We start from the raw sequence: 72,089 nt of genomic DNA, 5'->3' as shown, positions 1-72,089 counted from the left end.
GCGACTCACACATGTGGTATCTTGATAGTGGGTGCTCTCGTCACATGTCAGGTGACAAATCCTACTTCACCTTCCTTGAAAAATTTGAAGATGGAATTGTTACCTTTGGAGATGGTGGCACTTCTAGAGTCATTGGTAAGGGCTCTATAAGTGTGGCTGGTCTTCCCAAACTTGAAAATGCATTACTTGTTGATGGCCTTAAAACAAATCTTTTGAGCATCAGTCAAATGTGTGATTCCCACCATGAAGTATTGTTTTCAAAAAATAAATGTGAAATTTTGGATAAAAAGGGAAATACTGTCATGCATGGGGTTCACACATCTGATAACTGCTACGGGATTGTTATTACTAATGATCTCACTTGCCATTTAGCCATCATAAGTAACATTGATCTGTGGCATCAAAGAGTGGGTCACATGAATTTCAAAGACCTAGCTAAGATAGCCAGCAAAGAGCTTGTGAGAGGCGTACCTAAGTTGGGTAAGTATCTGAACCATGTGTGTGGACCATGTCAACTTGGAAAACAAACCCGTGCCCCTCATAAAAAGGTGAACAGCTTTACAAGAAAACGTCCTCTTGAATTGGTTCACATAGATTTAATGGGACCTACTCGCACTGAAAGCATTGGAGGTAAAATATATATTTTTTTAACTGTTGATGATTTTACTCGTTTTTCATGGGTAAATTTTTTAAGAGAAAAATCTGACACGTTTGATGCTTTCTAGGCTTTAGTCCTTAAAATCCAAAATGAACAAGGTGTTTCCATTGGGCGTATCATAAGAATCCGAACTGATCATGGTCGTGAGTTTGAAAATAGTTCGTTTCGGATTTTTGTGATATGCATGGAATTAAGCATGAATTTTCTGCACCTATTACTCCACAACAAAATAGAGTGGTTGAGAGGAAGAACAGGGTTGTTCAAGAGATGGCTAGGGTCATGCTCCTCAATAAGAAAGTTCCTCCAAAGTTTTGGGCTGAAGTCCTAAATACTGCGATTTATGTCATAAATCGCGTGTATTTAAGGCCCGGCACTTTACAAACTCCATATGAATTGTGGAAGGGTTTGAAACCTAATGTAAAATACTTCAAAACTTTTGGGAGTAAGTGTTACATTTTCAAAGATAGAGAGCTTTTGGGCAAATTTGACTCCCAAAGTGATGAATGTATTTTTCTAGGGTATTCAACCATTAGTAGGGCTTTTCGAGTCTATAACCTGCGAACTTCTTCTCTAATGGAATCGATCAATGTGGTTATAGATGACACAGGTTCTCCTACTCCAGTGACAAATAAGGAAGAAAATGGCGAGTCTCCAATCTTGGATACTGAACCACAAAGTCAAAGAGAAGCTGATGTCCAAGCACAAGAAGTTAAGACAACACCAACTTCTCAGGTAAGTCAGAGTCCAAAGAGTGCACAGAGAGACACCAATTCTGATGCTTCTGTCACCACAAGTCTTGAGTTCAAACCATCAGTGTCACGACCCGAACCCGCCCCCGTGGGTTAAGGACGTAACCGGCCAGTAATCATGAGATTACCTACGGCCTCAAACTGTTCTAAACGTATTTTAACAGAGTTAATGGGGGCCAAACGGAAGCAAAATTAAAAATTTTGTCCATAGAGCCGTGCTTATATGCACATCAAACAAACCATACTCAGATACGTTAATAACTCACATCAAAAGTACAGCTTCACAAAATTCATTACAGACAGGATCGTCCAAAACGAGTCAACCTATAACAGACTATGTACAGACATGCACTGGGTCCTTGCCAACAAGACAAAACATAGGTACATAGTAAAAGGGCAAGGATGGTCTCATGCGCGAGGCACAAGGCTGACTCTCCCAAAACTCCTGTTGTTCCTAGCAGACTTCACTGGGGCTGGGTTTGGACTTCCCTTGGCTCACCTACAAATACATGAATGAGCGTGAGCGATAGCCCAGTGAATAATATCAAATATAACAGTTACATAACAATATGTAGAACAACATGCTCCAAACGGCCTTGGGCCCAATTCATACTTCTGTTTAACAGCAAAATATATATAACTATACGAAATGCAAGTCAAGTAACTGTAGTTCCAAACATTCTGGCCTTTGGCCCATCCGGGTTTCCATTCATGGCAAAATGGCCTTCGGCCCATTCATTCATGTCAAACGGCCTTTGGCCCATTCATTCATGTCAAACGGCCTTTGGCCCATTCATTCATGTCAAACGGCCTTTGGCCCATTCATTCATGTCAAACGGCCTTTGGCCCATTCATTCGTGTCAAATGGCCTTTGGCCCATTCGTTCATGTCAAACGGCCTTTGGCCCATTCGTTCATGTCAAACGGCCTTTGGCCCATTCGTTCATGTCAAACGGCCTTTGGCCCATTCGTTCATGTCAAACGGCCTTTGGCCCATTCGTTCATGTCAAACGGCCTTTGGCCCATTCATTTATTTATTCTTGTCAGACTTTTGTCCACAATCCCAATTAACAACTCATAATATTTATAGGGGAATAACAATTGGACATTGACAAGTTTTCAAATATTGATATTACTCACAGTGATCGGCTTGTGGATGCGCCCTGGAGCTTGACCCTACACATTTCATGAATACAAAAGGGTCACTAACAGTTCAATCCGTTCTTTAATTCACATATTCCTCTTTAGGCTTTGTTCTTATCTCATTAACTCATTTACAATGCTTAACACATGCCTAGGAGTGCTTACGAGTGAAAGAGAACGGAAAACGAATCACAGAATGCATGAACAAAATTCCAGGAAACAGGGTCCCCGCTCGAGCGTAAGATTCTCCGCTCGAGCGGACCCTTAAGGCCTGCAAGGTACTGGTTGCACAAAAGATGCGCTCGAGCTGAAGGTCCGTCTACAAAAATCCACGCTCGAGCGTGAAATGTCCCGCTCGAGCGGGCATCCAACTCTGCAAAAATGCTGGGAGCACGATTTTCCCGCTCGAGCGGCCATTACCCCGCTCGAGCGGACCTCAAAAATCTGGGTTTCCCAGATCGTGTTCTTGAGCTCCAAATCAGTTTTCCATCTACATTTCTTGCATGCAATGGTTCAAATTACACATTTACACATGCTAACATGCTACTAATGCAGATTACAACATTAGGAAGCTCAATTACATGAATTATCTACATGCATGTCCCAAATTGTCTCAAACCCATCATCAACATGCTCAAATTCAACATTCAAGACTTATACTCCCATGATTTGTACATGCATGTGGGAGATGCTCATCATTCTCAACTTAGATGGTACAAATGGTGACTACAATATGAGCTTTACCCAAAACTCCACATGAATCATGTGTTTCAAGCTCAAACATGCAAATTCAAAGTAATTTCTTACATGCATGAGTTCTAAGACTTCAATCTCAACAAAAATCAACTCATTACATGTTCTTGATCACAAACAACCCTTGAACTTACAAATTACAAGTAAGAGTTCATGAAATCACTTACCTAAGAGCTTCAACACTCAAGCCCTAGCCAAATCTTGAGCTAGATCTTCAAATTCCCAAGTCTTGAGCCCAAATTACACAAATCTCTCCCTTTTTCTCTCCATGGCCGGCCTCTCTCTCACTTTCAATTGTCTAACTCAGATTTTGAGTTTTAAGAGAGCTAAAGGAGAGTGCAATACAAATATACAACAAGCCCCACTAACAAATATTTTAATATAAAATAATGGGGTACTTAATTTCTCAATTTAATCAGTTTAAATTGACCAGAATCAAATTTCAATTAAATTTCACCGTAGGCCCTAAAAATTATGCCAACCACAATGGCGTAATCAATTTCGGGTTCCGTGGCCGATAAGGCCCTCAATTAAATTTCCAAAACAGACTACTCAAACAGATATTCCTACGATGAACAGATAAAATTTCAAACCACATATTTTCACATAGTGGAACACAAAATCATATCAAAATACATAATCACATCATGTTAAGGACCAATTAACATACTACGGAACAGGGGTGTCACAATCAGCAAGGGTGAAACTGAATCATCCAGCTCAACAGGTGATTGGAAGTGTATTGGATCGAATGAAAACCCGAAGACAAATTCGGGAGGAGGTATCTCATATGTGTTATGTTTCATTAATTGAACCTAAGAATATAAAATAGGCCTAACTAGATGATAGTTGAGTCAATGCTATGCATGAAGAATTAGGTCAATTTGAACATAACAATGTTTGGACTCTAGTTCCCAGACCTAGAGACATGAATGTGATAGGTACTAACTAGATCTTTAAGAATAAATTTGATGAGAATGGTACTGTGGTTAGAAATAAAGCCAGGTCGGTTGCTCAAGGCTACACACAAGTAGAGGGTGTTGACTATGATGAGACATTTTCCCCAATTGCACGTCTCGAATCTATTCGTATTTTACTTGGTGTTGCATGCTTTCTTGGTTTCAAATTGTTTCAAATGGATGTGAAAAGTGCCTTTCTGAATGGGTACTTGAAAGAAGAGGTTTATGTTGAGCAACCAAAAGGGTTTGAGGACCCTAAATGTCCAAACCATGTCTACAAGTTAGACAAGGTTTTGTATGGGTTGAAACAAGCCCCTCGGGCTTGGTATGATAGACTTACTACATTTTTTCTTGATAATGACTTTCAAAGGGGTAGTGTGGATAAGACTTTATTTGTGAAACATATTAAGTCTCATATTCTTGTTGCTCAGATTTATGTTGATGATATTGTGTTTGGATCTACTGCTGATCATCTTGTAAAATATTTTTCAGATTGCATGACACATGAGTTTGAGATGAGTATGATAGGAGAGTTGTCTTATTTCTTGGGTCTTCAAATTAAACAGTCTCCTTCGGTATGTTTGTTTCTTAGACTAAGTATGCCAAAAATCTTGTGTCAAAGTTTGGTCTTGAGTTTGCCAAACATGCATGCACTCTCATGAGCACCAGTTTTCACCTTTTCAAAGATTCCTTTGGTACTGATGTTGATCCTACCCTTTATAGGAGTATGATAGGAAGTCTTCTTTATCTCATAGCCAGTCGTCCTGATATTGCTTTCAGTGTAGGTGTTTATGCCCGTTACCAAGCCAGTCCTAAAGAGTCTCATCTTCTTGCGGTCAAACGCATCATTAAATATGTGAATGGGACACTGGGGTATGGGGTTTGGTTTACTACCGATACTACAACTGAAATTACTGGTTTTTCTGATGCCGACTGGGTAGGGTGTGCTAATGATAGGAAGAGTACATCCGGGGGGTGTTTTTACCTTGGGAATGATTTGGTTTCCTGGCACAGCAAAAAGTAAAATGCCATCTCTCTTTCGACTGTTGAGGCTGAGTACATTGCTACTGGGAGTTGTTGTGCACAAATGCTGCGGATGAAGCAAATGCTTCATGATTATGGGATAGATCAGAACACTCTCACTCTTTTCTGTGATAACACAAGTGCCATAAACATTTCAAAAAATCCCGTCCAACACTCTCGCACCAAACACATTGACATTCGTCATCATTTTATTCGAAAGTTAGTGGAAGAGGGCCTTGTTGTTCTTGAACATGTACCCACTGAGCATCAAAAAGCAAATATTTTTACAAAACCCATTGATCTTCTTCGGTTTGAGTTCCTTAGAAAGACCTTGGGTGTAGTGCTCAGTCACTAGGGCGTTACTTGTTTCTTGAGTGGGTGTTAGTGTTTGCCTTCATGTGTACTTGTGTCACGACCCAAACCCGGCCCTATGGGTTTAGCACCGTAACCGGCCAGTAATCCAAGATTACCGAAGGCCTGTAGAACAGTAATACAGTAAAACAGAGTACAGGACCTGGCGGAAGCCAATACAGTAAATGAATAATGCCCAATGAGCTGTGACAGTCTGTATGCCAAAAAGACTTTTCATGCATTCACATATACAAACAGTACAGTCTATACAAAATTTACAGTCACACAGTACAGGGACCTAATCCCTTGATAACAGTACAGCAAACATTCAGTCTATACAGAACAGTAGACGGTACAGAAGGGGGAATTGTAAAACACCCCTAAGCCTTAACACGATAGGCTCGGAACCTCGCAGTGAGGCACATAGGCTGGCTTGACAAAACTGGAGTCTAACCCACGCTCCTAGCTCCGGTCTGGTGGCTGAGCACCTACATATATATATAAACAGTGAGCTAAAGCCCAGTGAATAACATAATGCGTAAAGAGGTTATGAATGAAATGTCCTTACAGTAATGAAATCAGTTCATTAAACAATACTTCAGTCTTTCAGTCAGAACAGTTATTCAGTCATATGTGGTACATCCATTAGCATAGCAGTAAACAGTAGGTCTTAAAGACCGAACAGTAATGATGGCCATCAGTCAGTAAACAGTAGTGGTTCCACGAGGGAACCGACAGAGATCTTTGTAACAGTAACAGTAACAGTAACAGTAGATGCCAAGGATGCCACAGTACAGTTTAGAATATAGGACATACATTCATTCAGTAAGCAATAGCAGTTCAGTAAACAGTTCAGTTCAGTATTCAGAAGATAATCATTTGAACATATCTTTACACAATTGTTACTCATAGAGTTCGGGCTACAGTAAGCTAGAGCGTGTCTCCCCAGTCGCCAACCCTACACAGTTAACAGATTGAACACACTAAGCTACGCAGTTGGAAAATATAACAACTTAATCCCTAATGCCTCGGTGTGTTCTACCTCTATATCCTCAATAAGATGTCTTAAACTAGGCCTAAGAATGCCTAGGATGGGATGAGGATGCAAGGAGGCACACTTAAAAGCATTTTCAGAAAAACAGAGTCCCGCTCGAGCGCAGGTTTCCCTGCTTGAGCGGTCATGCAATAAAGGTACACGCTCGAGCGTAAACTTTCCCGCTCGAGCGTACTGTAAAAGTACTGGATGGGTGAAATCTCCGCTCGACGCCCGCTTGAGCTTGAGACATGACTCCGCTCGAGCGCCCGATCCTCCGCTCGAGCGGACTGTAAAATAGTGCAGAGAGATGCTGGATGCTCGGATTCCACGCTCGAGCGGAACTTCCCCGCTCGAGCGGAAGTGCGAAATCTGGAAAACCCAGATTGCACCTCCAAGCTCAAACTCAAGTTTAAATGCATCAAAACCGATCCTCTTGGGCTGAATTTCCAGAAAACATTTATAAACACATAGAATAACATGGTTCAAAGCTCAATTTGAGAAATCAAAGCCCAAGGGTGTTTAATTCAAATCCAATTTCAAACCATTTTCCAAGAACATGGAGAACATGCAAACATGCATGATCTTAAATCATTTTCAAAGCTTTAATGCTGTTTCAAAAGAGCTCAAACCTTCAAAAACAAGATGAACTCATGGAGTATGACCAAAAGATGGACATGCATGTGAGGAAACATGGACTACAACCTCAAAACTTCAATATATGTACATGCATGCAACAATTAAGCCACAATTCAACATCTAAACCATGTTTTGGCTCTACACTCCATCAATATGACATGAACCATGCAAGAATCAACTTAAAACATGAACAAGAAGACAATGGAGCTACCTTTAGTCTTGTAGTTCAAGAAGGGAGCTCAAATATGCAATCTACCCTTCAACAATTCTTCAATTTCCAAGCAATTCACAAGGTAGAACTCAATTTCTCTCCCTCTCATTCTCTTGGTCGGTTAAGCACAAGAAATGAGCTGAAGCAATGTTTTGATTGAAGTGTATACAAGGCTCAACATGTGTGAAGTAGTGGCCACTAAGTGGTCTAATGGTAATTAAGTCCAACTCTTTAATTAGCTTAATTTAATCTAATTTAATCATACCTAATCAGTTTTCAGGTAAATACACCATAAAATCACATTAATCATGAGGATCATAAAACACTAACCCATTTCCGGTTCGGCCGCCGATAAGGCCTTCAATTAGCAGTTTAAACATAAAACACGAACAGATCAAACAAACAGTCAACAGATAAAATGCAATTCAAACAGATGTATTCACTCAATTTAGTTTCAATTTCGGTCAGTCAGTTCAGTACTTTTAATCAGTTCAATTCTCAGTCAGTTATCAGTCATTATCAGTTCCGTTTAATAGTAATCGGTGATTATCGGTAATCAATCAGTCATTAATCAGTAAACAGTATGAGGGTTGTTACAGTCTCCCCTCCTTATAGAGAGTTTAGTCCTCTAAACTCGAGTTACCTTCATTCTGGAAGAAAACAGGGTTCAGTGGGAACAGTTCAGGATATCGTTTAGCCATGTCATCTTCCCTTTCCCAAGTGGCATACACGCCACCATGGTTCTGCCAGTCGACTTTCACCAATGGGATCTCTTTGTTTCGCAGTTTCTTGATCCGTCGGTTTACAATCTGTATAGGTCGTTCCTCGTAAGTGTAGTCATCACTCAACACTATCCGAGTAGGCTCAATCACATGGAAGGGATCCCGGAGGTAGTCTCTCAACATGGAAATGTGGAAGACGTTATGCATATGCTCCATTTTAGGAGGGAGCGCAACTTGATACGCCACTGGATTAATTTTCTCAATAATCTCATACGGTCCAACGTATCTTGGTGCTAACTTGCCTTTGACTCCAAAACGAGTCTGGCCTTTCATTGGTGTCACTTTCACAAATACGTGATCACCCACTTCATATTCTCTGTCTCGTCTTCTGATATCAGCATAACTCTTCTGTCTGCTCTGTGCAGTTTTCAGTCTCTGTTGTATGAGTTTCACTTTCTCAGTGGTTTCATAAACAATCTCGGGCCCAAGCAAAGGCCCATCTCCAACTTCTGCCCAGCAAATCGGAGATCTACATTTTCTGCCATACAATGCCTCGAAAGGCGCCATACCAATACTCGAATGGTAGCTGTTGTTGTAAGCGAATTCAACTAATGGCATATGACTTTCCCAATCTCCCTGAAAATCAAGGACACACATTCTCAATAAATCCTCTAGAGTTTGGATGGTCCTTTCTGACTGTCCATCTGTCTGAGGATGATAGGCACTGCTCAGCCTCAATTCAGTACCCAATGCGGTCTGTAGACTTTGTCAAAACCTCGATGTAAACTTCGAATCCCTGTCAGAAACAATAGACATAGGCACTCCATGCAGTCTCACAATTTCATCAATATAGATAACAGCCAATTTGTCCGCATTATAGATTGTCTTGACAGGTAAGAAGTGAGCAGATTTGGTTAATCTATCAACAATAACCCAAATTGAATCCATACCTTTTCTGGAGCGAGGTAACCCGACGATAAAATCCATCGTGATATGCTCCCATTTCCACTCTGGTATGGGTAGGGGTTGCAATAATCCGGCAGGTCGTTGATGTTCAGCTTTGACCTGTTGGCAATGAAGACATTTGGACACAAAGTCAGCAATTTCTTTCTTCATTCCCGGCCACCAGAAATTCTGTTTCAAATCTTGGTACATTTTCGTATTCCCCGGGTGGATAGACAATTTTGAGTTGTGGCCCTCTTGCAGAACTCTTCTTTTCAGTTCAGTATCATTTGGTACACACAGTCTTTCATGAAATTTCAGTACATTGTTCTCAAATTTGAATCCCGATCTCGGTTTAGATTCTCTTCCTTCGATGATCTTCTTCAAGAATTCATCCAGTTGCTGTTTCTCTTTAATTTCTTCAATCAGTGCCGGTTGAGTAGAAATAGCAGCTAAGGTTCCACCTTGTTCTCGTAAAACAATTTCAATTTCAGATTTTTCAAGGTCACAAAGCAACTCTTTCTGTCCTGTGAGCAAACATGCTAAGTTTCCAATCGATTTCCGGCTCAATGCATCGGCAACGGTATTGGCTTTTCCCGGATGGTACAGTATCTGTAGGTCATAATCTTTAATCAGTTCTAGCCATCTCCGCTGTCTCATGTTCAGTTCTTTCTGTGTGAAGAAATGTTTTAAGCTCTTGTGGTCGGTGTATACTTCACATGTCACCCCGTACAGGTAGTGACGCCAGATTTTCAGTGCGAATACTACTGCAGCAAGTTCCAGATCATGGGTCGGGTAGTTCTTTTCATGTGGTTTCAACTGTCGGGAAGCATAAGCAATAACTCTCCCATTCTGCATTAAAACACATCCCAAACCCTTATGAGAAGCATCACTAAATACAGTATAACCATCAGTACCTGAAGGTAAAGTCAGAACAGGTGCAGTCACTAATCGAGTTTTTAACTCCTGAAAAGCAGATTCTCTTTGATCAGTCCAGTCAAATGATATCCCCTTCTGAGTTAACTGAGTCAATGGTAGGGCAATTTTGGAGAAATCTTTGACAAATCTTCTGTAATATCCAGCTAATCCCAAAAAGCTTCGGACTTCAGTCACATTTGTTGGTCTAGGCCAGTTCACTACGGCTTCAATTTTCTGCGGATCAATAGAAATTCTATTTTTGCTAACAACATGCCCCAAAAACATAACATGGTCAAGCCAAAATTCACATTTAGACAGTTTAGCATACAGTTTCTGTTCTCTTAAGGTTTGTAGGGCAAGTCTCAGATGATGTTCATGCTGTTCTATACTTTTGGAGTAAATCAATATGTCATCAATAAATACAACAATAAAATTGTCAAGGTATGGTTTAAAAATTCTATTCATAAGGTCCATAAATGCAGCAGGGGCATTCGTGACTCTGAATGGCATAACTAAAAATTCATAATGGCCATACCTTGTTCTAAAAGCAGTTTTATCAATGTCTTCCGGTTTAACCTTCAGTTGATGATACCATGATCTGAGATCAATCTTAGAAAACACTTTGGCACCCTGTAACTGATCAAACAGGTCATCAATACGCGGTAATGGGTATTTATTTTTCACAGTTACCTTATTCAGTTCACGGTAGTCTATACACAATCTCAACGAGCCATCTTTCTTCTTTACAAACAAAACCGGTGCACCCCATGGTGAAGTACTGGGCCTGATGAACTTCTTATCTAGCAGTTCCTGCAGTTGCACTTTCAGTTCTTTCAGTTCAGTTGGGGCCATTCTGTAAGGAGCTTTCGATATCGGCTGTGTACCCGGAATCACATCAACGGTAAATTCAATCTCCCTGTCAATTAAATCCCCTGGCAGATCATCTGGAAATATATCTGGGAATTCCCTGACTATAGGAATACAATTCACATCAGTTTTAACACTATCATCAGTAGCCACAGTCAGTACAGAACACAGATATCCTTTACACCCCTTTCTAATTAATTTAACAGCTTTCACTGACGAAATCATATACGGAGGAGGTACTACTCCACTCCCATTAAACACGAATTCAGGCAAACCAGGTGGACGAAAAACAACTTGCTTGGTCACACAATCAATAGTGGCATGATATTTTTGTAACCAATCCATCCCCAATATTACATCAAAATGATCAATGTTCAATGGCAGTAAATCAATAAACAGATGCATATCCCCAACAATAATTTCACATGCGGGGTACATATAAGCACATGTCATGGATCCTCCTACGGGTGATGATACGGCTAGCAGATAGTTCATGGGTTCTAAGGGTCTATTCGATTTCCGCGAAAAAGCATGCGATACATAAGAATGTGTAGACCCCGAATCAATTAATACATATGCATTTTGTGTACAAATAGAGAGGATACCTGACACGACGGTTTCAGTATTTTGCACGTCTCCCGGTACTAGGGCGAACACTCGGCCCTGCCTCATGGGCTCTTTCCTGGTAGCTTTAGGGTTAGGCTTTGGTGCTACAGTTGATGCTGCTGCGCTTGGCGTAGCCTTGCTATTAACTTGCGGAGCAGAGGGACAATCTTTAACCATGTGGCCCACCTTGCCACACCTGTAACAAGCTCCTGATAATTTGTGACAAACCCCCTTGTGTTTGTTGCCACATACAGAGCAGGGTGGAATGAACCCACTCCCTTGGCTGGGGCTAGTTGTCGACCCCGTATTCTGTTTCTTGTTGGCCGGGTTATGCTTGCCTTTCTTAAATTTGAAACCCTGCCTCTTACCACGCCATTCAGTTATTGGTGTTTCAGATTGTTTCACTGCTGCAATGTTCGACTCGGCCATCAATGCCCGGTCGAGAACACCCACAAAAGTCGGTAGTTTCAAAACATTTATTCGGTCAAGAATTGCAACATTAAGGCCGCCTTCAAATTTTCTGGCCTTCTTATATTCGGTATCCACCATGTGTGGTGTATATCTGGCAAGTTCAGTAAATTTTGTTTCATATTCCGCAACGGACATTGTGCCCTGCTTCAGCTGTTCAAATTCAGTCACTTTTCTATCCCTGACACACTGAGGGAAATACTTTTCAAAGAAGGACTCCTTGAACTGAGCCCAAGTCATAACAGTATGTGTATCACGGATCAACATCCACCACCTTCTAGCTTCTTCTTGTAGGGTGAAGGTAGCTAACAATACTTTATTCGCTTCTGAGCACGGAAACACTTCAAATAATTTCTCTGTTTCAAGCACCCAAGCTTCAGCCTTTAGTGGTTCCAGTCCTCCCTAAAAGGATGGCGGTTTCATCTTGCTGAATTTATGGATGAGAGCAATAATATCCCCATCATTCACATTCGCATTAGGTTCCGGCTGTACCGGAGGAGGAGGTGGGGGTTGTTGGTTCTGTTGTTGTTCCAGTCTAGCAGTTATCAGTTCCATCATTCTTTGCATTCTTTCCATTCTTGCCTCGGTAGACAAGGATTCAGGTTCATTTGCATTGTCCATTTCACAATAAGCAGTTATAACAGTTATAGCAGTTGTAACATATACAGTTGTATATTTAGACAGTTATCTCATCAACATGTATTCAGTCATAACATAGCCACACACTTTTCAAGTTCATGAAATGCCCTAATCACTTTCCTAGGACACCCTATAGCTCATTTGGACACGTGTGTGCGGTATAACTCGTGGTTAAGTATCGCTCTGATACCACTCTGTCACAGCCCAAACCCGGCCCTATGGGTTTAGCACCGTAACCGGCCAGTAATCCGAGATTACCGAAGGCCTGCAGAACTGTAATACAGTAAAATAGAGTACAGGGCCTGGCGGAAGCCAATACAGTAAATGAATAATGCCCAATGAGCTGTGACAGTCTGTATGCCAAAAAGACTTTTCATGCATTCACATATACAAACAGTACAGTCTATACAAAATTTACAGTCACACAGTACAGGGACCTAATCCCTTGATAACAGTACAGCAAACATTCAGTCTATACAGAACAGTAGACGGTACAGAAGGGGGAATTGTAAAACACCCCTAAGCCTTAACACGATAGGCTCGGAACCTCGCAGTGAGGCACATAGGCTGGCTTGACAAAACTGGAGTCTAACCCACGCTCCTAGCTCCGGTCTGGTGGCTGAGCACCTACATATATATATAAACAGTGAGCTAAAGCCCAGTGAATAACATAATGCGTAAAGAGGTTATGAATGAAATGTCCTTACAGTAATGAAATCAGTTCATTAAACAATACTTCAGTCTTTCAGTCAGAACAGTTATTCAGTCATATGTGGTACATCCATTAGCATAGCAGTAAACAGTAGGTCTTAAAGACCGAACAGTAATGATGGCCATCAGTCAGTAAACAGTAGTGGTTCCACGAGGGAACCGACAGAGATCTTTGTAACAGTAACAGTAACAGTAGATGCCAAGGATGCCACAGTACAGTTTAGAATATAGGACATACATTCATTCAGTAAGCAATAGCAGTTCAGTAAACAGTTCAGTTCAGTATTCAGAAGATAATCATTTGAACATATCTTTACACAATTGTTACTCACAGAGTTCGGGCTACAGTAAGCTAGAGCGTGTCTCCCCAGTCGCCAACCCTACACAGTTAACAGATTGAACACACTAAGCTACGCAGTTGGGAAATATAACAACTTAATCCCTAATGCCTCGGTGTGTTCTACCTCTATATCCTCAATAAGATGTCTTAAACTAGGCCTAAGAATGCCTAGGATGGGATGAGGATGCAAGAAGGCACACTTAAAAGCATTTTCAGAAAAACAGAGTCCCGCTCGAGCGCAGGTTTCCCTGCTCGAGCGGTCATGCAATAAAGGTACACGCTCGAGCGTAAACTTTCCCGCTCGAGCGTACTGTAAAAGTACTGGATGGGTGAAATCTCCGCTCGACGCCCGCTCAAGCTTGAGACATGACTCCGCTCAAGCGCCCGATCCTCCGCTCGAGCGGACTGTAAAATAGTGTAGAGAGATGCTGGATGCTCGGATTCCACGCTCGAGCGGAACTTCCCCGCTCGAGCGGAAGTGCGAAATCTGGAAAACCCAGATTGCACCTCCAAGCTCAAACTCAAGTTTAAATGCATCAAAACCGATCCTCTTGGGCTGAATTTCCAGAAAACATTTATAAACACATAGAATAACATGGTTCAAAGCTCAATTTGAGAAATCAAAGCCCAAGGGTGTTTAATTCAAATCCAATTTCAAACCATTTTCCAAGAACATGGAGAACATGCAAACATGCATGATCTTAAATCATTTTCAAAGCTTTAATGCTGTTTCAAAAGAGCTCAAACCTTCAAAAACAAGATGAACTCATGGAGTATGACCAAAAGATGGACATGCATGTGAGGAAACATGGACTACAACCTCAAAACTTCAATATATGTACATGCATGCAACAATTAAGCCACAATTCAACATCTAAACCATGTTTTGGCTCTACACTCCATCAATATGACATGAACCATGCAAGAATCAACTTAAAACATGAACAAGAAGACAATGGAGCTACCTTTAGTCTTGTAGTTCAAGAAGGGAGCTCAAATATGCAATCTACCCTTCAATAATTCTTCAATTTCCAAGCAATTCACAAGGTAGAACTCAATTTCTCTCCCTCTCACTCTCTTGGTCGGTTAAGCACAAGAAATGAGCTGAAGCAATGTTTTGATTGAAGTGTATACAAGGCTCAACATGTGTGAAGTAGTGGCCACTAAGTGGTCTAATGGTAATTAAGTCCAACTCTTTAATTAGCTTAATTTAATCTAATTTAATCATACCTAATCAGTTTTCAGGTAAATACACCATAAAATCACATTAATCATGAGGATCATAAAACACTAACCCATTTCCGGTTCGGCCGCCGATAAGGCCTTCAATTAGCAGTTTAAACATAAAACACGAACAGATCAAACAAACAGTCAACAGATAAAATGCAATTCAAACAGATGTATTCACTCAATTTAGTTTCAATTTCGGTCAGTCAGTTCAGTACTTTTAATCAGTTCAATTCTCAGTCAGTTATCAGTCATTATCAGTTCCGTTTAACAGTAATCGGTGATTATCGGTAATCAATCAGTCATTAATCAGTAAACAGTATGAGGGTTTTTACAACTTGGATGCTATAATCTCATTGTCATTGATTCTTGTCATCTTTGCATCTAAATTTATATGAATACTGCTCATGTTGCTTACAAGATCTCATTCTTCTTTGTTCGTAGCTCATTCTGAATGTCCAGTCTCATTGACTTCATGATCTCATTCTGTACATATTCTTGAGATAAACTGTTGCATGGGTTTCCGCACAAGTGATCAAAGTTCGCTATGGACCACTAACAGTGTTTCTTGTACTTTTGCAGAGGAATTGACCTATACTAGTATATCATGGGTGATATTGAGTCTCTTAACCATCTATCGTCATTTTTCACTTCCACGGTTTCTCCCCCAGTTCATTGAAGTCTGGGCATTAGGAAAAGGCTACCTCAGAGGCACCAACCAGGCCATCCTTTTTGATTTCATGCTTCTCTGGTTTGGTCTCCATACTCTTGAGCGTGCATGCCACCAGTGAGTGCCCACAAGAAAGAAAAGTTGAAAAAAAAATAATAATAAAAAAAAAGGACTCATTGATTGAGGGGGAGCCTCCGTGTTTACTTAACAAATAACCTGTGATTCCTAGTGGTTTGACTTTTCTCTGTGATGTTTAGTTGTTCTTGCCAGAGGTCCAACCATCTGATCACTACGAGAATTAACTTTAGCTTTGTGGCCTCTCAAGGATTGCACACATGCACATTTTTTTTGTGAGCTCTCATGTTGGTTTTTGAGTTGTGCATTCTCATGTAGCTTATGATCATTGATTAAATTTTATTTGATTTGCTCATGATTATATCCTTCATATTGTTATAATTGTAAGTTTGCAGGCTTCATGGTTTGTAGATTATTTCATCTTCGTATAATTTTTTGGCCATTGTGCTCACATACTTGTGTTTTAGGTCCCATTTCATGGTATAAGTATTGTGTTTTTTCTTAAAAAGTTTTTTTTGTTTTCTGTTTTTTTCTTCTTCGCTCGAGCGAGGGAGTGTTCGCTTGAGCGTTCGTCTAAAGATGGCTTTGATTTTGAGAGCATGCTTTCTAGGCTCGAGCGACCCCTTGCGCATAAGTGTCTTCGCTCGAGCGAGAGAGTCTTCGCTTGAGCGACCTGTCATGATTTAAATTCTATTGCTGCGTCTCTTCACTTCATTTTTTTCCCTCTTACTTCGAGTTCTCTCTCTCACCTAGGGTTTTTTTGCTGCCATTGCCTTTCATCCTTTGCTACTTCTCTCTATTTTTGGGGGCTTCACTCCTTCATCCATCTAGCATTGTCTTTGTCTGGTAAGTTTTTTCTTCATTTTTCTTCGTGTTTTTTTTTTCTTTTCTCATAGTCAGTTTGTCTGTGAGTCTATTATGTTTCACCTATGTTGTCTAGGGTTCTTCATGAAGGGTGTTGGTCTTTTCATTATGGTTTATTGTCTCTTACTTGCATCCTGGTTTGGAGATTTTGATACACAGCTAGCGTTTTTAGCCAAGGTTAACATTAGGGCTTTATTTTGTTTTTTGTCTATTTTCTTGTGCTTCATATGCTAATTTATGTGGTCTAAGTAATTGCACTGATGTTGTTTCCCTTCATCTTTTGTTCAATTCTTTCTCTTATTGCTACATGTGGGTTTGTTGAAACATAACCTAGCTCTGTTCTTCATGTTATTGAGATTATGCTATGTTTTTGTTTTTTTCCCTAACCCTGTTGGACTAATATTGTTTGTTGTGATCCTTTGTTTGATTTTGGGGGGTTCTAATTTGTTTTTGGGTTTCTAATGGGCCTTGGGTGTTTTTTTTCTGGTTATGCCTTGATGGGTTGTGGTCTTGTGGGTGTCTTCCCTTCTTTAGTGGTTAGTCATGGGTGAGCCTTCTAAACGTCGTAAAACCACTGTGTCCCGCCCAAATTATAACACTGAAAAATTTGAATCAAAGGAAAAATCAAAACTGTTTAGGGAGTTCTATGTCTCTAGAAAAGTTCACCTCGAACGGAATGTTCTTCCTAGTTCCTTTGAGTTGCTCCCCATCCGTTCATTGTTTGATTCTTTAGGGGGTGATCAAGTTCTGTTTTTTTTCGGACCTTAAAATCTCAGTTTGGTCCGTGAATTCTATTGTAATATGCATTCTATTCGCAAGGAACTTGCTCTCTCTTTTAACACTTGGGTTAGGAAGAAATCTTTGGTTATTACTGATGATGTGTTTCGATTGTTTCTTGGTCTTCCGGAAGTCCGGGATTTTCATTTTCCTTTCCTTACTCGGAGTGCTGTTGATTTTGATCGAGTTGCCACTGAACTTTGTGGTACTCTATGGACTTGGATTGCTAGAGCGCTCATCCAACAAAATGAGCTTCTTCCTCGGTTCCGCCTTCTTAACATCATTGTTTGTGCTAATATTCATGTGACCCCTCATTCCTCTCACATTACCCAAGATCAGGGGTATGTGTTATATTGCATTGATCATCGTCTTCCCATTGACCTGCCCGCGATGATTGTCACCAAAATGATCTCTGTTTTTGAGGAACGCAAGTCCTTAGGTTTTCCTTATGTTGTTTCCTCGCTAGATTTCTCACTTCTCTTGGTGTCCCCATCTTTGAGGATGACGAGTTTGCCTCTCATGTTAAACCCATTACCAAGTTGACCGTATCTCAAAGTCAAGCTCATATTCGGGGGGGTTCATCGGGGGTAGGGGTTACTGATATAGGTGATGATCCCTTAGCAGAGGAGGTCGAGTATGATGCAGCCACTGCTGGTGGACCAGAGATGCCTGAGATGCGTCTGCGTTCATTTTGTGGCCAGCTGCAGCAGTTCGAGCAGTCGGTCACGCATCGACTTGATCAATTGGATGCTCGCCTGGATACACTTGATGGTTGTCTTGATCAGCAGAGCACGATGCTAGCCCAGATCCTTTCTTTGCTCCAAATGCAGCACTCACCTCCACCAGACTCCTAGTTGTTGCTCGTATTTGGACAGTGTGTTTTTTTGGATAGTTTTTTATTTTCTTTTATTATGGTCTGTATATAACTGTTTCTTTTGTCTCTCCCAGACAAAAAGGAGTATTGGTTCAGTAATTTTTGGGGGGTATATATGGGATATATGGTATATATGTTTGCATACTCATTTTGGATTTTGCAAGCAGCACTGGACTAGTTTTTGCTTACATTATGACCAATGTGTTATGTCCTAATATGTTTTTTTTTTATTCTCTATATTTTCTTATTCTTTTTCTTGGTGATGATTTTCTATTTTTGCAGATATTTGGTTCAGGTTGTTTTGTTAAGCTAGGTTGGTTGTTTTCTTTAGATCTTGCGTTTGACTAGGAATTGTTAGAATGTTTTGTCCGGGAATTGACAAAGGGGGTGTGGACGCGCCCTTGGGCTTCATGCTACAGTTTGGACTCAAATGTCACGGTTCTTAATCTGATCTCACAATGTACGATGTGAGATTGATAAATCACCAAAGAGTCCAAATCCGACAAACGTTTTGGAAAATTGATTTTTAAGAAAGAAGTGCCAAACATGGACTGCTTTGCTAGATACAGAGTCACCACCTAAATATTTATTTTGGAAAAATTTAGGAAACCCTGACTCGTGCCTAAGGCCACGTGTTCGTCATCACCAAAGTTGCCTCGGTTCGGGAACTTGTGTACGAGAGGGGAAGGTCATGCAATGAGCACCCCTGCTCGCCCGATCAAAGAACGGCCTGTACTAAGCATGATATTTTGTTTTTGAAAACGCATGTGCTCTTATTCCAGTTAATTAGCTAGAATTACTTACGTGATGCGCACAACATACAAATATAGACTAGATCGCCTAATTTGGAACAAAACATTGCATGTTTGTTTATGAAAATGGTTTGAAGTTTGCTACTCGCGAGTAGGCTAAAATGCGGATTTTGATGAATTGTTCCAATTCAAGTAATCCAACCTTTACCCACAGGCATTTAGGCAGTTTATATCAACTAAGCAATTAGCCTCATGGCAAGCATGCCAACATGGCAACATTAACACACATGCAGTATGCTAAAGCATAAACACTCACAGTGTACTCCGAGCCAAAATAAAGAACTAGTTAGAAATCAATGCATGACCCTAGTTCATGTTAAGATGGCTAATGCAACACATGCAAAATGAAACTAGAAACAGGCTCAGCTATTCTAAGATGGCATATGAGATGCGACAACTCGATACATGTATTCAAGTAGGACTTGAAATACAATGCAGTTAGTATGATGCGCCGAGCCCGATGCATGCAATACAGATGAATGATGCCAACATGCATAGCATAAGGATGGTAAATGAAATACGCCATAAAACTAACCATCGTAAGCGGTTAAGTAAAAGGGAGAAAGACGTGGGGTTAGAAAACATGCATCACACACACGCACACTTATTACAATAATTGGCCCTCTCGACGGAGGGTCCAAAAGAATAATACAAATCAACTAACAAGCTAATTAATTATTACATAAATCTTAACTAATTAAACAAATTAATTAAGGCCCCGTTTGGGGCCTTACTTTTTTAGCCAAAAAGTCAAAAAGTTACCCTTTTAGCCAAAAAGCCAACAACTCATACCAAAAAGTCAAAGATTCTCTTTTCTCTCTACTTTTTGCACATCTTTTCGTAATTAGCCAAAAAGTCATCCCAAACATATACGTTTTTTTTACCTACTTTTTTAGCCAAATAGCCAAAAAGTTATTAAATTAACCTGTTCCCAAACGAGGCCTAAGCTACAAAAACAGTAAAGTGGTGTAGACACCCCATTTTTGACCGTCCTCAAGACTTGGACGTCACCGTTTGAACACTCGGTGATCATCCATGTTTGTGTTCGTTTGGAGTTCCCGGAGGTCTCGGCTACGCGCCCTGCCTCAGGACCTCCGAACTCGACTGTTTAGTGTCTGGTTTTGCACCAAACACTTGTGTTTTGCCTTGGAGGGGCAGGGAATTCCTTGTGAGGCATCCCCACACACCACCGGCAGTGGCTAGAGGCCATCGGCTGGTTTTTGCTGCCATCGGCACTTTTTGTTGCCGGTCGGCACTATTTGTTGCCGGTCGGCACTCTTTTTTGTCAAAATGACATTTTTGGCCGGCCGACTACTGTGCATCTGCTTTTGCAGATATTTTATCACAGCTGTCTTGCTTTTGGCTCCCCTCCATACACTATCTCCCTCTTTGGAAGCTTGTCTTGTAAGCGTTACAAGACAAAAGGCTCTATAAGAGAGAGCCTTGTCTCTTGGCTTTAGGGTTAGACACTTTAGAGACTTTAGACATTTTAGAGATAAAAAAACACAGAGAGAAGCTCTGGTTTTAGGGTTAGGGTTAGATACACATTCTATCTCTCTTTTACTCTTTTTGTGTTCTAGGTGTTTTAGTCCATACTATTGCACACAAACACATAGTGTTTCACCTTCCCTTAGTTTCTGAGGTTCCAAGAGGTTGTTCTTGAGGTTCTTGAGTGGTTTCAAGCTTGGAGGAGCTGTTGGAGCTTCATCTTTGAAGAAAGTCAACAAGGGTAACAATCTTACCTTTATATTCTCTATTTTTGCATTGTATTTTTACCTGTCTTAAAATCATTTTTGAGCTTGGTGTATAATACAAAAAAGTTCTGTTTTTTAACCCTCTTGATTGTTTATTAAGAGTGTTTTGTGGTTTGGAGGTGTTTGACCCCTCTTAGGCCTTGAAAGGCCCCATTTTGAGCCATTTTGAGTGAGTTTCGAGACTTTGGTGTTTGGGCCTCTTCACCACTGAAATCTTAAGGGATTTCAGTGGTGGAGATGGTGCCTTGAAGTCTCCAAAAGGGGAGGGCCACCCTCTCTCCTTGTTGTCCTTGAAAGGGACCCTTTTTGGCCTCTTGAGAGAGCATCATGTTAGAGTGTGTATTGGTCATGTCTTGGTTGTTTTCCATGCTTATTATGCCATGATATAACCTTGTTGTATGTTGGTTTTGGTACACCATGCATGCTTAGCATACCTACCATGTAATGCCTTGTTATTGCCTTAATATGCCTTAGGTTGTTAGCCTTTGCTCGAGCATGTTTTAGGTCTCGTTTTGTGAAGCTTGTGTGCTTATTTTGCCATGCTAGAGGTCTGTCCATAGGTGTTTGGGTCGGCCATGGCACGCATTATATGCCCCCTTTGCATTTTGGCTTATTGGCCTCAAGTGTGTGAGTTTGTAGCATGCACTATTTGCTTTATTCTAATGATTTGGCATCATTTTTAGCATAATTTCAGACCTTATAGCATGCTTGTATGTTTGCTTTGGACACCTCTTTGAAGCTTTGGAAGCTTGGCTTGCATGCCCCATGCTTTGGCCTTTGTGTATACTTTTGATTTTGAGCCACTTAGATGCCATCTAGGGGGTCCCCTTTGCATGGTCTAGGTTTGCCTTGAACCTATTTTAAGTCCCCTTAGCCTTGTGAGGCTTGGTTGACTTGGTCATGGTTCAAGCCCCTTTGACTTCCTTCAAGTACTTGGGCCATTTGCATGCTAATGTTTAGCCTATCTTGTTTGCTTGGTTTGGCACCATGTTCTAGCATGATTTTCAGGGTTTAATGCATGTTATTGGTCCATGTTTGTATCCTCTTAAGTGTGCTTGAGAATTGCTCTTTAATGCTTAAGCGTTGGTCCTTGTGTGCATGCATGTTTGCATGTCATTTAGCTCTCATTTCCTAGCACTTTGGCCACTGTTTTTTTTTTTTGGGCCTAATTAGAGCTGCCCAAATCATGTTTAAGCCCATCATTTGCTTGTTTGCATGTTTACCTTGCATGTTTGTTTGCATGCTTGCATGTACATTTTGCATTCCCATGTTGCATGCCTAGCCAACATGCTTAGGTCACATTGCATGCATGCTGGGCCTCTTGATTATCCATGATTGAGGTTGAGTCCCTCATTTGTTTGTTGGTTTGCATTGCATCTTGAAATCAATATGCATAAATTGATCCCTTGGGCCATCACGCATGGAAATGCGCGATTGGTGTTCCGAGAACCAAGAAGCATGTCCCTTTGACTCACTCATATGATAAGGGACATGATTGGTGCATACATGCCTTGAATTGTCTTGCCATGCTCTGCCTTGCCCTCTGTTGCTGTCAATTGCAGATTCTGCAGGAGTTTTCTGCCGACCGGCAGTGCTAAATGCCGACCGGCAATCATCCTTCTGCCGACAGCTTCACCAATGGCCGGTGATTACATGTCACTGCCGGTGGTCATTCTATCCAGCCGATGGCATTCCCCAGTATCCAGGAAAGCAATCCTGAGGTTTTGGCAACCTCCAGAGGAGTAAAGAAAGGAAAACAGAGGCAGACTATGCATGGCCGTGCACTTCCGAGCAGGACCCGAGCATGCGCTGCATTTGGCTCTCCTCCCGAGGCGGTTTACTGTTTTTCCTAGCTTAGTTAATTTATTAATTAATTAGGCAATTTGTAATATTTAATTAGCTTGTGTAGTTAATTAATTTGTATTATTTATTCGGTCCCTCCGAGCGAGGGCAAATCTGTAATAAGTGTGGGTGAGTGTGTGTATATCTTCCAATCCCCACTTCTTTCTTCCCTTTTATTTACTTGCTTTGATGGTTAGTATTAGAGCACGTTTAATTTAGCATACCTTATGCTATGCATGCGTGCATTCATGCATTTGTATTGCATGCATTAGGCTCGGTACATCATGCTAACTGCACTTGTATTCCAATCCCAAATTGAATACGTGCATCAATTAATCGCATTTCACATGCCATGTGTAGGTTAGCCGAGCCTATTCTAGTAACATGTTGTATGCGATGCATTAGGCACTTAACATGGACTTGGATCATGCATGTCTGCTAACAAGTTCTTTGTTTTGGCGTGGAGTACTATGTAAGTATTTTAAAATGTTTTAGCATATCGCATGCGTGTGAATGCTACCATGACGGCATGCTTATCATGTGGCTAAGTGCTTATATGAGATAAACTGTTTGAATGCCCGTAGGTGAAGGTTGGATTGTTTGAGTTGGAAACACTCGTTGAAATCCGTGTTTTAGCCTACTTGCGAGTAGCAAATTCCAAAATACACTTTTCAAAACAAACGGATATGCAATGCTTGTTTCCAAATTAGGCAATCTAGTCTATACTTGTTTGCTGTGCGCATAACATAGTAATTCTAGGCTAATAAACGGAACAAGAACACACAACGTTTTCAAAATCGGATATCATGGTTAGTAGAGGCCGGTCTTCGGACCGGGCGAAAGAGGGTGCTCATAGCTGACCTTCCCCGATCGTACCCTAGCTCCCGAGCCGAGACAACTCTGGTAATGACGGACATGCGGCCTTCGGCACCGAGTCAGGGTTTCCTAAATTTCCCCATTTTAAAATATTTAGGTGGCGACTCTGTATCTGACAAAGCAGTCAATGTTTGGCACTTCTTTTCAAAAATCTGTTTCTCAAAACGATTTGCCGGATTTGGACTTTTTGGTTCAAGATTAAGAACCGTGACAATTCGAGAGTCCGAGCTGTAGTGACCCTATAAATGAACAGAACAGGACTCACCCTCCCGGGGCGTTCGGGGGACGTCTACAAGTGGCCTCGACAAGAGGGACAAATGCATGCTCGATCGGCTTCGCTCGGAAATCCGTTGCCATGCCTCATGTTGCCTCTGTTTGCATTGTTTTGCACCTCTGAAAACTGTGAAAAGTCCTGTGATGCTCCAGAACCACTTCATGGTAATGTTGAGAAGCCATCGGCCAAAATATAGAGCCATCGGCCAAGGGAAACTAGTCATCGACCAAAACTAAGGCTCTCGGCCAAATGTTTGTAGCCGACCGGCACTGAAGATAGCTGATCGACCATCTTTTCCTGTAAAATGCTCCTTTTGCTGCAACAGAGGACAGACAGAGCATGGCAATACATTTGCAAGACAATGTTTGCAACTACACCCCTTATCATGTTTGAGACTCAAAGGAGTGTATTTCTCGACCCTCGGACCACCAATCACGCATTTCAATGCATAATGGCCAAATGAGCCAAGTGTGCAATTCAATATCAAATGAAATACACAAAAACACATAGGGGACCTCAACCTCTATCATGCTTGATCAAGAGGCAAGGCAATGCACACATAATGCAATACAACCTAAGCATGCAAGCAAGCTAATGCAACATGAGCATGCAAGCAAGCGATATGCAATCTAAGCATGCAAACATGCATGCATACAATGTAATAGGCATGCAACAACAATACCAATAACAAACATGCAACAACATGTAATCTAACAAGTATGCAGGATAGATGAGCTTGCAACAACATGTCAATTAGCAAGCATGCAACAAGCATGTAAGCATGATGTAAAGTAACAACTTTGAACAATATGGTAAGGTGCAACATAAACATGCAAGTATGCAATGCATATAAAGGTGGACAAGTATGCAACAACATACAAAATGGACTTAAACTAAAGATGGATAGATCTCAATCATGCCCAAAATCAGTGGCCAAAAATGCTATGGAAATGAAGACAAAGGTACATACAAACATGCATGCCAATTGGCCTATCACCTAGGCATAAGAGGGAAACTTTCAAGAGCACTTAAAAGTGGACAAATATGGACATGTGACATATATTGTAAGCTCTGAAATCATGCATGGAGAGGTGCTAAACCACACAAACAAGCCAAGCAAGGTATACAAGAAAGCCTAAAACTTAAGGCTAGCCAAGGAGCTCAAACCATGGCTATGCAAAACATGAAGCAAATGGCAAGTATAATCCAAAACAGCCCTAGATCATGCCAAAATAAGCCTAAAACATGCAAGAACCAAAGCCAAAATAAGTTAGAACAAAGGGCCGAAAGCATGAGGCATGGAAGGCTACAAAAGAGGTGTTACACTACACCTATCAAAACCAAACAAGGCATGACTTAAGCAATGAAAAACAGAGTTATGGCATGGTAAAACAAGACCAAAAACTCACTTAGATGGCATCCCAAAGACCTAAACATGATGGCACACACAATGACCCATCCATGAGGCATAAAACATCAACTCTTTAAAGCATTAAAGGAGTGACAAGTACAAGTGTTTGAGCATAAAACATGGACTGAAATAGTATAACAAATGATGCCAAATCATTGAAATGGTCCAAGTAAAGCATGCTAGTGACTTGGACACTTAGGCCTCGTTTGTTTTGGGAGATAGAATGGAGGGAATTGATAGTGAGGGGATTAATAGTGAGGGGATTGTTAGTGAGGGGATTGATAGTGAGAGGATTAATAGTGAGGGGATTGATAGTGAGGGGATTAATAATGAGGAATTGTTAAATTATTTTTATATAAAATAATAAAAAAATATAAAATTATAAAAAATTAAACATTATATTTAAAAAAAAATTCCCAATATATAAAAAATAAAAAAATTTCTAATCCCCTCACTATTTTCTAATACCATCTCTACCTCCTCCTTACCAATCACCCTTCTAAGGGTATTAGTAATACCAAGGGACTAATAGTCCCAAGGCTATCTCTGCAAACAAACAAGGGCATTAGTAATACCTTGGTATTACTAGTCCCAATACCCTCCCTATAGCCTAAAACAAACGGGGCCTTAAGGCTAATAAGCTAGAATGCCTTATGGCTATACAAAGCATGGCGTATATGGTCAAAACAACTCAAATAAGAGCTTAAGCATGTTATAACAAGGCTAAAAGTTTCATGGAGTCGAGCCAAAATCATGCTAGAACGACATGTTACAACATGATGCATATTAAGGCAAATGAGGGGATTGCAAGACAAGTACATGGAGCATGTAAGAGGCCATTAAACCAACTTGAAACAGAGGTATATCATAGCAAAATAACACCAAATACATGTTGAAATGGAGCTAAAACAAGCTAAGCAAACATGCTACCACTATAAGCCATTTATACTAGCATACAAGACAACAAGGAGAGGGGATGGCCATCTCCTATTTAGGACTCCAAAACCACATTCCCACCACTGAAAATCCTCTGGATTTCAGTGGTAGGAAGGTCATGCAAAGCCAAGAACAAGGGCCAAAAGGGATGTTCTAAAACAAGGCCTAACAGGGCCTAAGAGAGGGGAAACAATCCCAAACCAAAAAGTGATCTTAAACAAAGATCTAAAGCATCAAAAATCAGAACTTATTGTATTTTAGAGTTAAGCTTAAAACAATAAGCAAGAAGGTCTAAAAGCTTAAGCAAGAAAGGGGTATTAAAAACAAGAATGCTTACCCTTGAAGAACACTTTCAAGAACAAGGCTCCAGTAGATTTTTCAAGCTCAAACCACTCCAAGAACTCTGAAATCAACCTCAAGGGACCTCAGCTCCAAGAGGATGGTGTTCTAGTGTGTGTTTATGTACAATAATAAGACAATACTACACTTTAGAGTACAAAACAAGATCAAACAAAGGAATATAGATACAAAAGTATATGTATCACTCAAGACTCAATTTTCTGAACCCTTGAGGAGGGAGGAAATGGTTCTCTCTTATAGAGAACCAAAAGCAAAGCTTCTTGAGGAAGCTAAGCAAAGGGGCAAATCCCTCCATACACGTGTATGGAGGGGGTGAATTGTGCATGCCAGCTATGACAGTTGGCATAAAATATCTGCATAAACCAGATGAGCATGGTTCGGCCAGAAAACATGGCCGATCTATCAACACAAGGGCCGATTGACCAAAAAGAGTGCTGATCGGCCAACACTTTTGGCCGATGGCAAGAAAACAAGGCCGATGGCTTCATGCCTTGGACGATGGGTTGAGGGGATGACCAACAAGCCACCCTCTTCCCTAAGGAGCAAAACACAAGTCCTTGGTCCACAACCAAGCACAAAACAGACAAGTTGAGAGATCTTGAGGCAAGGCGCGCGGCCGAGACCTCCGGCAACTCAAAACGAACACGAATATGGATGATCATTGAGTGTTCAAATGATGACGTCCAAGTCTTGAGGACGGTCAAAAATGGGGTGTCTACAGGGGGAGATTGTTAGGTTCCTTAGTCTTGTCAATCTCGTGGACAAACATGTTTTATTGAGTTGTAATTTTTCTTAGTTTTTTGTCTTGCTCACTCGAGCGAAGGAGTTCTCACTCGAGCGAAAGCTGCGTCTGTAAAAAACTTGAGAAGGATGATTGTGCATTCGAGCACAAGTAGCGTGGCTCAAGCGAAGCCACTTAAGGAAAACATGCGTGATTGGTTCCTCGCTCGAGCGAGAGAGTCTTCGCTCGAGTGAGCTTTGCTGTCCTAGTTTTCTATAAATATTAGTTTTCGTCCAAAACTAGGATTACGTTTTGTGATCTACTTTAAGGTTTTCTAAGGTTTTCTTTTGGAGTTTTTCTTGATGATTTGATTAAGTATTAAACTCATGATTTGAGAAGCACACATCAAGGAGGTTGATTGTTCATATTCAAGAGTGTTCTTCTTTGGTGGAATGTGGAGATTCAAAGTGTGAAGTATCAAAGGAGTTTGATACTGGTACGTGGTCGTTAATTCGACAATAGAAGTTGTGGATTCAACTTCAATCTAATCAATTCTGAGATGAAGGTTGCAGTGAGAGATATACAACAGATTTGAAGACAAATTGGAAGCATTTGGGTAATTTGTTTGTTATCTTTGTAATTTTTCTTTCTTCAGTAGTGGATTGATTAAGTGGCGTTTCGCCCGTAGTTTTTTTTTTATCACAATTGAAGGTACTTCAATTGTTGTTTTTCTACGTAAAAATCGTTTGTGTCGATTTATTGTTTTGTTTCGAAAACAACAATCTAAATCACTCTCATAAGAGCTTGTTGATTTAGATTGTGAGTTTTGTTTGATTGGGAATTGGAATAATTAAATCTTGATCTAATCACGAATCACGTAGGTTTTTCACAAGGGAATGAGCTCGACTGATGAATGTAATTCCAGCTACGCTAGTGCGGATGGAATTAAGGGGCAATTGAGAGAGATATTTATGAGCTAGCAATGGACCGGGTTAGTTTGGTCATTAGCCGAGGTCTCTACTCGGTTAGACGTTGGGTGCACATTAGACCGAGGACTGAGTCCGGTCAACTTGTGACTAATTTGGGCCACTACCCCGGCGGAGAAGTGTGTTCAGCTGAGTTGGATGGAATTTGTCCTCAGGAGACCAGTTTCTATTGAGCAGGAGGCCGGTCGTGACTATGGAGCTCGGTTGGGCCCACATTAAGGACTGACCGATGATGCTTGACAGGTAGTATGGCGCCAACGGAAGGGGAAGCCGAGGAGGCGAGTATAGCTTGGTTGGAAAAGCTGGGTGGCGTAGAGGAACCGCGGGAATAAGAGTTTGCCATCCGTACGTGTCAATACCGTTTGGTGGTTTCGTCATTTTGTGTTTAGCTATATTTGTGCTGATACGTGGGAGAACGTGAGAGGAGAACGTGTTCACGCGTTAGAAGGAGGACAGACAGAGGGGTGCGCGCAGAAACTATATAAAACAATGCTGAACCTCTATGCACAGGCCTGGGAAAAACATCGGGTGATTAGAGCTCACCTACCACTTTGTCTCCCCTTTCTCTCTCTCTCTTTCTCTTCCTCTTTAAGGGTGCTAACTTGACCGTCGGAGGGGTTTTTCGGCAACACACCCGCCAGGTAGCTCACCGTAGTTGTATTTTCAAGTTATTCGGAGCGAAGCGAAGCTTGGACACGAGGAGAACGGACATAAACGAATATTTGCTCCCCGTACAGGAGTGTATAATAGAACGACCCATTTAAGTGAATCTTTGTAATTAGAAAGAAAATTCTTAACAAAGGGGCACCATTACAATTTTAAAGAGAGAACTTTTATAATTTTATAAAGAATATATAAGACATAATTTGTATATATTAAGATACTAGTAGAATTATCAAAAAATTCAGGGGACACGGACCTCTTGGTCCTTCACTAAACCCGTCCCTTGATTGAGACACCTACATACATGGTCAGCCATTTATAAAAAAAATTTGTACACTCAGGTTTTCTCTCAACATAATAACATTTCTAAATAACAAATTTGAGAAGAAAAACAAATAAAATTGTTAAGTGGCATATACACCTCAACAGGTATTTTATGGTTTGAAGTTTATAGCAGAGATCAATTTTTGTGTTGAAGCTTTAAATCTTCTTTAATATACAAGTTAGCATAAAATACAGGACACAAAAAAAATGGCAGGAAGCTTACTCTCTTTACATATCAGAGCCAGGTTTCGATCCTGGGACCTGTGGGTTATGGGCCCACCACGCTTCCGCTGCGCCACTCTGATGATTGAGATGTTTCTGTACTAATTTAATACTTAATGGATTACTGAAATTTGCAAAAGATACCAAGTGCTGTAGTATTGTTTTCTTTTTCTTTGTTATGATTTATATATTTCAAATCATTTATCAATTGGTTAGCACATGCTTTGCATATAGTTTTTTTTTTTTTAATTGAATGATTGGGTTGAATTAGGAGTTTTTTCGTATAAGAATTAGGACATTTCATTTAAAAAAATATATGTGACTTTTTAAATGTTTGTCTCAGAGGAAGTTGAAACCTTAATAAAAATTATAATTAAATTTAAACTAATTTTTATTTGATGGTAGGAATAAAAATTATTGCAATGCAAATGTTATAAATTCGAGTTAACTAATCTTAATCATTTTTTGTTTTTAATTTGATTGTATGTATGATGATCGCATGGTTCAAAAAATAATCACGCGCCTTATAAAATATGAAAACGAAATTGTATTAATCGCACACACAAAAAGGGATGTGGCTAGGAATTAAAAAAAGAAATGAGAGAGAAGGTGAATAAATAATACAAAGACACTGCTATATATCAGTTGTTTTTTTTCTCACAATTTTGAATAATTGAATTGCATAGTAATATGTTATTAGTTTTTGTTAATTGTATAATAATTATCTCTAAGCAAAGGTACTAATTATGAGTATTCATATAAAAGGTGATATAACAAAAAATCGGTGACATATAACATTTTTCTAATATAATTTTTTAAAATAGAATAATTAAATACTTAAAATGACAAATTAAAATAGTTTTTTTTGAAGAGAAACGCAAAAGAAAATAATGATTTAAAAATGTAATAACATGAATGGGTTAAATTGTTTTCCTCATGTCTCCGCCCCTATTTTTCGGCACATCATTTTAATGATTTTTCAGTTATTTAATTTTAAATTTTGATTAATGTTTGTTCGAAAAAGTGTTTTTGAAGAGAAAAGGAAAAGAAAATAGTGATTTAAAAATTTAATAACATGAATGGATTAAATTGTTTTCCTCATGTCTCCATCCCTATTTTTTGCCACATCATTTTAATGATTTTTTAGTTATTTAATTTTAAATTTTGATTAATGTGTGCTCTAAAAAACTAAATCAAATTATAGTTAGTTTTTGCAACACACATCAGAGACTGTTTGATTAGATCATAGTTTTAGTTCATATAAAAAGGATGCTAGTTAAAAAGGATTAAAGTGCAAATGATCATAAAAATATTGATTTAAAGAATAACCCCAAAATAATTTTTATTTTAATATTTACCACATTTTATTTAGGGCAAATTACACTAGCAATTCCCATAGTATGAGACTCGTGTCACTTTGGTCCATGACTTTTTAATTGTGATACATTTGACCATGAATTTTGAATCTTGTTCCAAATAAGGACAATTAAAGATATTATTGTTTAATTTCAAGGGCAAAATTGTCAATTTAATAAAATATAAACTAATTTGACAAAAATAAATGTCAAAAAAATATTTTTAATTTTTAAAAAATTATTTTTATCCACCAATGATAAAATTATGTAAAATTGATAAAAATTAATAAAAATTACACGATTAATTTTTAAAAATTAATTTTACATGATCATTATCCAAATATATAATAAAAATTAATTTGATAAAAAAAATATATAAATGTCTAAAAGATTTATCAATTTTACATAATTTTATTTTTAGTGGGTAGAAATAATTTTAAAAAATTCAAAAATATTTGTTTGACATTTATTTTTTCCAAATTAGTTTATATTTTATCAAATTGACGATTTTACCCTTGAAAAATCTAATGATATCTTTAATTGTTCTTATTTGGAATAAGATTCAAAATTCATGGTCAAATGTGTCATAATTGAAAAGTCAAGAACTAAAATGATATAAGTGCCAAACTATAGGGACTATTAGTATAATCCGGCCTTTTGTTTATTACCACATATGGTTCACCCGCCGTGGTTTTTTTTCACGAAATTAACATAAAACTCATTGTACTGATTGCTGTGAGGAATCATAGAGATATATATATTAACACACAATAAAGCAAAGTTTAACTGTATACAAATGAGCCATTACCAACATTCTAGAGACCTTTACAATACTTATATAATCAAAGTAACCAGTCATCCATTTTATGTCATCTACCCTATACATCGTGGGTGTTTGGAAAATTACTATTTTAATACGTTATTTTAGTTTTTAATTATTTTAATAGGTTAAAATTTTTGTATTTAGAAAAATGATTAGATTTTTAGTAGTTGAATGTGATGTTTGTGAGAGAAAAAATAAAATAATTATGAGTTTGATATGACATTTTGTCTTATTAGCTATTTTAGCCTATATAAGAATGGCAATGGGGCGAGGCGTGGCCGGGGATCACACTCCTCGTCCCCGATCCTCGAAGGTGTTAAATTCCCCGTCCCCGCCCCCGATCCCCAGCGGGAAACCCATCAACCCCCCCGCCCCCGTCCCCTAACAGGGATCGGGTTTCCCCGACCCCGAAAAATCCCCGAACATACAGTGATCTGTGAATAGTATTTCCAGTTGTTCCCATGTCTTTACATTCAAAAATTGACACTCAACATTGCAGCATCTGCTCCAATTCTTCAAATTTCACAAAAAGATTTGAGACTCATTTTTCAACACATAAAAGTTGTTATATTGATCTGTTAAAATTCTTACAACATCCCAATCCACAAAACAGTAGCACAACAAAACCATTTTTGACTTGAGAACCTTGTTTTCTCCTCATTGATAATAAAAATGCATTCACAGTATATTCAGCACAGTTTGGAGAATCATTTGCTGAGCCAAATTCGCAACACTGAAAAAGTCAGATCTTTTTTATTAACTTATATGAAAAAAAGAAGCATAATACATCGGATTTCCATGACAGAGACATCATAAAATCAATTTTAGTTGAAGAAGCAATAGAGTGGTATACATCAAGGTTATAACTCCCCGTTATCTTTTTCGATTAGTAGCAAAAAATAAAAACAGAGAGAGAAGAAAGCAGTGATTTTTTTATGGAAACCCTAGATCGAAACCGAAATCGTTGAAAATTGATCAAAATTGACCCAAAACCCTAGATCAAACCGAAATCGTTGAAAATAGATGATGGAGAGTGAGGGAAAAAACAGTGATTGAGGCGAGCGGTGAGGGAGAGAGTTCCCTTTGAATCGGCGGTTAGGGAAGAGCGAGCGAGCGAGCGGTAAGGGAGAAGGAGAGAGGCGATGGTCGTGTGTGAAGGTGCAGGAGCTGACGGTCATGTGTGTGTGAGGCGAGCGGTGAGGGAGCTGCAGCGCCGCGTGAGAGCAGAGCAAGGAGAGAGAGAAAGAGACGAATGCTATGTGTATGTGTGAGTGCAACCAAACCCTAAAATGGGCCAACAACACAGAGAGACACACATATATATAGACAGGGGTATAATGGTAATTTTACTTCGGAAAAACGGGGCGGGGACTGGGGCTGGGGACGGGGCAGGTACGGGGCTGGGAAACATATCACCGTCCCCGGCCCGAAACTTATCGGGGATTCATTTTTTAATACCATCCCCGGCCCTATGGGGATTATTTTCGGGGAAAACCCGTTCTAATCGGGATCGGGGGGTCGGGTCCCCGTCGGGCCGGGTTTAAACTGCCATCCCTATTTGTCTTCTTCTTCTTCTTCTTCTTTTTTTTTTTTTTTTTTTTGGTGTGTGTGTGTGTAGATTTTAGCCTAAAAAATGTTAAAATTTTTCTTGCTAAACATATCCCAACTGATCATATTAGATCCATTAAGCTGCCGAACTAGCTCTTGACTGTGAGTTAGCACCTTGATAGCTTTGATCCCACTGAGAATGAACCATCTCACAGCTTCCCAACATGCTCGAGCTTCTGCAACAATGGCTAAGGATGCAAAAAATGAAGATCTCCTTTTGAAAATCGGTTGCCCTTGATAATCAAGCCAGACCAAGCTGCCCCTCCTCTAAGAGTCTGCTTTTTCCATGCTCCATCAATGAAAAATCTATCAATATATAAATGGGGACACCATGAAGAATTGTTAGCAACGGTAAAATGATGCTCCTGAGAGGGAATGAAATCGTGCCTCATAAAAGAATTTATATTTAAATTATCCCCAGGCCACAGCATTGAAGCTATAGCATTGAGCACCTCCACAGGACCCGTGACCACATGCTCAAACACTGCTCTGTTTCTAAATAGCCAGATACCCCACAAAATCTTAATTGCTTCCACAATTACCTTCTCATCAGGTGCATATTTAAACTAGTCGAGCAACCACTCCTTAACCGATTGAGACCAATTGCTGTGGTGTGCCACAATATATAGTAAAAAAAATTATATATATATGACCATCCTAACATTTCACTAAGTAATAATCTAGGAACATTAAATTAGCAATGGCAACAATTCTAGGGCATAAACGCCTCCAAGTCTGTTGTACATTTTTTTTTTCTCCCGTAATAAAAAAAAAAGGAGTTGCGCAGTTTTCACGAGTCTCCAGTCTCAGGCTAAGACATTACTTGAAGCAACGTATAAGAACACCACGTTGAGGGGCGATGGAGGATCGAATCCGGTGAAGCCGATCCCTAACCACCTAACCCACCCCTTAGGGGCACGTGTGTTGTACATTTCTTCAATGTATTTCATTTGGTTAGTACAAAAATTTATTAGCTAGGAGGGAGTCTGGGATGATCAAGTTTTTGTAATAAAATTTGGCGTTTGTTAATATTTTCTAAACGTTTCTCATAAGTTATGCTGCTACCAAAGATCAAATAGCTGAAATAATGAAATTGAATTTACTATTTGGTGAGTTTAATAGTAACCCTTCATTTGAGAATAACCTTGTTAGTTTGATTTTTTTATTTTTTGGTTATTTTAATCTGGTTAAAAAAATTTCATTTGAGAAAAACTTTTGACTTTTTTTGTATTTTTGTGAGAGAAAAAGAGAAATGATAATGGTTTGAATGTGACATTTTGTCTTATTAATTTTTAGCCTCTTTTATTTTATTTTTATATTTAATGTATTTATGAATATAGAAATTAAACACATAATGAACATAAATACACATGAATATATAAAAATTTATAAAATATCTTAGTGGGATTTAAATTTTTTATCTGATTCATTCATGTGTATGATATATGATTCGTTTCGTTTCTTTAAATGATTCAATGCGTATTTTGAGTACTTAGATTGTTTGGTTTGGATTTTAAACTTGTTTCATAAATGTTTTCTAAAAAATTAAAAATTAATTTCATGAAAAAAATGAAAAATGAAAAATTATCTATCATTTTTATATAATTTTATATTTTTGAAAGGCAAAAATAACTTTTAAAATTTTAAAAATATATTTTTTAATATTTATTTTTATCAAACTGGTTTCTGTTATTTCAAAAATAATATGAAAATTTTCACAAAACCAGACAGGGCCCATTGTGGTGTATTTTTGATGAGCAAAAATGCTTTAGAGCTCTAATATAGGAGCTCTAATAGCTCTAATGGGAAGGTGGGTCCCACCTTGATGTGATGTTTGTGTCTTGTTTTGTTTTTGTTTTTTTGTTTTTTTTTTTACTTTGACACATCATTAGAGCTCAAATTAGAGCTCTATATTTAGAGCTCTCTATCATTTCCCTTTTGATGAGTCATGATTAGGTCAACTTCCCGGCGATTTCCAAAATTCTCCCCGGTGTTGACTTCAACCAGGCTTCGAAAGCAAACTTTCCCGTGGTGAAGAACTCTGCCTCGGTCCAACTGGGGCTGTTATTGGGCCTCATAGGCCAATCATGCGCCTCATATAGGCTTACTTCAATAATTCCAATAATTCATATTATAAATTTTTTTAATGAATCATTCGTATAAAAAAAATTAAATTGACAATTACAATCACATATCAAATCACATTTGTTATAAAAATTAAACCAGTGTAATTTTGAGTATAGATCATCTATTACTTTAAAAATAAATATAATCCGATTATGTATCGATAATTTTTTTTTTTTTTTTTTTTTTTTTCATGATTGATCTGTTTAAAGAGGCCTACAATCTGGATCATTGGAAATGAGTTTAGAAAAACATTGTTGCCAAATTTTGACAATTTAGCATTGAAGATAACATACCATTAAATTGTTTTACTAGAAGAATTGATTTCATTTAGGACAATGGCCATATTATGAAATGGCTGGAATGCCCCATTACCATTTCTCTTGCAAAACACAGACTTATTAAATCACAGGCACACCAAAGACTGCAATAGAAGGGAACCTCCATACATGGATGAACAGAGCCATGTCTTGCTGTTTCTTTCTGGTATTAAAACAAGTCAAACTAATCGAACTGTTTGGTTAGTCAAAAATTCACTCAAGATTAAGGCCAAGTTTGAGAACTTGTAAAAAAATCAAAAAAGTCAAAAAATTACTTAAAAAGTTAAAAAGTTAAGACTATTCACCAAAAGTCAACAATTACGGCTGGACAACTCCCAATTCGAATTTTTCCCTACAAATCAATTTTTACAATTTTTTATTACACATTTTTCTGTAAAAAGTAAAAAAGTTAACCCAAACAGCCATATTTTCAACCTCAATTTTTATTCTAAAAAGACAAAAAGTACACTTATTTAGGATACCTCAAACAACCCCTAATTTGTTATATGTATAATAAGTTAAATATATTTTAAAATTTGTTAATTTTATGAGCTTATATATATATAATCAAATTATTCGAACTTGACTTGTAATCTGAAATTTACTTAAAAAATAAATAAGTCAAGTTTAAATAAATTTTAAAACTCATTTAAATTTCAATTTAAATAACATATTATTTATCCGACTCAACACAAGGTCTTTAGACTTGTCTCTTCTTTCTTTTTTTTTTCCTTTTTTTTTTTTTTCTGTTAATATTATTAAATGGTCATCCATAAAAACATCTCAATTAGAGAAGGTTGGTGAAGACCGAACACAAGCAGCTAGATCACATGTTCTGGTTCCAAGTTGGTATAAACTAAACACAAAATGACATTAAAATCGTTTTTGAAAGAGACGCTATTAAAAGCACAAGCTTTTTATTTTAAGGAATTAAGGGCATGTTTGATTGGGTGGATTAGAGTATGATATTGGGATTGTTAATCCGTGGATCCAATTATCCTATATTTGTTTTAACATTTTGGTTTAGGATTATTAGTCCAATGGATAATTAATCCAACAAATTTGTAGGATTATTAGTAATGGGATAGGGGTGTGATTATTAATCCAATGAATATTAATCCAATTGGATAGTGAATACCACACTAATTTAATAGGATTATTAATACTTCACTATTAATCTTATGGACACAAGCTTGTGACGTATACTACCATTGTGATCATAAAACTTCGAATCAGAAAATGTAGGATCTATAAACTTCCACGAGTCCCACACACATGTTTTAGATCACTTCATGTGATTTTAAGACCTCAAACTAAACCTTATTATAACCCAAAATAATTCTTCTAATTAAAATGATGCCGTGCGTAGAATCTTATCTAAGATTGTGATCAAATTTGAGTTAGATTAATGCTTTATTTGGATTTCAAATTTATTAAAAAAACAAAATGAAAAGGATTTGGAAAAAAATTATTTATGTTCTTGTTCTTCACAAATCTACTCACTTGGCTAGATTCTCTTTCATAAATAGAATAAACACGGGCAAGTATTTTAGTTATGAATAGACAAGATTTTTTAAACATATATGATTTATTATCTGTTCTAATGTCACATTAAAATGTTAACTATTAAACTCATTTAAAATTTTAAATTATTAAAAAGATTGTTAATTTTATTATTTATATTTTTCAACAATAACCTAATCATTTTTTATTTTTATTTTAAGATTTTGAATTTGTTAAGAGACTTTTCTCTGATTTATTTTTTTTAACTATCCACAAATTCTTCTATAAATTTAAGATTTAAACAAGGTCTAAATATATAGTTAATTAACATTTTTTCATGAATCAACTGACCCTTGAGTAGATCCAGCTTTGACATATAAAATGAGTTGGGCAGTGAGGCTCTTAGCACAAAGCAAGATTTTAATAAATCTAAGGCTTATCATGGGAATGTGTTTAAGGAGGAATATGAGAGATAAGTAATGTTAGGTATCATCAAAATGATCATGAAATGTATTAAATTACATAAATAAAAAAATATTATACACTAATCAAGGGATAAAAACTATTCATGAAGCATTTCATGATATTTTTTTCATAATTCCTTATATTATTCGATATATATATATATTTATATAATAAGAAGCGTTTGAGTGCGTAAAATGCATATCATATATATTTGTATAAATTCTCATAAATATATATAAATTATCCTGTAAAATTAATAAGTTTTCAGAAATATACGTAGATTGTAATTTTTCAAACTTTTATAAATTAATTTATGTATACTTATAAAAATTTATACAAATATATATATGATATACACCTACACAATACTGGTGGTATGGGGTTTTTCTCTCTTCTTTTTTTCTTTTTTTCTTTCTTTTTTTTTTTTTTTTCATTGATTTGTGGTCCCATTAAGGAGAGGGAATTGGAGCATTGGCATGTGATGTTGAAGGAATAAAAGGATTGGATAAAGTAAAAAGTGACGTGGTCACCATTTGTCCACTAAAGTGAAAGGGGGAAGATGCTCATCATTGTGATTGGATGACCCAATAAACAAATGGGATGATCGTATGAAACTTTGCAGCCCACTCTATTAAATTCCAATACATAAGCTTGATAATTGGGAATCTTACCACCAAACTCTATATCATCTTCTTTAAACACAAATGAACATAATTTTGTTTTTTAAAATAAATTGTTCATGAATGCATAAGATCAAAGCATTAACTGTGCTAATAAGACGAATAAATTAAACTCATATAGGTTAAGCTAATCTAAATTCAAGCACATTCTTGGTATATTTATGTTATCTTTTTATAATTGAATTTTCATAAATGCTGATATTTGAATTGTCAAATAAAAACATGGTTTGTATTTGCTTTTTTACTAAATGAAGTAAGAATAATTTTTAAACTTGTATAATAACCATGCATAATATGAATAATATAGAACTTGAGTTATTTGTAGCTTTAATTAGAATCACAAATTTTAATAAGGATGCCCATGATAACAATTTTTTTTTTAAATAATAGACAGTGGATTAGTTATACAGAGAAGTATAGCTTTGTATAAAACAATATTTTTAATTATGGCTACTCAATGTACAATGTTCAAAAACATAAGAAATACAAAGTGGGTCGTGGCTGAGTCCTAAAGTGTGAAGTCATGAATGATCCATGTGACACCCATAGTGTGGTCCAGCCCCATAACACAAATACCACGATAATTGCAAAAATTATCACCATATATTCATGTCTTCATCTTCTCTGTATTTATTGTTGAAAATAAAAGAAAGAAATGTAATCATAAATGGATTTTTATGGATTTTTTTTTTAGGAAAATATTTGATAATTCAAAATTTTGTAGCTCAAATGGCTTAAATTTGTTAAAACGACGTCGTTTTACACTCATTTACACTCAAAACGACGTCGTTTTGAGTGATTTGAGCCATTTAAACCACAAAATTTTGAACTATCTAGCATTGTTATTTTTTTTAATATGATTGTACGATTTTAGTTTGTTAGTAAAGCTAGATTATAATTAAAGTCAAATTCTTAACTTTTCCTTTTGCTGCTCCATTAGTTCAAATACCTTTTCCTCATCACACTTTAACTTTAAGTTGTAACTATTACAAGATCATTGATCTACTGGGGGAAACAAAAGTCTAATTTATTATGTTACGATAAAGAAAATATCAAATATATATATATATATATAATTTTAATTTACTTTTCATATATTTTCTCAAACTTGCATAATTTTTTTTTTATATTTTTCTATATACATCAAAATTATTTTTGACTCAGACAATTAGCATTGAATAGGCTTTAATTAAAGTTTAAATAATTTTAAAATTTCAATACATATTTCACATATTTTTATATTCTTTTTATATATATCAGAAATAAAAATTCCAAACAACATTTTCTACTTCTATTGTATAATGTTTGATATTTATAAATGTATTAAAATAAATTTTTTTAATATATATTAAAATTATAATTTTTTTTTGTATTATTATTATTTTTAGTTAAAATAGCGTTAAAATATTAATACAGTTAAATTACAATTAAAGAGTCCGTTGTTATTTCAACGGTTTGAATCTCTGACCTCTTACTAAGGTTTCTTTTGGCATTGATTAATATAATTAACTTTTTTATGTTGAGACTTTTTTAATCTGATTTTTTAAGTCTCGTTTGGTTTTTGGTTTGAGATATTTTTTTGATTTTTTGAGAAAACAAAATATAATGATTATAAATAAAAAATAATATTTTATTTTATTAACTTTTGTGACCAATTTTTTCCTTTTTATAATTATTTAGTCTCAAAATAAATACCAAACCAAAGCTAACTAAACCCAAAGATATGATTACTAGACTATTGAATTACACCCCAATTGTATTATTTGAGGATTCACAAATGAAATGGAGTGAGTTTGTATTTGATAGAGGGGGCAACAAAGTTGGGAGATATGTCAGAGTGGCGTGCCTTCATACTGTAGGGAGAGAGAGAGAGAGAGGTGTGGGTTGGGGGGCTTCATTGGCCACAGGACAGCTAAGAAGCCACTCCGATTCTTGTTAGAGATTAAAAACAAAAAGGTTTTGAAACCTTAGTTTTACCTTTTAGTTTGTATATAAGGTTTGTTTCTAATTTTTAAAAATTAATTTTACGCTTACTTTTAAAAACTTGGTTGAATATAGAAAAATTTAAATTAACTGGCCGTCTCATCGGACGTCCTATCGAACGTCCCACCGATTGATTAGAACAGTACAATTTTTTTTTTTTTACAATTGACACATGTTATTTTTTATATATTCAACAAAAAAATATTTTCTGAATTTTTAATTTTTTTTATGATTTTTAATAAAATTTTGAGTTGTATGTTTGGTTATGAGTTGTAAGTTTTTGTATCAAATATTACATGCAACATTAAGCCTGCGTTTGGTTGTATTTTGTAAATGTGATTTGAGAGTATGAGTTGTATTTTGAGTTTATAAGTTGTAGAATTATGATTTGAGTGTAGAAAATTTGTTTGGTTATGGTTTTTAAATAGAGTGTTGAATTGTGTTTTGAAGATGTATTTTGAATTAAGTTTTAAAAGTTTGATGTGATATGTGAAATGTGAAAATTTGTTTGGTGATGTGTTTTGAAAATAGTTTTCAAAACTTAATTTAACCAATAATTTATCATCAAACACACAACTCATATATCGATATCCATATTTTTTTTGTCAACAATAACAACCAAACTATTTTTAAAATACTGAAATTAAAAATTGATTTTTTTTGTCAATTAATTTTTTTTAGTATTTTTTTTGAATAATTTTTTTTTCATAATAATTTTTCCATTTTAAAATAAAGGTTCAAACAGTTCTCTTCGTGCATAATATCAAACAGTTCAAAGTAGAGAAGTTGGCAGGAAGGGATGACCGGTGGGATGACCTGGGGGATGACCGGCCGGATGACCCGGGGGACGACCGGCCGGGTGTCCCAGGTACTGCGCCTTAGGTTTTCTTCGTGCAAAGGTTCGAACAGTTCGGAGTTTAAAATACCAACAAATCTGAAATGAAAAAAACTCGTCTACAAATTCTCAGAAATCATTTGGGAACTAATTTCAACTTCTCTGAAATCATTTATATATAACAGATGAAGATTGATTTACCAGATTAGTGGGGAAAAGGTTGAAACAGTTCGGGAAAATCGGAAAACATCTGAAACAAAAAAAAAAAAATAGTCGGCTACACTTCTCACAAAAGATTTGAGAACTGATATCGACTCGTCTGAAATCATTTGCACATAATAGATGAAGAATTTATTTACCAGATTAAGAGAAAAAGAGGAAGAAGACAGACACGTTGAAAGCGGAAAACTGAACTACGAGATGCCAAACGGATTTTCAAATTGTAATTAGAATTAACACGCGGAATCAACTTTTGAACATCATATCCAAACGTCATGCGCGAGCTCACGTGTTGAAAATTGATTTGAATTCACAACCAAACAGAGCCTAAAAATTCTCCACTCAATTCAAAACTCTTTTCAAAACTCATTCATCAAACAAATTTTCCACACTCAAATCATAATTTCAAAATTCACAAACTCAAAATATAACTCCTATTCTCAAATCATATTTAGAAAGTTCTACCAAACGCTACCAATATTTACCAATAAATTCTATCTTATAAATAAGTATTTCAATTAGTTTCAAGTTTTTTTTTATTAATATGTTAAATTTTACAAGTAGAGAGCTTCTTTTTGTGTGGTCTTATTTTTTTATTATTTTGGTAGCGTTTTGATAGACAACTGTATCATTTTATTAATGTGACAGGTATGATGTGATACTCTAATGTGACAGGTATTAATATGACATTCCAAAAAAAATAAAATACTCTTTAGTGTATTTTTTTTTAAATGTTACAACATGGTAGGTATTATGTGATACTTCAAAACTTTTACTCAAAAAATAAAAATTAAAATTATTTAGTGTATTTTTTCCAAATGTAACAACATGACAGGTATGATGTTACATTTCAAAAAAAAAAAAAAATTCCTTAATGTACTTTTGTTAAACGTGACAATGTGACGGGTATGATGTGACACTCAAAAAAATTAAAAACCCCTTAGTATACTTTTCTCAAATGTAACAACGTGACAGGTATAATGTGATACTTTAAAAAAATAAATAAAAACTCATTAGTGTACTTTTTTCAAAGTGACAGCGTGATGGATATGATATATCACTTTAAAGAAAATTAAAAACTCTTTAGTGTACTTTTTCGAAACGTGATATGTGGCACTTCAATATGACGGATATGATGACACTGTAAAAAAAATTAAAAACTCTTTAGTGTATTTTTTTTTCCAGATGCGATACTCTAACGTGACGGGTATGATGTAACACTAAAAAACTTTTTAGTATACTTTTTTTCAAATGTAGTAGGCAAATGAGTCATTACATATCCAAAAAGACTAAATGGATCCAAAAAAAAAAAAAAAATGAGACTACATATATTACAAATTCAAAATATGAGATGTATTGATTAATCTCTCTAAAAAAACCCAAAAAAATTGAAAATAAAGGTTTTTTGTTTTTTGTTTTGTTTTGTTGGGTAAATTACACTTATATCCCCTGAGATTTGAGTTTAATAAATATGACCTCCTGACGTTTAGGAAATTATACTAACCCTCTGTCATCGTAATTATTTAGACGGACTAAAAATATTGAACTCATGCACTCTCTTTTTTTTTAGGCCAAGTTTGGCAATTGCAAAATAATCCATCTTTTTATCTTTTTTCCATCACATCACCTTTCTATTTTTTTGTATATCTTTTCGTAAAAAGATAAAAAGTGTACTTATTTAGGTCATCCCAAATAACCCATTTGCTTTGTTTTACTTTTTTTTTTTTTTTTCCCTTTCCTTTCCTTTTTTTTTAAAATGTAATTTCTTTTATTTTTTTATTAAGAGTTGTTATCTTTTATATAAGTAAGGATTTGTGAAATGAAACTATTAATCATAGAGATAGAAATGTAATTTTCAAAACGTGAAGGCTTTGATCCATCAAGGTGTCAAATGTAATTTACCCTTGGTTTTTTTTATGTATTAATATAAGCAAGTATACATGAATAATGGGAATTTATATTCTGGGTAATAAAGCTTTGGTCGACAAAAGAAAAGGAGATGAGAAAGGTGTTTGGGGGGTTGTGGTGGTGGTGCATGCAGATTCTAAAGAGATGAGATGATGAGACGTTGGGAACATTCTGAGCTTGGCTTTTTGTGTAAACATGGTGTTTGCTGGAATGCCTGTGAAAAAGATGAGCCAGCGACAACTCATCTTTTTAGTGGGAGAGTTTTTGTGTGTTGTTGTTGGGTGGTTTCTGCCATAGGCATTGGTGGTGGGGTAAGTGTTTCTTGGTTTTGTCCCTCAGATTCTCAGATAATACTTAGTACTGTAGTTGGGTTCATGTACTCTGTATTCTGCTTTTTCTTTTTCTTTTATTTTTGCCCCACTCGTGAATTGTGGAGGTTTGCATTAGCACATATGGAGCTTTAACTGGTTCTTATCTGGGTTTTAGTTGTCACTGATCAGGTTGGAGAGTCTCTTGTTTTCCTCTGATCTTCTATGGGTATGTTTCAGAGTTTTGACTTTTTTTTTTTGTGTGTGTGTGTGTGTGTGTGTGTTGAGTTGTTTTCTTTGTGTTTGGATCTTCAATCTTTACTATCTCTCTCTCTCTCTTTTTCTTTTTTCTTTTTTTTTTTCATCAAATTTGAGTGAAAGATTGTTTAAAAGATTGATATGATATGGAACATTCCGATCCATACTTTCCCTTTTCAGCAAAAAGTTTTTTTTTTTTTTGAAAAATTCCAAACTTATGTAAAAACATGCTCTAACCATTTTTTTTTATTTTATGAAAGACAATTATCTCCAATCTTTACTCTTTTTTTAATTTCATCAAATTTAGGTGAAAATATGATGGTTAGAATTTTGGGATTTGGTAAAAAAAATTGCCTCTTAATTTGATACAGATTTGATGAATTAGTTAGAGCACATTTGTAGTCATTTTTTTCATCAAATTTGAATTTGTTGAAGGAATGGAGATGCTCTAAGTATATTCAAATTTCGGACTGGTATAGTTGTTAAAAGAGAGGATTTGCTGATTTTAGACCATTTTCTGCTTTGGGGCTATGTTTACCATCTTGCATTCTATTGTGTGAAATTAACATGTGGGGATGTTTTTGGGTCGTGTTTTCAAGCCAAACATGTGTTCTTGTGGCTGGTTTTTGGTGCTTTGTTTGGTCTGTTCTGGGGTTGGTTATAATGTCAAGTGCTGAGTTTTGGTTTTGTTTTGGGCAATTTTCTTTCAGTTTCACTTGTGCCATAAAACAATCTTAATTAACGGGTTTAGCCCAGTTGATCAGAGTCTTTACTGCTGAGGTTAAGGGTTTGACCCCATCTGCTTGTGGATCATCTCTCTGTTGTATCATGATTTTATAAAAAATAATTTTGTTGATTGTAGTGTTGGACTGTTCATCCATGTAAATTGCTTCCCATTATATTCCAACTGTGATGATTATTGTCTACCAATTTGGTGTTTTATTCAACGTATACCAAGTTGATGTTTTGTTTTCTATGGCAGGCTTATGAGTAAGAATATGTGCAAAGAATTGTGGATTCTACGGTTTGGGTCTTGAAATCTTGTGCATCATAGGATTTGAGACTCATACATAGAGAATTAGAGGTGTGTATAATATATACACATAATATAGAGAGGTTAAGATAAACAAATAAGGGGAGGTTTGATGTGTCAGTGGTGAGCAAGTGGGGGTGTCTCTTGTTTTGAGAATTATTATAGTGTTTGAGAGGGTGTGGCTCTGTTGTTTATGTCTCCTAGACTGACCATTTGTGCCCGGGGTCCGTGGGCTCTGTTACCAAGCTAGGTAACAAACTCTTCTTTCAGTCTCTTCCCATTCAAGAGAGCAATTTGTTAACAATTCACAACACCTCCCCATTATCTCTCTTCTCTCTCTTTCTCACTTGCCTTGATTTGTGGGAAAGATTCCATCGTACTAGAACATAAACCACTTTTTCACCTTTGATCCATCATTTTCCATTCGTTCAAACCCATCACATTAAAGAGTTCAATTCCCACTTCTGAGGTTTTTCTTTTCTTTTCCGGGAATTTCTTTTGCAGCTTTATTCTCGGGTGTATGAAGTTTTGATTTTCCGTCGTGGTGGTGGAGGAATTGCTGAGTTTGTTGAATTTGGGAAGTGGAATCTTGGAGGTGAAACTGATCTTTTACTATCCAAAATGAAGTTTATGAAACTTGGATCAAAGGCTGACTCATTTCAGACAGATGGAGACAATATTAGGTCAGTTTTTTTTTTTTTTGGTTTGTAAACCCTAGTTACTGTTATCTTTTTTTTGCATAAACTATATTTTGGATGTGTTAATGCTGTTGTGTTGTCAATCACTACTCTCCATAATAAGCTTATAATGGGGCCTTCCTTTCGGTTGGATTTATTTGTCTATATATGTTCTCTTTTGTACAATATGTCTTTTGGGTCCCTCCACTGTTATGAAGCAGACATTGTTTTTTTCTTCTATTCTTTGATTAAATGTTCCTTATCACTCTTTGATTCTGACTTTTGACCTAGTATCACCTCCAAGTTATCAATTTGAAACTGGTAGCCTTTGCAAACAATTGTTCTATAGAAATATATTGATCAACGAAGGAATGAAATTTGCTGCTTTATTTTGCTACTATTATGAATTATCAATTTATTTTATTGATTTAGCATTTGAATGGAAGGACTGATTTTTGTTCTGATAATTGACGTGTCAATGGTGGTGAGCTGTTATGCTTTATTGATTTAGCATTTGAATGGAAGGGCCGATTTTTGTTCTGAGAATTGAAGTGTCAATGGTGATGAGCTGTTATTCTGAAGTGACGTCCATTCTTTTAGTGATTCCTATTCAAATATCCTTCTCATCAAACTTCTCTGAAGTATAATTAATATGATATCTATTTACATTCAGAATTTGCAAAATTCTTCCCAGTTTTATATTTACTGTATGTGGCCATTTTCATTATCTAAAAGGTTTCCAGAGAAAAAATGGTCGTGTGACAAAGCATCACTCTTAGAACCTTTTGGAGTTTGTAATAAATGACTGTCGATGGTCTAATAATTGGTGTGACAAACCATCCACTTTGGTCGACGGTGCTGGTTTGGTTTTATAACTCTATACGACAGTCTTAGTAGAACCTTTGGAGTTTGTAATTTCAACTTTGATGTCTATTCAAACTCACACATCTTGATCGATTTGTCCATGGATATGGAGTCACATAAAACTACTTATTCCTTGGAGTTAAAAATTGGTTATTTTGTCATTAACAGAATGTATGGAAGTCAAGTGAAGTATGTGCCCACAAATTTGAGTTCATAATGCAGGGTTTTTGGGGATTTTAAACCTTGGAAGCCCTTGCAGTGATTGGAATTAGTTCACTTATTTCTTGCTATACTTGTCTCTCACCTGGTAGACATCCATGATACTGCAGTTCTGAGCTTTCTAAAAATTTAATTAGCATTTATCCTGAAAAAGGGAACTGTCCGGTACAAGGTTCTCTGCCAGTTTAACGAATTTTTTTGGTACTCCAAAATTATTTTTAATTTTTTTTATGAGACTGCCCTCAAACTTTGGGATGTACTCTTGTACTATTAAAAGGTGGATTCTTATCCTTGTTTTTGTGTTCATTTTCCTTCTAAATTCTAGTTAACTTTGTGATATCATGAAGCCCTACTTTGTTGTTGTGTTTCATCAATTGGGAGTATTGTCTAACTTCATTCTGACTTGCAATGTTTTTCTATTGAACAATCACATTAAGATTTCCTCGTGCTGCTTGTTCATACATAATATAATAACTGGAGGATTGTTTTTGTGTCCAGGTATGTCGCAACCGACTTGGCAACTGACACAGTCATTAATGTGGGAGAGGTGAAATTTTATCTACATAAGGTATGAAATCCATGCATACTTGTGTAGAGTTCAATATGTATTGATTAAATGGCTTACTACATTTTAAGGTCAAATTTGTGCTGGTAAAAACTCAAAAAGGCTTGCCATATGTGAACAAATTAAAAATACAAACCACATCAGCCAATTTATAATTGTAAAGCCAAATAGAAAATCTTTGATTTCTAACTTTCTCTGGTCTGATCATTTCTAGGTAACGTAATCCATATTGTATCTGGTAGCAGCTCAACCTATTTAACCAATTAGATATGTCCGGCTAGTAATAAAGGCATGATATGGGAGGAAATTGAAAATTATTAATCATCATTTCTCAAATCTAGTCTATGTATTTGTGTGCGCTTTAGTTTTATATGTATGCTATCTAATAACAACATATTGCATGTTCCGTAGTTTCCCCTCTTGTCCAGGAGTGCCTGCTTGCAGAAGTTGGTTGCAGATGCAAATGAGGAAAGCAACGATGAAATCTGCATCCATGAGATTCCCGGTGGACCTGCCGCCTTTGAAATATGTGCAAAATTCTGTTATGGTATGACGGTGACTCTCAATGCATACAATGTGATTGCAGCTCGTTGTGCGGCAGAGTATCTGGAGATGTATGAAACTGTTGAAAAAGGAAACCTCATTTACAAGATTGAAGTCTTCCTCAATTCAAGCATCTTCCGGAGTTGGAAAGATTCAATCATCGCTCTTCAAACTACAAAGTCTCTTCTTCCATGGTCTGAGGAACTAAAGGTAGTCAGCCACTGCCTAGACTCTATAGCTTCCAAAGCTTCTGTGGATACTTCAAAAGTGGAATGGTCCTACACCTATAACCGGAAAAAACTTCCATCAGAGAATGGAAACGATCCGCACTGGAATGGGATGAGAAAACAACAGATTGTTCCGAAGGACTGGTGGGTAGAGGATATTTGTGAGCTTCAAATTGATTCATATAAACGGGTCATAACAACGATTAAAACAAAGAGCAAATTGTCCAGTGATGTGATTGGAGAAGCCTTAAAAGCATATGCCCTGAGAAGGTTGCCAGGGTTTCACAAAGGTACCATACAAGGTGGGGACGCCATACAGAATCGGTCGGTGGTTGAGACCATAATTTGGCTGCTGCCCGATGAGAAAAGCAGTGTACCTTGTAGTTTCCTACTCAGATTGCTACAAGCTGCTATTGCATTAGAATGTGGAGAAGTAAGTGGAAATGGGCTGATGAGGAGAATTGGTCAACAACTTGATGAGGCCACGGTGGCTGACCTCTTGATTCGAGCGCCAGTTGGGGAATCAACTGTATACGACATTGATATAGTACAAAACCTAGTAGAGGAGTTCATAAAGCAGGAAAAGAGCAATGAGACTGATTTTCATGACGGAAATGAATTCCTAGAGATTCGAAGCCCTGCGTTTGTTTCAGATGCTTCCAAAATGAAAGTTGCTAAGCTCATTGATGGCTACCTTGCTGAAATTAGTAGGGATCCCAATTTACCTTTGTCAAAATTTGTAGATCTTGCACAAATGGTATCAGCCTTCTCAAGACCATCTCATGATGGACTTTACCGTGCCATTGACATGTATCTTAAGGTAAATTCCTACTTGCTTTTCTTTTCCTGTTTTTTTTTTTTTTGGGTGGGGGGTTAAAATACACCCATACATCCTGAAATTTATGAAAATTACAAATACTCACTTTATATTATTGAACTTACCTTAATGTCCCTTATCAAAATTGTTGGGACGCAAACTTAAGCGCAAAAAAAGTTTTACAATTCTACCATCCCTTGATTTTATTTTCATGTGCATACCCCGGCTTTCTCTCTCTTCTCCCCCACTTCTCCATGGCAATCACCCACCTCCACTTGTCACAAGAAACTGCCACCTTTAAGAACCCTTATCAAGGCAACAACCATGGCAACCGACCAGGTGACCCACCACGACAACCACTTCCATCACCCATATGATATAATTTGTCTGTGATTTTTTTTTTTTGTGTGGTCATTTTTGTATGAATTTGCTTCACCACAATGGATTTGGTATTATTGTATAGAACATGTATTGGGTTATAGTTTTGTTACATTGTGGGTAGTATGAAGGAGCCTTTTGTAGATTAGAATTGAACATCAGATGACATGTTATCCCACCATAACAAATTAATGGAAAATCACCAGTTCGCTCGCATGTATGACATTTGCATTGCAGGCAACAATAAGCTTTGGCTTCTTTTCATCCAGAAGCATAACTTCTATTTTCCCCAAATTCATGTCTTGGAAATTTTCAACTATGAATTCATGGTTAAATATTCACTGAGAGAGGGCAATGGCTTCTCATTAAATGCTTATTAACTGACCATGTTGTTGTGTAGGAACACCGGGGGATAAGTAAAAGTGAGAAAAAAAGAATTTGCAAGCTGATGGACTGCAAGAAGCTATCAGTGGGTGCCTGCATGCATGCTGTGCAAAATGAGCGGCTGCCCTTGAGAGTTGTCGTGCAGGTTCTCTACTTCGAGCAGGTCAGAACCACGACATCATCTGGCGGTTGCAGTACACCGGACTTGCCGTGTTCCGTCAGAGCTTTACTACCAGGTGGGTCCTATGGGAGTTCAAGATCTGCAACAACCAACACAGAAGATGACTGGGATGCTGTGGCAACAGCAGAGGAGCTTAAAGCTTTGAAATGTGAAATTACTACTCTAAAGTTAAGGGATGGAGGATGTGGCCTTGATGGTACTAAATTGAATGGTGAAAAAGTTGTTGTCGACAAAGTGAAAGGATTGCCCGTGTCAAAGAAGAACTTTTCGAAGTTCTGGTCGAGCAAAGACAGACACAGCGAGAATAGCAGCTCAGACACATCAGATAGCCCTGCTTCTTCTTCCAATGCGGAAGAAATGAAGTCCACCCCTTCCAGAAGTAGGAGGCAATATTTGTCTTAGTGACAAACCAAATTGCAAAGGGGAAATTTGGGGTTTGAGTAAGCCTGTGAAATTGTATCGTCAGTTGACAATTTTTTGAGGAATACCCGGGCATGTGGTTGCAAAGATGAGCAGCCTGGGGGGTTTTGAGTTTTGTTGGTTGAAGTATTCATTGTAATTTTGTTGTTTCCGAAAGAGATATATGGAGGTCATGATTATCTCTTACTGATCATTCTGTTTCAGAGATGGTACTCACAAAATGATCAGTTTTGATGTAACCACAAGTGGGAAAAGGGAATGCTAGGTTTTGGCACTGGTTGTTGATTGTGGTTCTGTTAAATAGAGTTATGAGGATTTCTCTTTCTGCCATTCTCCAAAACCCGAAACCCTATTCCGCAAATGGTGCAGATACGTTACTTAATGGATTTTTATCATTTCTATTTGGTATACGGAATTGAGATTTTCATATCATTTCATTTCATTTCATTTGTCGCTCAACCTACAAGTCAGGACTGGAGTTTTCTTGTTCCCTAACAAAATAGAAGAAGAAAAATATATCAAACTAGAAGTGTATCATAATAAGGCTATCAACACGAAGATAAATTTAATTTGGCATAATCGTCACATTTTCAATTAAAATAGAGTAAATGGACTGTTATTAGCCGGAGCGGACTTGACAAATTGAGCCCAATGGCTGACCTAACTTCTTCTTCTTCGTTTATTTTATTTTTATTATTATTATTATTATTATTATTATTTTATGTCTTGTATCATGATTAAAAAATATGAGCTGAGCTCCCTTTAGTCTGTGATTAGATTGGAAGGTATTGTTGAGTTCGTGGGATGTTCACTATGAGTCCTGTTTTGATAATTTAAATCGTTCAATGTGTAAAATTCGTCGAGTACTATATGCCTGTAAAAAATCACGTTAATTGGATATCGATAGCTATCTCATCGAACATATTTTTGTCAATCGTTTATTTGTTCATCGTTTATTTTTTTTTATATACAAAATTGATTTGATCACGTAGCTATCGATATTTGATCAACGTGATTTTTTTACAGATGTATAGTACTCGATGAGTTGTATACATTGAACGGTTCAAATTATCGAAACTGGACCCATGATAAATCTCTACAGATCCAATAATATCTTCTAATCCGATCACGAACGAGAGGAAAGCCAGCTTCAACAAATATATCATAAGAATTGTAATGCTAATGGTTGACCTATTAGATATGGTGCTTACTTATCACACATATGTCTGAGTTCGAATCACACATATGATATAATTTATCTTACTTTTATTCCACTCCCAATAAATGTGTACAAAAAATGAATAATAAATTGTAACGTTATCTTTAAAGTTGAATTTACGAAGGATTTGATCAAGAAAAGATTAAATGGAAAGATTTTGTGAATAAAAAAAATTATATTTGATTCACTTTTTTTCTTACCTTTTCAGTTCCCACTATAAATTTAATAGTCAAATGTAATTTACAGAAAAGACCATGACACTGTTTGTAATTTTAGATTATATTTGAATCTTATATTTATTGATAGAAAAGATAATATAATAGAATAGAAATTTAATTGGGAAAATTAGTCTACCATTTCCCTCCAATTTTTAGTAATGGAATAGATCCACAATGTTTTCTTTTGTAATAGAAGGTCCTTCATCCCTATACCCTAATATCACACATACTCTCTCATTCTCTCTATACTCTCTCCTCTCTCTCTTCCTCTCTCTATAGGGTTTCCATTGGCGCAAGAGAGAAGAGGAAGATGATGAGGATGATGATTGCTCCGATGAAGATTCCGATCACTAACCATAATCAGAGAACAAATATGAAGATCGGCTTCGAGAGCTCACTATTCACAACAATGTGTTTGTATACTGTTATCTTAGAGTGAGAAGACTATATGTGTAAATATATACACTCAATTTAACCCTGTCTCTTACAACACAATTCTATCTGGGTTATTCAAATCTAGCATGTTAATTTCCCAAGCATTCACATTTTTCAATTCTATACCTGAAAAGGATTGTCAATCATGGAATATAGTCATCTCTAGTTTTGCTCAGCACCAAAGATTGCAACAAGCTTTGACCCATTTCATAAAAAATGCGTCGTTGTTCAATTAAGCCAAATAATTATATTTATTCGATTGTATTGCCTTCTTGTGATTTTGAATTCAAGAAACAAGTTCATGCAAAGGTTGTTTCGGCATATGGGTATTGAAGGAGTTATTGCTGATGACTATACTTATGCTATTGTTTTGAATGAATTTGCTTCTCACTCTTAACTCTTTGACGTAGGGATGGTAATTTGAACTCAGCTCGACGAGGACCCGGACCGCCCGGTCTTAATATGCCAGGTTTTTCCTGAAAATTACTCTCCATAGGGCCGGGGTTGGTAGTGAAAAATAGATCCCCAATGATTTTCGGGCCGGGGACAGTAATAGGTGCCCCTGCTCCCGTCCCCGCCCCTGTCCCGATCTGGCCCCCAATTGTACCCGTATATATATATGTTTAGAAATTAGAGTTTTGTTTATTATTTATCTCAACTCTCTCTCTCTCTCTCTCTCTCTCTCTCTCTCTCTCTCTCTCTCTTTCGTTATTCTCCTTCCCTCTACTTTTTGTGATTGTGAGAGATGAGAAAGAAGCGATGGTCTGAGCCTTCGTCGCCTCCTCTCCTCATTGCCTTCACCGCTGTCATTCGTCGCCTCTTCACCTCCTTCTTGTAGCCCACTTCGCCTATCCTTTATCCAAATCTGTTGAGTATAGTTCAGATTTACAGTGACCTCCTCGTGAGCAGTGAATCTGCCATCATCGCCGTGGTACGACTGCGGATTGGAGGTAGCGTAGCCATCGATCTCCCTCCTCCTTTGCTGTCTTCGGCAAGAGAGAGCTGTTAGGGTTTTCGATCTCGCCGATCTTCCTCTTCAACAACATCACGACAACTTTGACGCATTTCCCTTTGCTGCTGTCAATGTCAAGTTTTTGTGTTGATTTCTTGCATATCTTACAAGTTGTTGTGTTGATCTCCATCTATCTTTTTGTCTTCATTTTTTTTTTTGGTAGTTGATGTATAGCCAACCTTCATTGATGATTTTGTTGATTTGTTGATATATTTGATATATAGAATCTTGTGGTACTGAGTACTGACCTCACAGAGATGTTGTTAGTCTCTATTTTTTGTGTTGATCTGTTGATTTTTTTTTTTTTTTTGGAATTTTCAAGGTTGGGGAAACCCGATCCCCGTTAGGGGGAGGAGGCGGGGACGGGGACGGGGACAGGGACGGTAATGGTGATAGGTTCCTTATCAGGGATTGGGGTTGGGAAAATTTTCACCATTAGGGATCAAGGACGGGGCGTGTGATTCCCGGCCTCGCCTCGACCCGTTGCCATTCCTACTTTGAAGCAATGCAAGTACATTAGTTGATTTTACGATGTGGGGTTTGTTTGGATCGCTTTTGTCATGACCTAAATCCATCCCTATAGGTTTAGCATCGTAACTGGCTAGTAATCCTTGGATTACCAAAGGCTTCTGAACAGATTACCATATTTTTAGGGGTTGCGGAAGCAAATATAAATTATACATAGTCCATTGAGTTGTGTAGACGTACATGGGACAAAAATTATAAAAAACGTTATATACATAGGTGTGACGTCACAACACAGAAATTCACGTCATATAATAGATATAACAAAAGGGAGCTTAGCCCAATATATAAATAAACAAAAAACTTGTTCATATTCCAAAAGAAAGCAAGGTCTTAACATGTGCATCACAAAAGGGAACCTCCATGGGAGGCACAACAGTTAGCTGACACGACTGAGACTCCAGGTCATCAACTCTGAGTCTGGTCACGTGCCTGGTCACCTACATACATATAATAAATAGTGAACGAAAGCCCAATGAATAATAACAGAGTAAAGATTTTAATGAATGATGTCCAGCTTCGTATCATATCAATTGTAGAGATAAGCATTGTCATAACCAAGCAGAGCCATGTTTATAATCGTATTCGAATCATGTATGGTATATCCATTAGCATTAACATATCATGTTTGGTCAAGCATATCAAGTTCCATAATGGAACCTTCGGTACCGGGTGTCTCATCATATATGTAGGCCACGGTATTGTTTTCCCTGGGCGAGGGCTTGTGCCACGATATTATTCCCCCAGGTGAGGGCCTATGCCGCTGTATTATTCCCCTGGGCGAGGGCCTCATAACCATAAGCCACAGTATTATGTCCCCTGGGTGAGGGCCTGTAGACATCCCATTTTTTACCGTTCTCAAGACTTGGACGTCATCGTTTGAATACTCGATGATCATCCATCCTCGTGTTCGTTTTGAGTTCCTGAAGGTCTCGGCTGTGTGCTTTGCCTTGGAGCCTCTCAATTTGTCTGTTTTGTGCTTGGTTGTGGACCAAGAGCTTGTGGCTTTGTTTCTGAGGGAAAGGGGTGGCCTGCTGGCCAGCCTTGCAACCCATCGGCCAGGCCCTGTGCCCATTGGCCACGCCCTCTTTCTATTAGCCATCAGTGGTGGTCGGTCGGCCTCACTGATGGCCGGTCGGCCATGTTTTTTGGCCGAGACCCTTTTCTTTACTTTTGCAGATATTTTGTTGCCAGCTGGTGAGCACAGAATGTATCCTCCATATACGTGTATGGAGGGATTGCACCAAGTTTCTAGCTTGTCCAACGAGCTTGAGACTTGGATTTCTATAAGAAGGAAGCTCTTTCTCCCTTTTAAGAGGTTGAGAATTTTGGATTAGGGCTAAACATATCCCTCTCTCTCTATATTTCTCTCTCTCTCTCTCTCTCTATATATATATATTTGTACTAGTTTGTGCCTTAAAGTGTATTTTCTCTTCACTTTTGCACTACAATACCTAGTAAAGCACCATCACTTTGTTGCTGAGGTGCTTGAGGATCTTGTTTGGAGCCTAAAAGTTGGTTTTTGCCTCAGAAGTTGCTGGTTTTGAAGTTGTTCTTCAAGGGTGAGTAGTTACCCTCTTTAAGCTTTGTTTTGCTTAAGTGTTTAGCCATTTTTGCATGCTTCTTTGCTTAGATTTCAACTACAAAAACTTTTGTTTTTAAGTGCTTAAAATGGTTGTTTGAGGCCTCTTTGGTGTTGAGGGTGTTCTACCCTCTTATGTGCCTTATTAGCTTGAGCTTGGTCCCATCTTTTAAGGCCTTTGAGGCAATCTTTATTGGCTTTTTAACCACTGAAGTCCAGTGGATTTTCAGTGGTAGAAATGTGGTTTTGAGGTCCAAAATGAGAGGGGGTGGTCCCTTCTCCTCTTGTCTTGTTTGCTTGCCTTGCTAGCCTAATTATTGAGCATGTGTTTCTAGCGTGTGTTGGCTTGTTCTCAGCCTATTCTTGGCCTTATTTCAACATGGTATAACTCTATTTTGGCTTGGTTAAGTCACCTCATGCATGCTTTTTACACTTATAGTGTAATCTTGCCATTTAGCCTTGTGTGCTCAATACTTTGATCCATCATGCTAGCCTATTTTGGTTCTATCTCAGCATATTTTTGGTGTTATTTTGGCATGTTGTAACTCTAATTTTGGTTGGTAGAGCCACCTCTTGCATGCTTCTTACACTTGTAGTGTAAACTTTGCTCATTAGCCTAGTATACTTGGTGTTTTGGCCCATTATTCTAGCATGTTTTGGCTTCATTCCAGCAAGTTTTTACTAATGTTTTAACATGCTTTAGCTCTTTTTTGAGGCTTCTTGGTCGTATGATGCTTGTTATGTATGCTTGCAGTGCGATAGCCTTGAATAGCTTTGAGTTTTGAGGTATCTTGCATGCTTGACTTGAGGTATTTGCATGTTTTGGCATCATTTGGCATGTTATTTCACTCTTTAGGTGCTCTTAAGAGTTGCACCTTTATACCTTGTTTGTGAGCCAATGCATGAGCATCATTCTCTTGCCATGCATGCTATTATTTCAGATCATTTTGGCTATTGTTTTGGCATGCATGAGGTCTGTTTGGTGTTGGTTTAGTCCATTGAGCATTGTGTTGCATAGTCCTAGTGTTGTATCCTTCACTAGTGTTTAATGCTTAAGTGTTCTAGTATGTTAGAGTCTTGTGCATACCACCTTAACATGTCAAGATTAGCATGTTGTTTGCATGTGTGTTGCATTGCATTGTGTTTGGATCGGATGTTGATCCAAACACGAGAAACGAGAGGTGTTTTATACTTGAAGTGATGAAACGCGCTTCATTTCTTTGTCGCCGTCCCTCTTGATTGTGCATGATAGGGTGGAGGCCTCTCGAGTCCTATGTGTTATTTGTGCATTCATCGACATTGTGCAAGCTTGACTCTTTAGCCATCATGCATCGAAATACGCGATTGGTGTCTTGAGAGCCAAGTACTATACTCCTTTGAACTTGAGACATGATAAGGAGTGTAGTTGCACACACATTTCCTTGCAAATACACTGCCATGCCTTTGTTTGTGCTCTGTTGTAGCAAAAGGAGAAATTGCAAGAAGTAGTGGCCGACCGGCCATCAAAGCTGCCGATCGGCCACCCAAGCTGCTGATCGGCTATCATAAGTGGCCGATGGCCATCAACTTTGGCCGATGGCCATCCCTCTTGGCCGACCATCCTTCAGCATGCTCCTAAGGTGGGTCAGAAGCATTCTAGAAGTTGGCATAATTTTCAGAAGTATAGAAGTGTGCAAACAGAGGCATCTTAAGGCAAGGCGGTGGATTTCCGGGAGGATGCAACTGAGCATGCATGCATGCATCCCTCGCCCTCGAGGCCTTTTAACTGCTTTGCTTAGCTAGTTAATTCATTGGTTCTGTACTTAATTAGTTAAAGTGCTTAGCTAATAGATCTATGTAGTAATTTGTAATAGTTAGCTTAATTAGCGTAGCTAGCTTAGCTAATTTATTCGGACCCTCCATCGAGAGGGAAAATGTTGTAATAAGGGTGCGTGCGTGTGTGCATGTCTTCTAACCCCACGTCTTTCTCCCTTTTATTTACCCGCTTTCGGTGGTTAGATTAGGGTATATTTCAATTAGTATCCTTATGCTTGCATGTGTGCATCATTCATCTGTCTTGCATGCACCGGGCTCGGCGCATCATTCAAACTGCATTGTATTTCAATTCCTATTTGAATACATGAATCAAATTGTAGCATTCATATGACATCTTAGAATAGCCGAGCCTATTTAGCTGCATTTTGCATGTGTTGCATTAGGCATATTAACATAGCTAGGATCATGCATGATTACTAACTAGCTTCTGTTTTGGCTTGGAGTACACTGTGAGTGTTTACGCTTTAGCATCCTTACATGTGTGTAAGTGACTGCCATGATAGTATGCTTGCCATGAGGCTATTTGCTTAACTGCTATAATTGCATGAATGCCTGTGGATGAAGGCTTTATTACTTGAATTGGAACAATTCATCAAAATGTGCGTTTTAAGCCCACTTTGCGGAGTGGCAAAATCATGTTGTTTCCTAAGACCACTTGAGGGTGGCAAATCCACATCTTAGCCTACTTGCGAGTAGCACTTTCAAACCATTTTCGAAAAACAAGCATGAGATGCTTTGTTCCAATTCTTGCGATTGAGTCTATACTTGTATGCTGTGCGCATCACATAGTAAGCTAGTTTAATAAACCGGAATAAGAGCACATGTGTTTATGAAACAACATATCATGATAGTAGAGGCCGATTCTTTGATCGGGCGAGCGGGGGTTCTCATTTCATGACCTTTCCCTCTCGTACCCAAGTTCTCGAGCCGAGGCAACTTTGGTGATGACGGATACGTGGCCTTAGGCACGAGTCAGGGTTTCCTAAATTTTCCAAAACAAAATATTTAGGTGGCGACTCTGAAATCTGGCAAAACAGTCCATGTTTGGCACTTTTGATTCAAAATCGATTTTTCAAAACAATTTGCTGGATTTGGACTCTTTGGTGATTTATCAGTCTTACATTGCACTTTGTGAGATTAGATTCAGAACCGTGACAGGAGTTCGAACTGTAGTAGCTAGAACTACAATTCGCGCCTTCGCGCGCGGAGCGGAGTTCGGGCGGTCTACAGGGCCTCTGCTAAGGATACCACAATTATACTTCAAAGAAAAATTGGACAATCATTCGTTCATACAAAGCATAGCATTTCAGAAAGCTGTTAATTTCATATTATCAAAAAATAATTAATATCAAACATAACTTTACAGAGTTATTACTCACAGATGGTTGGACAGATATCTTGATGGTAACCAATGGATCAACAGCTTATGATGCTTGACTTACACAAACATAACAAATACACATACTGAAACACACGTTCGGATCATACTTAACGTATTTCATTTCATTTTTCGTGTGTTTCTAAGTCTTATCCTCATTATAATGTCTTAATATTGACCTAGGAATGTCTAGGATGCAATGAAGATGCTAAAATGCACTTGAAAACACTTGGGCAAATATGCTGAAAACAGAGGCCTCGCTCAAACACAACTTTCTCCGCTCGAGCGGACGTCCAAACATGTGAGTGGTTGCTCGAGCACAAATTTCTTCGCTCAAGAGGTCTGTAAACTTTGCAAAAGTATTGGTTGTGTGATTTTTCCACTCGACACACGCTCGACGGTTGCTTGAGTGTGAGATTGAGGTCCTCACTCAAGCGTAACTCTTGTTGCTTGAGCGGTCTGCAAAAATGGTAAACTTTTGGGAGCATGCATTTTATGCTTGAGCCAACATTTGGTCGCTCGAGCAAGAGCGCAGAACAAAGAGTGGTCGCTCGAGCGCAGGTTCTGTTGTTCGAGCGGATAGATAGAATTCTAGAATTTCTAGATTGCTCTTCTGAACTCAAAACTCGAATTCAACACATAAAAACTCATCATTTTGGGCCAAAAACTTAAGGAAACATGTGTGAACTTGGAAAAAATTGGGAATTCAAAATCATTTCGCAAAATCAAGGTCCAAAAGCGTGTCAATTGTGCCAATTCAAACCCAAAACTTTGAAAACATAACATATATGCAGTGGAGTGAGTTCAAAGCTTCCAAATCATGATTAAAGAAAGCAAACAGATGGAAAACATGAAGAATTCTCAAAACTATGGTAGACTTGGCACATGCATCTGAGAATTCTTAACAACTAAGTTCAAAATGGAAGAAAATGTGCATGCATGCATGCATGATATGTTCTTCCTTCCTACCTCACTAACTCAATTCTTGCATTATTTACCTAACTTCTCTTGAATTCAAAGTCTAGACATCATAAGTAGCCAATCTAAGGGTTGAATCCTTACCTCAACTTCTCAATTAAGCTCTAGATGGTGAATTTATAAGGTTCCAAGCCAATTTCCTTGGATTCTCTAGCAATTCCTTTGTTTGACTTTAATTCTCTCTCTCTCTCTCTCTCTCTCTCTCACACACACACACACACACACACACACACACATATACACACATATACACACACACGTTTAGGAGCTCAAAGATGAGGGAATGAGAGTGTAATTTGAGTGTCTTGAGTCACATAAACCTTATATAGGCTTGATTAAGAGTTGGCTAATTAAACTTTAATTAGTCTAAGCAATGACCATTAATTTATTCTAATTAATTCGTTCCGAATCAAATTTCAATTGAATTTACCATAAATTCCTTAAAAATCCCAAATAGCACATAAATCAAGTCAATTTTGTTTTTGGATGTCGATAAGGCCTTCAACTCACAGAACAAAACAAAAACATGAACAGATATTCCTACAAGAAACAGATATAAATACAAATAATGCAACACACATGCAATTAATTCAAAATTTCACCTTAATTACTTATTAGGCATCTTTAATCAAGGTTTAGCAATTAATCATAGGTCGGGGTTGTTACAGTCTTCCCCGTTTAAAGAGTTTGGTCCTTCAAACTTGAATTACCTTTGCTTTGGTAGAATACCGGGTCTAGAGGGAACAAATCTGGATACCTCTTCATCATATCTTCCTCAGTCTCCCAAGTTGCATAAGGCCTGTAGACACCCCATTTTTGATCAACCTCAAGACGCAGACGTTATTATTTGTGCACTCGATGATTGTGCTTGTTTGTGCTCGTTTTGAGTACCCAAAGTTCTCGGCGGAACGCCTTGTCTTTGAGCCTCTAAACCCTCTTTGTTTTGTGCTTGTTTCTGGACCAAACCTTGGTGCCTCTTGCCTGGAGGGGGGAAGGGCCTTGTCGGCCACTTTTGGCCCTTGTTGGCCACTTTTGGCCCTTGTCGGCCATTTTTCCCCCTTGTCGGCTACTTGAAGTGGTTGGTTGGCTAGGGGAGGTGGCTGGCCGGCCACCTAAAGTGGCTGACGGCCATTTTTCTCCTTTTTCAGATATTTTCTTTGCCAGCTGTGCCAGTTGTTGATCACTGAATGCCATCTCTATACACGTGTATGGAGGGATGAATGCAAGCTTTTGGTTTGCATTTCTATATAATGGGCGGTCTCTCCCCTATTTGAGGGGTTACAAAAATTTGTGAGCAAATTTCCTCTCTCTCTCTCTCTCTCTCTCTATTTTGTGCTTGAAAGTGAGAATTCTCTACACTTTTGTTCTAAGACCCTTAGCCAAACACCTTCATCTTGGAGCTGAGGTTCTTGGGGGCCTAGTTTGAGTTCTTAAGAGTGGTTTTAGCTCAGAATTGTTACTGTTTTAGTGCTGTGCTTCAAAGGTATAAGGCTCACCCCTTTCAAGCTTTGTTTTAGTTTCTTATTTGGCCACCTTTGCATGCTGTTTTGAGGCTGGTTTTAACCTTTGAAATCTCTGTTTTTATGGTTTAAAATGGTGATTTCAGGTTTGTTTTAGAGTTATGGGTGATCCACCATTTTTGTAGCTTGTTTGCTAAAGTGTTGTGCCTTTTTTTCGAAGCTTTTAAAACAACTTTTTTTGGCCTTTTAACCATTGAATTCCAGGGAAATTTCAGTGGTAAAATTTTTTTTTTGAGTTCCAAAATAGGAGGGGGTGGCCTCCCCTCCTTGTGTCTTGTTTGCAAGTGTAGATAGTTTAACATGTGAACATGTTTTTCTACCTTTTTGTGACTTGATCTCAGCATGTTTTAGCTATTGATTTGGCCTAATTTAGCTCTGTTTTGGGCTGCTTTGATCATATGAGCCTTGTATTGCATAGCTATAGTGCAAATACCTTCACTAGTTTAGTGTTTTAAGGCCTCTAGCATGGAGTGTTTGAGTTGATTGCATGTTGTAGCATCATTTTACATGTGATTTCAGTGTATATAGCTCTGTCACACTCTCACTTATTCCACTTTTTCATTGCTTTTGAGAGTTGTGTCTTGAGTCATGCTTGTGAGCTAACAAATGAGCATGCTTTTCTTGCCTTCTATGCTTCAATCTCAGCATGTTTTAGCCACTGCTTTGGCATGTTTTAGCTCTGTTTTGAGCTAGTTTGGTCATTTGAGCTTGATGTTGCATGCCTCTAGTGTAGTGCTCTTCACTAGTTTAATGCTTTTGGCTTTTGAACATGTTGTGCATGTGTTGCTTGCATGATTTAGTGCCAATTTTCATGCCATTTCAGCATTGAAAAGTTTACAACCTCCCTCTATTCTTCACTTTTTAATTTGCTTTGAAAGTGGTCTTGAGCCCCTTGTTGGCTTGAGTGTGAACTTGAGGCTCTCATGCCTAATGGTTTTAACCCTCTCTTGAGGGTTTCTCCTAACCAACAACATGAGGCCTCTTTTATGCTCAAGGCACTTGTGGCTTAGGCCATCTTTCCTATTAGAGGACTTTCACAGTGGACTTAATCGGTTAAAGGATTAATCGGTAATGTAAAATATGTAAACAAAATAAGCAAAGTAAAACATGAACAAGATAAACATTTGTGTTGCATTGCATGTGTTTGGATCAGACGTTAATCCAAACATAAGAAATGTGGGACGTTTCATACTCAAAGTGATGAAACGTGTCACGTTACTTGGTCGCCGTCACCCTTGATCATACATGATAGGGTGGTGGTCCTTTGAGTCTTATTTGTGCATTCATTAAGCTTGTACAAGCTTGACACTTTGGCCATCATGCATTGAAAATGCTTAATTGGTGGCTTGAGAGCCAAGTGCCATACTCCTTTGAGCTTGAGAAATGATAAGGAGGGTGGCAGTATACACATCCCTTGAAAAATGCATTGTTTTGCCTCTGTTGCAGCAAAAATAGAAGTCTGGAAAAAGTAGTGGCCGACCGGTCACTTGAAGTAGCCGACCGGCCACTTAAACTGGCCGACCGGCCACTTAAAGTGGCCTACAGGCATCTTCTGTGGTTGACTAGCCACCAACCAATTTTTGTGCAAAACTATTCCTGTTTTGGAGCAAAGGCAGTCTGGAAGCTGGTACAGTGTTCAGAGATCAAGGTGAGTGCAAACAGACGCAACCGATGGCAAGGCGATGGATTGCTTTATTAGTTAGTTGTAGCTAATTAATACATGTGTTGTAATTAATTAGTTTAATCTGTTTTGTAATATTTTAATTAGCTTAGCATAGCTAGTTATTCAATTGTGTTGTAATAATTAATTAGCTAGAGTAGTTAATTAGTCGTTTTGTAATAGTTAGCTTAGCTTAGTGTAGCTTAGCTTATTCATTCGAACCTTCCTTCGTGAGGGCACAATGTTGTAATAAGCGTGCGTGTGTGCGTGCATGTCTTCCAACCCCACTTGTTTCTCCCTTTTACTTAACTGCTTTCGATGGTTAGTTTAGGGTCACGTTTCGATTAGCATACCTTATGCTCGCATGTTTGCATTCATTCATTTGTATTGCATGCATTTGGCTCAGCGCATTATTCAAACTGCATCATATTTCAATACTTATTTGAATACGTGTCTCAAAGCATGTACCAAGTTGTTGCATTCATATGCCATCTTAGATAGCCGAGCCTATTAATTGCATTATTGCATGTGTTGCATTAGGCACTTTTGCATAGTTAGGATCATGCATATTTCTAACTAGGTTTTGTTTTGGCTTGGAGTGCACTGTAAGTTTTACGCTTTAGAATGCTTGCATGAGTGTGAGTGTTGCCATGATATGTGATAACCCTGTTCCGTACTATGCTAAGTGGTCCTTATTATAAATGTGATTATGTGTTTGATATGATTTTGTGTGCCATTTATGTGAAAATATGTGGTTTTGAATTTCTATCTGTTCACCATAGGAATATCTATTTGATTATCTGCTTTGGAAATTCAATTGAAGGCCTTATCGGCCACGAGACCCGAAATCGATTACGCCATTGTGATTAGTGTAATTTTTAGAGCCTACGGTAAAATTTAATTGAAAATTGATTCGAATCAAAATAATTAGATTCAGAACGATTAATTAAGTGCTCAATTATTTAATATTGATAAATTTACTTAGTGGGGCTATATAAAGGGCCATATACACTCAATCTATCTCTTTTTGATTCATTTTGGCTGATTTTGGGTTCTTGAGTGTGAGAGAGAGCCGAAGTAGAGGGAGAGAGTGTAGGGAATTGAGGGTTTGCTCAAGAAGCTTGGAAATCTTGAAGATTACTCAAGAATTTATTATAGATTGGAAGAATTGAACCTCTAGGTAAGCATGTGAGCATGAATTCAAAAGTATAAGTTTGTAAATTGTGTATACAAGCTAGTTGGGTAATCAAGAGTAAGAATTGAAATGAAATTGAGTTGATCATGTTGAATTGAAGGTCAGTGTATGCATGCATGTGTGTAATTGCTTTGAATTTGCATGTTTGAGCACAAAATGCATGATCCATGTAAGTTTTTAGTTGAAGCTCATGTTTTTGACCATCTCTTCATCATCTAAGTTGAGAATAGAAGTTGTGTTCCACATGCATGTACCATCTATGAGAATATCAGTTTGAAATACATGGAATTGTTATGATGGAAACAAGTTTGGTGTAATTTGGAACATGCGTGTAGGTAATTCAAGGAATTGAGCTTCATTGTATTGTAATTTGGTGTTTGTACCATGTGAGTACATGTATATTTGAAGTTTGAGCCATAATAAGCAAGAAATGTTGGTTGGAATGATGAATTTGAGCTCAAGAACCATTCTGGAAAACCTAGAATTTATGATGTCCGCTCGAGCGGGGGAAGTGCCGCTCGAGCGGAAAATTCGTGTTCCTAGTATTTTTGCAGACATGGATGTCCACTTGAGCGGGGAAATTTACGCTTGAGCAGGGAGCTATGTAGTGAGGCCTTTCGCTCGAGCGCCGAACTTCGAGCTCGAGCGTAAAATTGACATAACCAGTACTTTTGCAGGCTTTATGGGTCCGCTCAAGCGGGGAAGTCCACGCTCAAGCGGGGACCCTGTTTCTGAAAATTTTGAAAGTGCATTCTATGTTTCGTTTTCTGTTCTTTTTCACTTCTAAGTACTCTTAGGCATGCATTAAGCATTGTAAATGAATTAAAGGGATAAGAATAAAGCCAAAAGAGGAATATGTGAATTAAAGAACGGATTAGATCATTTGTGACCCGTATGTGTTATGTGATGTGTAGGGTCAAGCTCCAGGGCAAATCAACCAACCGATCACGGTGAGTAGTATCTTAATAAAGATACCTGGAATATACTATTTGTCCAATTGCTTAGCTTCCTATAAGTCTGTTAATTTGAATTGTGGACAAACAAAGGCCAGTTTGACATGAACGAATGAATGGGCCAGAGGCCAGTATGATCTAAATGATAGAATGAATGGGCCAAAGGCCAGTTTGACATGATAGAATGAATGAGCCAAAGGCTAGTTTGACATGAATGAATGAGGGGCCAGAGGCCAGTATGATCTGAATGATAGAATGAATGGGCTAAAGGCCAGTTTGACACGAAAGTATGAATGGGTCAAAGGCCAGTCTGACATAAATGATAAAGTGAATTGGCGAAAGGCCAATTTGACATGTATGACATAAATGAATGGGCCAGAGGCCGTATGACATGAATGAATGGGCCAAAGGCCAGTTTGACACGAATGAGAGAATGAATAGGCCAAAGGCCAGTCTGACATGAATAAGAGAATGAATTGGCCAAAGGCCAGTCTGACATGAATGATAGTTTGACATGAATAATGGTTTGACGTGAATGAATGGGCCACAGGCCGTTGGATATGAATGAATGGGCCAGAGGCCAGTTTGACATGAAAGATAGAATGAATAGGCCAAGGGCCAGTTTGACTCTAATGAACACTAATGAAAGTATGAATGGGCCAAAGGCCAGTTTGACACTAATGAAAGTATGAATGGGCCAAAGGCCAGTTTGACATGAATGGATTGGGCCCGAGTTTGTCTGATATGTTTGGAACTGCAGTCACCTACCCTATGTATACCTATATATATATATTAGATAGAATATGAATTGGATCCAAGGCCGTTTGTCGTATGTTGTTCTAATGTATCTTCTTTATTCGATATTGTTCACTGAGCTTTCGCTCACGCTTATTCATGTGTATGTAGGTGAGCCAAGAGCAGTCTAAACCCAGCCTCAGTGACGTCTGTGTGGAACAACCAAGGTTTTGAGGAGTCAGCCCTTGCGTCTCACGCACGAGATACGTCTTCGCCCTTTTGCTACCTTGTGTCATTTTGTCATGTTGGCGAGGACTTTGGATACGTTTGTATATAGTTTTGATTGGCTGACCAAGACTTGAATGATCCTGTCTGTACAAAACTTTATGCTACTGTATTGTCTGATGTGAGTTATTAATATCTTTATGTATGGTTTGTTATGATGTGCCATGTAAGCACAACTCTATGGACAAAATTTTAAATTCTGCTTCCGTTCGGCCCTTTTACGCTGATGAGTTATGTCAGATTTGGTTTGAGGCCGTAGGTAATTTCAAGATTACCGACCGGTTTTGTCCTTCATCCATGGGGGCGGGTTCGGGTCATGACATGATAGCATGCTTGCCATGAGACTATTTGCTTAAGTGCTAAACTGCATGAATGCTTATGGATGAAGGCTTTGTTGCTTGAATTGGAATGATTCAACAAATGTGAGTTTTAAGCCCACTTTGCGAAGTGGCAAATCATGTTTTAAAGCCCATCATGTTTGGTGGCAAATCCGCGTTTTAGCCCACTTGAGGGTGGCAAGTTCAAACCATTTTCGAAAGCAAACATGAGTTGAATTCGTTCCAAGTCTTGCGATTTAGTCTATACTTGTATGTGTGCATCACATAGTAAAGTTAGGTTAATAACCGGATAAGAACACATGAGGTTTATAAAACAACATACCATGCTTAGTAGAGGCCGATCCTTTGATCGAGCGAGCGGGGATGCTCATGTCATGACCTTCCCCTCTCGTATCCAAGTTTTCGAGCCGAGACAACTTTCGTGATGACGGACACGTGGCCTTTGGCACGAGTTAGGGCTTCCTAAATTTTCCAAAAATAAAATATTTAGGTGGCGACTTTGTAATCTGGCAAAGCAGTCCAGTTTTGACATTATTTGATTCAAAATCAATTTTCCAAAATAATTTTCCGGATTGGACTCTTTGGTGTTTATCAGTCTCACATTGCACTTTGTGAGATTAGATTCAGAATCGGGACAGGAGTCCAAACTGTAGGACCAATTTGAGTTCTCTGAAAAGGGGGGGCGCGAAAAAGTCGAGTCTATAGTTTCTGGCGACTCTGCTGGGGATTTAGAGAACTTAACTCGAACTCATAATATGTTGTTTTATCTACATTTGTGTGTTTCTTTGCATTACATTTTCATAGGTGTGCCTAAGTCATAGTGTTTGTCATCTGCTATTCCTGAATAGTTTGCTGGAGGCTCACTTCGAAAAGCGTGCCATAAGGCTGATCGGTTGCGGGCTCTGCCGCGGTGGGAACACAAGCCTTGGATCTGGATCACCCCTATACTGTTTGATCCTCCTTTCACTTTTTGATATTAGGAGCGAGAGGTATATTAGGTGGTCTTGCTAAGGTACCCCTTTTGACCAGTCGACCTAGTTGCATGTCGGAAGCCTTAGTGACTGTTCCAAACTAGAACAGGTTGCTTACCCGAATGCAAGATTGTTTGAAACTGCATGCATGCGTAGTGAACCCCTAGTTCCTGACGAAACTAGGACAGGGAAACCCTACCCCATCATAGGGGTGTTTTGGCTCTCACTTGCTTGATATGTGCTGTTAGGGTGCGTCTTTACAGGAATGTATGTATCAGTTGCAAGTTTGGGTATCAGTTTGAGGATATCAGTTTTGAGCTAGAAATCAGTGTTTGAGTATAGATTGTCCAGCTTATGATTTCAACTGTGTGTTGTCTCTATCTAAGCTGAGGTGCTGTGCGTTTGCTGATTATTGTTTCTTTTTTGCTTTATTTTTTCTTTTTGCAAGGTCGTATTTCACAATTACTTCCGATGAGGCAGATACCCCCCGAGCACTCTGGACCAGAGTCAGGAGGATTTATCGATCAAGGATCTTATCAGAAGACAACCAGTGTTTGCTTCACTACCCCCGGTTATGAGACGGAGGACAGTCAGGCATAGATCACTGGTTCAACAGTTGCCAATTCAGCGGTCATTATCTACGTCACCTGTGCACAGTTGGGCTCAATTTTCTACTTCCACCTCAGAAAGGGAATATACACCAATTCTAATAGATCAGACCCCTCAGATAGTATGGAGGATATGATGCGTCAACTTCAACAAACTATTGAGGCCATGCAGCGGGACGCTGCTCGCCAAGCAAAAGTTATCGCTCACCAAACAGAGGTTGTGGCCCAGCAGGCTGAACTGATTACTAGGCTTCAACAGCAACAGCAACCACAACAAGAAGCAACTTCCGCTTTGCATCCACCCCCAGCTAGGGTTCCAGTACCTGGGGATACAGCTACTGTCCAAGAGAATGTGGACATTCCAGCAGGGCCAGTCCCACTTTAGACTTCCAAAGCACCGGCCTACCCAATAGACGCACTGTTCGAGTTTGAGGTCGATTCTACCGCCTTGAAAGTGAGCAAGCTTGAGAAGCTTTTCAAACGAGCTCAAGGAGTCAACTCGATCCCATATATAGAGGACGACTACACAGATTCGGCAGTGACATTGTCGGATAGATTTAAAATGCCACACATAGACCACTTCGACGGTTCAGGTGATCCTATGGTCCACTTGCGGCTATTTTCAGATATTTTACAGCCGATGGGCCTGACTAGACTGCAGAAGCTATCCCTTTTTGGCCGAACCTTGTTGGGTATTGCATCTATCTGGTATGTTAAACTGGAGGATTCTATGAAAAGGAGCCGGGAAGAGATGGCCGAGGCCTTTATTGCCCAATATTCTTATAACACTCAAATCGAGGTCACAACTCGTGATCTCGGGGCTACTCAACAAGAGCCAAAGTGGGGTTTCTCTGACTTCATCACTCAGTGGAGGGCCAAGGCCTCCATGATGACTACTTGACCAGTAGAGAAGGACCAGATAAGAATGGTCGTTCGTAATCTGCAATCGAAGCTGCTGTAGAAGATGATTCTCTTACCCCTACCTACGTTTGCTAATCTTCATGAGATAGGGGTACAGATAGAGGATGCGATGAAACAGGGTCTGATTGACTATGAAAAGGAGTAGCCCAAGAGGGCTTTCACATGCAGTTCAAATACGGCTACGAGTAGCAAAGCAGCTGCGAGGACCTCTGATGTTGGTATGGTCACCACCACACCAAAAACAGCCACACCTTTTACTGGCACATCTGGAGCCACCCCACAACCTGCAAAGTACCCACCTTAGGGCCAGAGGGTTTTCACCCTACTCTACATGTCTCTGTCTGCGGCCTTGAGGGTCCTGATTAGAAAAGGGCATCTGAAGCCCCTGGAGCCACGCTGTAGACTCAACTTTCTTCGCGCCCCTTTTCGGAGAGCTCGAATTGGTCCTACAGTTCGGACTCCTGTCATAATTCTGAATCTAATCTCACAAAGTGCAATGTGGGACTGATAAACACCAAAGAATCCAATCTGGTAAATCATTTTGGAAAATTGATTTTAGATCAAATAATGCCAAAATTGGACTGCTTTGTCAGATTACAGAGTTGCCACCTAAATATTTTGTTTTTGGGAAAATTAAGGAAACCCTGACTCGTGCCAAAGGCCATGTGTCCATTATCACCAAAGTTGCCTCGGCTTGGGAACTTGGGTACGAGAAGGGAAGGTCCTGAAATGAGCACCCTCGCTCGCCTGATCAAAGTATCGGCCTCTACTAAGTATGATATGTTGTTTTATAAACCTCATGTGTTCTTATCCAATTATTAGCTAACTTTACTATGTGACGCACACATACAAGTATAGACTAAATTGCGAGAATTGGAACAAAACAACTCATGTTTGTTTTCGAAAATGGTTTGAAGGTGCCACTCTCAAGTGGGCTAAAACGTGGATTTGCCACCCTCAGGTGGGCTTAAAACAAGATTTTGCCACTTCGCAAAGTGGGCTTAAAACTCACATTTATTGAATTGTTCCAATTCAAGCAACCAAGCCTCCACCTATATGCACTCATGCAGTTTAGCAAGTAAGCAACTAGCCTCATGGCGAGCATGCAAAACATGGCATCACTCACACTGATGCAAGTATGTTGAAGCGTAAAACTTACAGTGTATTTCGAGCCAAAACAAAAACTAGTTAGAAACAATGCATGATCCTAACTATGCGAGATGCCTAATGCAACACATGCAATAATGCGACTAAATAGGCTCGCCTATCTGAGATGGTATATGAATGCAACAACTTGATAATATGCTTTAAAACACGTATTCAAAGAAGTATTGAAATACGACACAGTTTGAATGATGCGCCGAGTCCGGTGCATGAAAGACAAATGAATGATGCAAACATGCAAGCATAAGGTATGCTAATCAAAACATGTCCCTAATCTAACCATCGAAAGCAGATAAATAAAAGGGAGAAAGACGTGGGGTTGGAAGACATGCACACACACACGCACGCTTATTACAACATTACTGTGATAACCCTGTTTTGTATTATGCTAATTATTCTTAATTATGCTTGTGATCATATGTTTAATATAATTGTGAGTGCCATTTATGTGATTATATGTGGTTTTGAATTTCTATCTGTTCACCGTAGGAAAATCTATTCAACTTACTATTATAAACTGAAAATTGGAGGCCTTATTGGCCACAGAAACTGAAATTGATTATGCCATTGTAATTAGTGTAATTTTTAGAACCTATGGTGAAATTTAATTCAAAACTGATTCAGAATGAAATAATTAGATTCAAAATGATTAAATTAAGCTCAATTGCTTAGCCTTAATCAAATTTGATTAGGCACACATATATAAGGGCCTTATTACACTTAATTCCTCCTCTTGAAATCATTTTGGCTGAGATTAGCTCTCTAGAGAGAGAGAGAGAACCGACTTTGAGAGAGAGAGAAGACATCTTTGTGCATTTTGGCTCAAGATTTGTGAATTTGGAAGCTACACTCAAGAATTGAAGCTCCTAGGTGAGTAACCAATCCTTAATTCATGAGTTTGAGTTTGTAACCATATGATTTCAAAAAGAATAACTGACCAAGAACAAGAATTGTGTTATAATTGATGAATTTGAAGTTAATATGCACATGCATGTATAGAATTACCATGATTTTGCATAATCAAGCATGTATCAAGTTGAATATGGGGATATGAGTATTAAAGCATACATGCAATCATAGTTTTGTTGATTTTCATGGTTATAAGGATCATTGGTGCTATTTGAAATGGAATTGGGGTCAAAGACTAACATGTATGTTGAATTGGCAGAGATATGAATTTTGGATGAAGTTTGAATGCATGGGTTTGATCATACAAAAGAAATGAGGATTTATTTAAGAATTAGATTGTGATTTTGAACAATTTGGTCCCATATACTTATATTCTCATGTGGTATAATGTATTTTCATGTTTTGAACCAAAATCATGAGTTTTGGACCTTTGAGGGTCGAGTTTGAGCTTCAAGAACAGTTCTAGAAAACCCAGAATTCATGAAGTCTGCTCGAGCGTAAAATGTGAGCTCCCATAATTTTTGCAGACATTGATGTCCGCTCGAGCGGGGATATTCACGCTCGAGCATGAGTCACACATGTCGACCCTCAGCTCAAGCGTCTGAAGTCACGCTCGAGCATAAATATGAGGCAACTAGTACTTTTGCAGACAAAAAGGGGTCCGCTCGAGCGGGGAACCCTGTTTCAGAAATTTTGTAAAGTTGAATCGAGTTTTGTTTTCCGTTCTTTTCCACTTCTAAGCACCCTTAGGCATGCATTAAGCATTACAAATAAATTAAAAGGGATAAGAATGAAGCCTAAGATGGATGTATGAATTAAGAATGGATTGAATTGTTTGTGACCCATACATGTGTTATGTATTGTGTAGGGTCAAGCTCAAGGGAAAATCTTCCAGCAGATCACTGTGAGTAATATCTTAGTAAAGATATTTTGAAGTATATTATTTGTCCTATTGCTTATTTCTATATAAGACTTATAAGTTTGCTAATCTGAATTGTGGACAAATATTTGTTATGCTGAATGATCGGGCCAAGGGCCGTTTGATACGATTGATTGGGCTAAAGGCCATTTGACATGAATGGTTGGGCCAAAGGCCGTTTGACATAAATGGTTGAGCCAACGACCGTTTGACAATAATGATTGGGCCAAAGGCTGTTTGACATGAATGATTGCGCCAAAGGCAGTTTGACATGAATGATTGGGCCAAAGGCCGTTTGACATGGATGATTGGGCCAAAGGCCGTTTGACATGAATGACTGGCCAAAGGCCGTTTGACATGAACGACTGGGCCAAAGGCCGTTGGACATGAATAAATGGGCCAAAGGCCGTCGGGTATACGTAAATTGGGCCCGAGGCCGTTTGATACGTCTAGAACTTTAGTTGTTTGATACATTAGATAGAAGCATGGATTGGACCCAAGGCCGTCTGATGTGACTGTTTCAAAGTTTGTTCATGTATCTTCTTTACTTGGTATTATTCACTGGGCTTTCACTCACCCTCATTCATGTGTCTGTAGGTGAGCTAAGAGATGTTCAAACCCAGTCCCAGTGACATATGTAAGAAGCAGCTACA

At 38.0% G+C, this 72,089-nt stretch overlaps 1 protein-coding gene across 7 annotated transcripts; it reads left to right on the top strand.

The window, feature by feature from the left end:
* The first annotated feature begins 43,251 nt into the window (after positions 1-43,251).
* On the top strand, positions 43,252-50,528 carry LOC114297551 (phototropic-responsive NPH3 family protein NPY4). 7 transcript variants are annotated; one of them, XM_028241983.2, is made up of 6 exons: positions 43,262-43,533; positions 44,771-44,872; positions 45,326-45,504; positions 47,080-47,149; positions 47,558-48,736; positions 49,512-50,528. In XM_028241983.2, the coding sequence occupies exons 3-6, from the start codon at positions 45,443-45,445 to the stop codon at positions 50,076-50,078; spliced, it is 1,878 nt and encodes a 625-aa protein (XP_028097784.2). In that variant the 5' UTR covers positions 43,262-43,533; positions 44,771-44,872; positions 45,326-45,442; the 3' UTR covers positions 50,079-50,528. The 7 variants fall into 7 exon arrangements, with proteins under 7 accessions (XP_028097780.2, XP_082750933.1, XP_028097784.2 ...); XM_028241980.2 differs by having other exon boundaries at positions 43,272-43,533; positions 44,771-45,071; XM_028241984.2 differs by lacking the exon at positions 43,262-43,533 and adding an exon at positions 43,545-43,759.
* The last annotated feature ends 21,561 nt before the right edge of the window (positions 50,529-72,089 follow it).

The sequence above is a fragment of the Camellia sinensis genome, chromosome 1 (assembly GCF_055761805.1).
Source record: "Camellia sinensis isolate YWXY chromosome 1, ASM5576180v1, whole genome shotgun sequence".
Lineage (NCBI taxonomy): Eukaryota > Viridiplantae > Streptophyta > Magnoliopsida > Ericales > Theaceae > Camellia > Camellia sinensis.
This window is presented reverse-complemented; position numbering and strand designations above follow the sequence as displayed.

What these genes read in the sequence shown, in the direction of transcription:
- LOC114297551 (XM_028241979.2), top strand. Translation starts at nt 43,372, where the DNA reads ATGATGAGACGTTGGGAACATTCTGAGCTTGGCTTTTTGTGTAAACAT. An exon ending in CCATAGGCATTGGTGGTGGG is followed by an intron (nt 43,534 to 45,325) that starts GTAAGTGTTTCT and finishes TTTCTTTTGCAG; the next exon opens with CTTTATTCTCGGGTGTATGA. An exon ending in TGAAATTTTATCTACATAAG is followed by an intron (nt 47,150 to 47,557) that starts GTATGAAATCCA and finishes CATGTTCCGTAG; the next exon opens with TTTCCCCTCTTGTCCAGGAG.